General features: G+C 35.3%; 2 protein-coding genes across 2 annotated transcripts; one reads left to right on the plus strand and one right to left on the minus strand.

Annotated features, from left to right (window-relative positions):
• Window positions 1-14,027: 14,027 nt before the first annotated feature.
• LOC107945364 (putative elongation factor TypA-like SVR3, chloroplastic) lies at window positions 14,028-34,624 on the plus strand. The gene is made up of 14 exons (XM_016879338.2): window positions 14,028-14,324; window positions 14,414-14,523; window positions 15,788-15,991; window positions 16,858-17,034; window positions 17,390-17,542; window positions 18,361-18,450; window positions 18,765-18,899; window positions 19,037-19,153; window positions 19,468-19,619; window positions 19,688-19,772; window positions 31,346-31,440; window positions 32,768-32,933; window positions 33,226-33,421; window positions 34,121-34,624. Exons 1-14 carry the CDS (start codon window positions 14,102-14,104, stop codon window positions 34,258-34,260), a joined length of 2,043 nt encoding a protein of 680 aa, XP_016734827.1. The 5' UTR covers window positions 14,028-14,101; the 3' UTR covers window positions 34,261-34,624.
• A 7,174-nt stretch (window positions 34,625-41,798) lies between these two features.
• Window positions 41,799-44,136, minus strand: LOC107941249 (F-box/kelch-repeat protein At5g60570). Its single transcript, XM_041089872.1, has 3 exons — window positions 44,058-44,136; window positions 43,787-43,857; window positions 41,799-43,068 (listed from the first exon to the last, which is right to left on the minus strand). Exons 1-3 carry the CDS (start codon window positions 44,134-44,136, stop codon window positions 42,076-42,078), a joined length of 1,143 nt encoding a protein of 380 aa, XP_040945806.1. The 3' UTR covers window positions 41,799-42,075.
• Between the last annotated feature and the right edge of the window lie 27,953 nt (window positions 44,137-72,089).

Below are 72,089 nucleotides of genomic sequence, written 5' to 3' on the forward strand. Positions count from 1 at the left end.
GGGTGTAGTGTGGAATGTTAAAGAGGGAACACTCTAATACTAGCGTTACAAAAATCAAACTAGCCAAAGGCTGTCGCTGCATAAGTATCTGTCGGTGTAATTACGTACTCCCTGGGGGTTTGTTGTACTACACCGTTACTTCTTAGGAATAAGGGTACAGTAATGCAATGATATCCCTTATTCTGAAAAAAATATGTATACATATATATAATGTATATAAATACTTAGTATTGTACAATAAATGTTGTAATGGTATATAGAACTTAGGGTTTGAAGCATGATGCTAGCATTGATGAAGTTACAACCTTATTCATTCATGCTTATGAATTTTCGATGCAATATTCTTTCATCTGAATGTGATTCATCCACTGGGAATTTAGAGGGTTCAAGTTGCTAGAATGATCATTTGCCTTAGTAAAATTTTTTGTAGCCTTGCTAGTTTCTGTTTTACTTAACAACAAGTAAAAACTGAAGTTTGGAGGTGTGATAGATCTAGAAAGAACATAGGTTTTCCCTCTTACTTATTGGTTAAATTGTTCCCATTTAATTATCCTTAGCATACATTTTAGCATTTTCAGTTTAGTAAATTCCATTTTATAACTCAATGAATTCTAGCCTATTTTATCCTTAATTTTTCTATCTTTTTGCATTAATATCGCTGCATGAGTTAATTCCAGATTGTGTCCAGAATTATTGCCGCACCTGACAACTGTCCAGATAAGAATTAAAATTGTGTGAGCTATCTAGTCTAGTATGACCAACCTGTATGTACAAGGACAGAATAATTCTGAGGAAAGGACACATGTATTGTTGGAGGAGGACATAAAAGGTGGACGTGAGAAGAAAAAGAGATCTTTTTTCTCCGGATCATGATCTTCATCATCCTACCTTGAAGCTTGCAGCCATGGCACCTTAAGCCTCTCATGGGTGAGCCAACGTGAAAACCAGATGCAGACTAGCTTCTGACGAAGAGACCTAAGTGCGAGACAAGAGGGAATATAGAGATTCAATCGAGTTGTCTAGGGATAGTATTCTCCACTTGATTCTTTCTTATTTCTTTTTAAATGTTGGTGATTATTCTCTATTTTCTGTTTGTATGGAAGTACACATGAATTCTTGGTTAAATGTTATCGTATTAAATCTTACTTTTATTATTTAATTTTGGGGTTTGAATTTTTTTAACACGGAAGTGTTATTGCAGTCACTGACACTACAAACTGCAGTAACAGTTTGAGCCAACAAGTATTATAATGGAAGTTGAGTGAGGATTAGAGGAATTTAGTCCACTTGTTCTTAATAGTGTCATATTGCCATCATCAAAAGGTGAGGTTAGTATGCATGTTTAGGTCTCAGATTAATTAGAGAAGTGACGCTGTGTAATATATAAATTGAATTTTATTGCCTCGACAATCACCTATCTTTTTATACCAAGTGAGTACTTAGTATTTTGCTGAAGATTCATGTTGGGGATCCCAGTTTATCATTATCATATTTTATTTTATTATTTTCAAGTTATTACATCGACAACTATTCTCACAATTTATCTCGTTTATATATAGTTGTTGCATCGACATTAATAAACAAAAGACTACCATCCCTATGGGATCAATATCCGACCGACTCACATCTGTCTACTATACTTGCATTGATAGTGTACACTTGCACATTATTTTTTGTGACGTTAAACAACTGTTGAAGCTACACCAATTGTAGTAGCTCCGGAATGGACACTGCCTTTTGAACTCATATGTGATTCCAACGATTATGCTGTGTGAGTCATGTTAGGGAAAAGAAAAGACAAATACTACGGGCAATATACTATGCTAGGAGAACTTTATTGGAAGCTCAACTTAACTACACCACCACAAAAAATGAGTTATTGGTTGTGGTGTTTGCACTTAATAAATTTCGTTCTGATCTCATTGGTATAAAAGCCATAGTCTACACAGATCACTCTACTATTAAGTATCTAATGAGTAAGAAAAATACTAAGATGAGGTTGATTAGTTGGATACTATTGTTGTAGGAGTTTGAATTGGAAATTAGAGATCAGAAAGGGACTGAGAATCAAGTGGCTGATCATTTGTCGAGGTTAGAATCTGGAAGTGAAGGTGATCATGATACACTTATTAAAGAAGAATTTCCAGACGAGCAGTAGTTAGTTGCCATGACATTACCTTTGTATACTAACATAGTGAACTATTTAGTGAGCGATGTGTTGCCACCTGATCTTAATGTTAGAGAAGACATAAATTTTTTCATGATGCTAAACACTATTATTGGGATAAACCTTTCTTGTTTAAACATTGTGCTGATCAAATGATTAGGAAATGTGTTCCTGATGATGAAATACATAGCATTCTACAACATTGTCATTCAGCTCCATACGGAAGACATTTTGGAGGGATGAGGACTGCTGCCTAAGTACTTCAATCTGGATTTTATTGGCCAAATCTGTTCAAGGATGCTCATAAATTCTATCAATCATTCGACTATTGTCAGAGAACAGAAAATCTATCTAGGAGACACGAAATGCCATTGCATAGTATTCTAGAGATTAAGTTGTTTGATGTATAGGGAATAAACTTTATGGGTCCATTTCCACCATCAATGGGAAAGGTATACGTACTATTAGCAGTAGACTATGTCCTTAAATGGGTTGAGGTTGTTGCCCTTCCCACTAATGATGCGAGGTCAGTAATAAAGTTTTAACACAAGAACATTTTCACAAGATTTGGTGCACCTAGAGCCATTATTAGTAATGAAAGGTCTCCTTTTGATTATAAGTTGGTAGCAAATGCTTTGCAACGTTATGGGGTGAAACATAATATTGCCACAGCATATCATCCCCAAACAAACGAACAAGCTGAAATTTCAAACAGAGAAATTAATTTTTTTTAAAAAAGTGGTGAATCCTAGTCGTAAGGATTGGTCCACTAGATTGGATAAAGCTTTGTGGGCATATCGTATCGCATACAAAACTCTATTGGGCATGTCACCTTTTAAGCTTGTCTATGGAAAGCCATGTCACCTTCCTGTTGAGCTTGAGCACAAAACATTTTGGGCTATCAAGAAGCTGAACATGGATTGGGTCACTGTTGGCCATAAAACGTTTTTAGAATTGAATGAAATGGAGGAGTTTTGAGCACAAGCATATGAGAATGCTAAGCTATACAAGGAAAAGACCAAGCATTGGAACGATAAAAGAATCATGTCGTGACAATTTGAACCAGGACAAAAGGTGTTGTTATTTAAGTCTAAGCTCAAATTGTTTCTTGGTAAATTAAAGTCTCACTAGGCAAGTCCTTTTGAAGTAGCCCAAGTGTATCATCATGAAGCTGTTAATATCAAAGATTTAAAAACGGGGGTCATATTTAAAGTTAATAGGCAATGCTTAAAACACTACTGAGTGCCAATGTGGATTAAGAAAAGCACTCTATTGATCTTCGGGATGTTTGAGCTAAAAATTTCTCTTACCTGTCTTTTCTTTAATTACTTTACTTTTATTTTTATTACTTATTTAATACTATTTCCATTTCTGTTTTTATTTTTGAATAGTTTTTTTTCTAGAGACAGAATAAAGAATATGAACTGAGCAATTACGATAGTAAGTGAAGTTTGTCGTAGCATTGCGACAAACAGGGAAATGGGTAATTTGAGGATGACCGGGCAGATAAGTTCAAAGGGAGAGATTCATTCTTTTGTTAGCTGGGTCGATTTTTGTTACTTGGCAAGCCCATAGAAGAGTAGTTAAACTTTTTATTTCTGGATTAGGCCACTTCACAATCCCCTCCAAAATCCACTTAATTTTCTTCTTTCTTCCTTTACGTCACACAAATTCTCTAGCACATTTCACTTTTACTGAACTCTTATCGCTATCTCCCTTATTTTTCTCTCCTCAACTGCTCACGTTTCTTAAGTTCCCTTAAAGTTTTCATTTTTATTACTTTTTTTCTTCGATCTCTCCTATCTTTTCTTCCTCTACATTTTTCAAGATTTCCTTCAGTTTTCTCCAATGGCTCACGTCAAAACTACCTCCAAAACTGCTGAATCATCAAGGGCTGGTGCTACTTAGCCAAATATGTTCTTTAACAGTGTCGCAACCACGAGATACAATAGCAACATCGCGAAGCGCCATTTCTGTTTTGAGTAAGGGTTCTTATTTAAAGATGAACCATATATGGGTTACGATGAATTTGTGTCCTCTATAGTAGAAAAACATGGGTGGAATATTTTTTGTTTGCACCCCGAGGACGTTTTAAGAAAAATTGTTCGAGAATTTTTTGCTCATGTCAACTCTCTAAATTACCTTTTTATCTACGTAAGAGGTACTTTCGTTCCTTTTGATGAAAACCAAATTAATGCACAGTTTAATCTTACAGGAATACAGGACAAACACACGTTGTTTACTGAAAGTATTACCATTGAAGGTTTAGCCCAAGTGTTGGAGGATTTATGTATCGCAGGAACACGATGGACTGTTTCCAGTCATGAGTGTTATATTGTTGAAAAGACTTTGTTGAAGCCTATTGGGAAAATTTGGTATCATTTCCTGAGGAGCCGACTTATACCGTCTATATACAATATAACTATTTCGAAAAATAATGAATGCTTTTGCTGCACTTCATTATAAAAGGGAGAAAGATTAAGTCAGGAGGATCATTTTTCAATAAGTATATTGGCGTGCTGAGAAGAATGCGAGTATTTTAAACTTTCCCTCACTTATTACTACTCTACGGTGAACTGTTCGAGTCTCTCTCAATACAAAGGAAGATATCATCCCTAACAAGGGTGGGTTGACGAGGACCATCTTTACCAAGATCCAAGGCACTAATGCTATAAGGGAAACTCAGCATAGCCATGCCACCACTTTCTCTGTAGCGCATGCTCCCACAACAGTACCCTCAATTTCTTGTAGCTTCCTTGAATAAAAATAGTGCACTCCTTGAAGCAGTTAGAGTAGAGGATGTCCCTTTTTAAAATCCAGCAATTTAACTTGGCTGAGGAGATGGCACAAGCCCAGTAGTAGCAAGTTGAATATTGGGCTTATGTGAGGAGTAGGGATTTGGCTCTAAGGAAATCCTTACAAAATAATTTTACAAAGCTAATGCCAGAATTTCCTATCTTCCTATCCACATTGCTCTCATTTGCTGATGTTGCCAAGGAGCCCATTCAAGCTGCTGCTGAAGCACCCACTCAACCTGCTATCGAGGCGCCTACTCAAACTACCGTAAAAGAGCTCAATAAGACGGCATCCCTAAATGTTGAGAAAGAAGGAGATATAGAAAAAGAGGATACTGCCACCACTACCATCACCAAAGGGAAAAACCATGTTCCACCTTCGCCACCAGCTTCAGTATCTGCACAAGACTATGACATTAATCGTCTAATCGATGAACTCACAAAAACTAACAAGGAAGGGGAAGAAATGACCCCTAAATAGAGGAAGTGGTGATACAAAATCAGTGCCCAAAAATCCTCTCGTCAAGTAGAATGAAGTATCTACATGCTAGTCTAAGTCAGCTAACTTTCTTCTTTCTTGCATACATCTTGTATTTCATTTTCTTTTGCCATGACATTTGTTGTAAAATTTTCTCTTTTAGTTGTTTTCTTACATATCTGATCATGCATTGAGGATAATACATCCCTTAGGTTTGCGGGTGTGTTGCGCATTTAGGTTGCATGTTATATTTAGTATGTATGATCATTTTAGTATAGTCATTCTAGTTTAATTAAACCTGTTTTGCCACAATAATGTAACTCTTACATTCTATTGGCCTATAAAGAGTACAATCTATACGTATGGTGTTCAATGATGAGCTAAGATTCTTCAATATACTTGGAACATGTGGTAGTGGATTGGGTGAATTTAGCTCAGGACTGGTTGCTTGAAAATTAATTTCTAAAACTGAGATGTCCTATACTCAGTTTTTTTTCGTGTTGTAGTGAGTATCTTTTAGTGAACTTAGGGACTTTTGAAGCCAAAATTTAGTCATTTTACCTTGACATTATTAAATAAAAGATAGTAAGCACTCCAATACTTAGAATTGCCGAGTAAGTTAGCACAACTTTGTTTGTTCCATCGTGCTGTTAACTAGAAAGATAAGTTTAAGTAAGAGTGTGTAATAGAAAGTAAATAAATTAGCGGCACCCCGCTGTAGTAACGGGCTGAGTAGCTAAGGAGGTAGTTGTTTGCTCCATCCATCTTCTAAGTCAAAAGTCTTAGCTTCAAGAGTGATTTCTGTTTAAATTGTGACATGATTGAGTACTAGGTAATTCGGTGTATGCTCTGTTGTGATTATCAAGTTAAAGAATTTTGTGACATGCTAAGTCCTTTAATATACTAATATTATATGAAGAAAAAACAAAACAAAAAAAACACAAATGTAAATAGTTTATACAAGTATGCTAGAGAAAAAGTGATTTGAGTTTAGGTAACAAATGAACTAAGTATGCTAGGAGATATTTGCTATGGCCATAATATACATGAAACTTAGGAAATCTTGTTCTTAGGGAGCAAATTTCTGCACTACCTTTGTTAACTCAAAACTTTGAAATTCGAACAGGTTTTTAACTAGAGAAGATGACTGAGAGCTGATGTATATATTGGTCTCCAAATAGATTGACAGTACAAGATGGGTACATGCACTGGAAATATTGTTGTATACATGCATTTATGCATATTTTGCTTGAGGACAAGCAATAGCTCAGGTTTGGCAGTATGATAACTCTTGAAAAAAGTTATATTTCATGCCTTTAGACCTAACTAATTGCTTGTACTTGGGTACATTTAGTGGTATGTAAGGGCATTTTATTAGTATTTTTATCATTTGCATTAGGAGCTTAGACTGTGTTTACATGTTAGATACTTTTAACTGCATGTGGAAGGGTTGTGTTTGGTGGTTTGACAGGTGTAAAATGTAGAGAAATAAATAAATGAGTGAAGGTTTGTCAGGGCAAAAGGTTAAACAGTTTGCCACCTTGTATGCCATGGCAATTTAAGAATATGACTGAGTCAACACTCAAAGCATACCAGTCTCAGCTCAACTCTACTTGTACCGAAAAAATTTGCCTAGAAAAGAGAAGAGGATATCGTGGGCTGTTGGAGCTATCCTAGGAAGAAAAGCTTATAAAAAGCCAAAGGTGGAAACCCTAAAGGGTATGGAGATCTGAAGGCAACAATAGAGGGTAGCGGCTGAGTAGAGATGGAAAAAGGTAGCTGCAGGTAGTCCCTCTCAATCACCACAGGACACTGTGCTGCTGGATTATGGATTGGTTTGGCGACAACCATCTTCCTAAGTTCTTATATTATTTCTTAATCTGTTCTCTATTAAATTGACTTGATTGAAACGATGTTGGATGTTATTTTAAACTTGAATTGTAATCACCAACCCATAGATTAAATCTCATAGGGATGGGGTTACATGATGAAACTTTTGTTTTTTTAATGGTTGAAGCATATATTTGATTTAATATACTATTTAATTTAATTTAATTTATTTCCTAACTATATACGTACATTCTTTAGACATAGATGAGTGTGCAATATACACATAAACTAAATATAATTCTGAAAAGGTGGGATTAGTTGGACTAAAATTGAATGATACAAATGGGTATTCGACCGAATACCTACAGTAGACTCTAGACATAGAGCAACGCTTGTATAGAATAAAGATAAAATAGTGTAAGGTATCATGCTAAGGCCTATAGACACAGGCCAGGTAACTTTAGATTTGAAGCAGGGTACTTTAGTTCTCTTCTAAGCAGTAGGTTAAGTACGATTTTGCTGAGGCATTATTAAAAGTAAGGGTAGAGTCTTAGTAATCCTAGCCTTCCAATCAATAACATAGAAATTCTATCATTTGTCGTAGTATTCACCATAACATTCTTAGTTATTTATTTATTCACTTGCATTTTATTCACGTAATTATTTTTGTAATTGCCATTGCATTTTTACTCTTGTTTTGCCTAAACATTTTCCAATATTAGTCAGTATACATTTTGCATTTATCCTTATTATTTCAATTTACCACTGTGTACTTAACTTGGTTTTGCCGTAACATTAATCATTATCATAACTTGACCATTTCTATACCTAATTCGATCCCTGTGGAGACGATCTCACTTATCACTTTATTATTTGATTCGATGTGTATACTTGCATAATTCGTATATCATATTTACACGCAACAGTTTCAGACAGGTTGAGGAAGGTAAGACTACCGATTTTAACATTAATGCTCCTAGAATTTTGTGTTCCCGTGGAAGGTACTATGTGCCCGATGATTGAGAGTTAAAGCAGTCCATACTTTGAAAAGTGCATAATAGCCCGTATGTTATGCATCTTGAAGGGAATAAGATGTATCGAGACTTGATAGAGTTGTATTGGTATCTAGGACTTAAGCGAGATTTGGTTGAATATATAAGTAAGTGTTTGATGTGCCAGCAGGTTAAAACTGAGCACCAATTTCCTTTGGGACTGTTACAGCCAATTCAGATCCCTCAATGGAAATAGAAGCATGTGACCATGGATTTTGTTAGTGGGTTGCCTTTGACGCCTACTAAGAAAGATTCAGTTTGGGTTATAGTGGATCGACTGACCAAGTCAGCCCATCTTATGCCTGTCCGTACTGATTATTCCTTACATAAGTTGGCGAGGTTATATATTTCAGAGATTGTGAGACTTCATGGTGTACCGTTGTCCATTATGTATGATCATGACCCTTGATTCACATCTTGATTTTGGAAAAAGTTGCATGAGGCTTTGGAGACGCGATTGAATTTTAGTACAGCTTTTCATCCACGGTCTGATGGGCAATCTAAGTGGGTTATACAGGTTCTAGAGGACATGTTGAGAGGTTGTCTAATAGACTTCAATGGCATTTGGAAGGAACACTTGTCGTTGGCCGAGTTTGCGTATAATAACAATTTTTAATCGAGCATTCAGATGACTCCTTATAAAGCACTGTATGGTCGCAAATGTCATACACCTCTATGTTGGGCTGAGTTAGGAGAAGATAAGATATTGGGTCTAGATTTGGTGCAAGAGATTGAGAATGTGGTAAAGCTGATTCGAAATCTCTTGAGAGTAGCATTTGATCGACAGAAGTCCTACGCTGACTTAAGGTGAAGAGACGTTGAGTTCAGTGTTGAGGACCAAGTCTTCCTAAATGTTTCACCATGGAAGAACATATTGAGATTTAGACACAAAGAAAAGTTGAGTTCGAGGTTCATTGGGCCATATAAAGTTCTTAAGAGGATTAGACCAATGGCTTATCAATTAGAGTTACTGTAACACCCCGAACCCGAGACCGTCACCGGAGTCGAACACGAGGTGTTAACAGACTTTAAACCACTTATATAAAAAAATTTTCCAGACACTGCCAATCTGCGTACTAGTCGCTTTAAAAATCATATCTTGAGTTCAGAAACTTGGAATCCAGTTCCGTAAATTTTCCCTGAAACTAGACTCATATGCCCATCTACATATTTTTTTCTAGAATTTTTGGTTGGGCCAATTAGTACAGTTTATTAGTCAAAATCTCCCATGTTACAGGGATCGACTACACTGACCTTTGCGTATTACGACTTGGATATCTCCCTGTACAGGGCTTCAATACTGATTTCGTTTGTTTCTATAGAAACTAGACTCAAAGAGGAATCTATACATATATGGAATGACTCCTAATTATCTCCGGTTAATTTATAATGAATTTCCAAAGTCGAAACAGGGAATCCAGAAACCGTTCTGGCCCTGTCTTACGAGAACCTGAATATCTCTTAACATACTGTCCATATGATCGTTTCGTTACTTTCCTATGAAAATATATTCATCAAGGTTCGTTTACATAATTTATTCACTATTTAATTCCCTTCCTACTATTTTTAGTGATTTTCCAAATCTACATCACTGCTGTTGTCAGCATCTGCCTTTAAGGTAGACTTTACCTATTTCATAGTTTCCATGATTCAACTAGCCCTTTTAGCATAAATAGCACAAATTATGATAGTGATTAACCATTCCCATGGCCAATCCTTGTTAAGCATATCCACACCTCTCAATAACCATATCCATACCAAATGATTATAACATTATACTCAAACATATATAAGCCATTTTCGCATGGCTATCCAAAATTATACAAGTCCAAAGGGTCCATGACCCCCAACAAAAAGGGTAGTCCTATACATGCCATTTCGAAGTTCAACCAAAATTGTACCAAAAGGGGGGGGCTTTGATAGTGTGGGCGACTTCGACTTCAAAATCCCGAGTCCGATAGCTGGAGAACCAAAATCTATAAAACAGAGAATCAAGGAGACGGAGTAAGCAATTTATGCTTAGTAAGTTTTGAGCAAGGGATTCCAGCACAACAAAAGTATAGCATTCATGTAGCTAAACGGATAATTTCATATGCACAATTTTTCAATATCATACTTACTTCACATTACCAACCCTTTTATTCATACACAAAGATCAACTTAGCCAAAGGCCGGTAGCTCATTTATCAACTGAGCGAATACTTATTTGTAAGGGCTCAACTAATTCAAAGCACATACGAAACATACCTCAATGTTGGGATGTTTCAAGCGTATTAACTGAAATTTTTACAGCAAGATCATTCATTCCCAAATCACGTACCTTCGGAATTTAACCGGATATAGCTACTCGTTCAAATGCCTTCGGGACATAGCCCGGTTATAGTAACTCGCACAAATGCCTTCGGGACTTAACCCGGATTTAGTAACTCGCACAAATGCCTTCGGGACTTAACCCGGATTTAGTAACTCGCACAAATGCCTTCGGATCTTAGTCCGGATTTAGTAACTCGTACAAATGCCTTCGGATCTTAGTCCGGATATGGTCACCTAGCACAAAGCCTTCGGGACTTAGCCCGGACATCATTCAAATAACCATGCACATTTAACAACAAATCATGGCACATTCGTATTTCATTTTCGTTAGCAAAACTCAAACACAAGACTCTTATCATTCTTGCAATTTCGGCTCAATAGCCACACACAAAGAGCATGATTTTGATTTGCTTAAAACATGATCTAATCAAATCATAATTTAAGCTCTTTTACTCAAGAACTTACCTCGGATGTTGTCGAACGATTCCGATGGCTACTCGACCACTTTTTCCTTTCCCTTATCCAACTGGGGTCCTCTAAGCTCTTGAGCTAATTCAAACAAATTTAACTCATTAAAGTCTCATTTTGCTAGCTTATGGCCGAATATGACAAGGAGTTTGATAGGTCATATGGCCACCCTTTTAGCTCAAATACACAATGGTCATACGCATTTTTAATCACATCAAGCAATTTAATACAATTCATTCGAACATCAAAAGAGAAGCTCAAGGTACTTAGCCCATATATACATTAGACATTAGAGTCACATGTGTACGAAATCACGAATCGAATTCAACATACTAGCTAATATTTCCCCTTAGCCGAATTTTCTAAGTCAAGCTAAAGCCATCAATAGGCTACCTATGGCCGAACATACACATAGCTTATGTACTTATTCATGTGGCCGAACATACATGTCTATGTTGGGGCCGATTGCAACACTTAATACATTCTACAAGTATGGTTACTTGTATTGACTAAACACCATTTTGTTTCAAGTTCAAAACTTGGCTAATACACACATATATACACTAGTAAAGCATCCTCTCCCTTTCCATCAATTTAACACATGCATTACTCATTAATATACAAAAATTATATTCGGCCTTAGCACACAACTTGCTAGCCGATTCTTCTCCATCTAGCAACCAATGCACATATGTGCTCACTCAAAAATGCTAAAAAGAAGATTCAAGAATCATCAATCCACCATCACATGCATCATTAACAAGCTTCATATTTAGCATGCAATGGCATTAACACAAAATCCACCTAGGCCGAATATCATCCCCATGACATAGCAAAGATTTGAACCATGGGCTAATTAGAACTCAAGCTAGCAACTAAAAACATGCATGAATCTCATGGCACAACCTCAAACATACCTTGATCTAGATACAAGTATGGCCAAACCTCCTCCTAATCCTCTTCCAAACCAAACATGAAGCAAGAACTCCTTCCTCATTCCTTAGAATTTTCGGCCAAAAGAAGATGAAAAAGGATGAACAAAATTTTTCTTTTCTTTTCTTTAACTCACGGCAATGGGGGGGGGGAACAACCACACACTTTTTTTTGTTTCCATTTCTTTATTACCCATACTCCTTATTTTATTTTTCCTAACATACCTCACTAACATAACATGTTTGTGACATGTTTCCACTCATAGCATGGCCGGCCACTATGCCTTAATTTGGGTAAATTGACATGCAAACCCATCATTTTCACAATATGCATTAATAAGCCATTTTGCATTTGCCTAGCACATTTCAAAATTTTCTCACATAAGTCCTATTTGATAAAATTCACTTACAATTAACAAAATTCAAACACGAAATTTTCACACATGCACATGTACATATAATGAGCATCAATTATGACGGTTAATTATTTTTATGACTCGGTTTAGTGGTCCCGAAACCACTTCTCGACTAGGGTCAATTTTGGACTGTCACAGTTACCTCCGAAGTTGGATCACATACATGATGTATTTCATGTGCCTATGTTGAGGAGATATCGTTCTGATCCTTCGCATGTGATTTCGATTGATGAGATTGAGGTGAGACGTGATTTGACTTACGAGGAAGAGCCAGTATAGATTTTAGACCACGAGGTCAGGAAATTGAGGAAGAAGCAGATTACTCTAGTGAAAGTCTTGTGGAGGAATCATGGTTATAGCAAAGCCACTTGGGAACTCGAAGAGAGGATGTGCCACTGTCAACAATCTCATCACTTATTTGGATCAGGTAAATTTCGAGGACAAAATTTTCTTTAAGGGGAGTAGAGTTGTCACGCCTTAGAATTTATTTATTAAATTATGCAAATTTGTAACATAAGGAAGAAAAAGGTTTAGTGGTTTAGTGTGTTAATTAATTTGCTAGAGGTCTCATGTTCAAATTCCCTTATATTTTATTTTATTTATTTTTCTCATCCTAGCTATTATGAATTGTATTTGGATATTGGGTTTTTAATTTCTTTTTATTTAGGACTTGAGATTTGAGCTATAATTAGTTTATTTTGAGTTTGGGATAATGATGAGTATATTATTTGAATTTGAGTTTAGTATAATATATTTGTATTTCGGAATAAATATTTTAGAATACAAATATTAGGTTTATAAATTTAATAAGAAAGATAAAAATTATTCAATTGTCAATATAATATAATAATGAGCAATAAAAGATGTTTTTGTTAATTCGTATAATATAATAAAATAATAAATTTTACAGCCAATAAGCATTTTAATTATTTTATATAAAAGAACTCTATTATATATAGAATTTATGTTTTCTACGAGTCAAATTTGAATTGCGTTGTCATTATATAAAAGTAAAATGAATTATTACATTCGAAATTAAAATATTATAACTTATAAAATTCAAAATTATTTGAATACATCACAACTTGCCTGACTCTATCCGAACCCAAATCTGAAAAAATCAAAGCTTGAGAAAATCCGAATTTGAAAGGGTCTGAACTCAAGAAAATCCAAATCTAAAGTAAATCCAATCCGAACTTGCCCGTTTTTAAACTCTACTATTAACTATTTATTCCATTAAAAAATTTAAATAATGACCTGGTTATTGTTTTTTTTGTTGAAATTTATTTACTTCCAAAAGCTGTAATTTTTCAACAAATTAAATACATAATTACAAAATTTAATCTTCTACAGTATATGTAAACTTGAACTGGTGTCTTCAAATGCTAACCATTACTCTAGAGCTGCTTTTCCCGTATTTAAGGGAAAAAAAACAGAGGCCACATATACATTTTGGGGCTAAGATTAGGATCTAGGCTTAAAAATAGATCCCTCAAAATTTGGACCCACAGATGATGACGTGGATGAAATCGGGCCTAGGAGTACCCAAATAAAAGTTTCGGTTAGTTTCAATACCAGCCTTATCTGCCCAATCCTTTCATTTCTCTTTTTCCTTTCACTCACTCGCTGAACTGAGAAAGGAAAGGAGAAATGGAGATGGCAATTACCTTCCATAACTCTTCCTTCAAATCTCCTTTCATTAACCCTAGCTCTAACCCTAAGCCTAAATTTCTATTTCCCACGCAGCTTTCCGGTCTCATCTCTTCTCCACTTTCTTCCTTCAACTCCAAAACGACATGTCTCAAATTTGGTTCTAGGACTTTCACTAAACCGGTCAAGTGCTCTATTTCTCAGGCGGCTCAACCTGCAATCGGTATTTTATTTCTTTTTTAGTTTTAAGTTGGTTTTTTTTTCTCTGAGATCCTTTTTATTATTATTTAAAAGTTTCTGGTTGATTACTAGAGAAGAGGAGTCAGTTAAAGAGGCGAAGCGATATAAGGAACATAGCAATCGTGGCGCATGTTGACCATGGAAAGACTACTTTGGTCGATGCAATGTTGAAACAGTCAAAGGTGAACGAATGTGGTTTCTATCCGCTTAAGTCGTTCATAATTGTTTCAGTTTCTTTATGTATTGTTTCTTTTCTGTTTGCTTTGTGCCTATTTATTATTATAATTTCTGAATTTGGATCGGGATAAGAGTTTGTTTCGTGCCATTAGAGTTGCAGTGAAGACTACTCTTAGATTAAATTTATTTCAAGAGTCTATCATCTCATCTGGAGCTTCAGTTTAGTCTAAAATACTCATTTTTTTGGGCGCTTTAATTTAAGCTAAAAGTTGGAGTTGAAAACCCTTGTTTGGCCTAGCTTTGATGATACATACATGAATGGGGTGAAATTTATTAGTGACAATTCAATAAAGCTGTCAATTTTCAATCTCAAAAGATTACTCAATTTGTGACAATTCAAACAAGCTGTCAATTTTCAAGCTCAAAAGATTAGTTAATTTGTGACTATTTGGATTGAATCCAGGCACTTTGAATCACTCGATTTTGAGTCCGGAGCTCAAGTTATACTATTTTATTGAACACTGCGCGAACAAAATTTTTGGACGTGATTATTGCGGGAATTTACGAGTTTTGGATTTTAATTTGAGTTTAAATCATATTAGGTTCGTTTTTTAGGCTTAATTTTCATGATATATGAGCCCAATGTTGTATATATTAGGTTTTATTATTTTACTATTTATTTATATCGAATTTTAGGATATTTTACTTCTTGTGAACTCTTCATCTTCCAATTTACTAGGGTTCAAGCTTAGGGGTTGATTAGAGCCATTAATTGAATTTGTTGCAGTTTATGTCTCAAAGGATTGATAAATGACATGAGAGCTGGGCTGAATGGATGTCTTGAGATTAATGAGGGAGAAAGGCTCTAGGATTGGATAGAAGGGGAAATTTTTGTATGATATTTTGGTACTCATCCCTTTTGACCAATATCACTCCTATTGCCCTGGGGAGACAATACGGCATGTGTGTTTTCCAAGAACCACCTAATGAAGTGTTGCAACTTCTCCAAGATGATGAAAGAGATGTAGGGATGATGAGAATGGTTGCTGCTTAGCTTGTGTTTTGTCTTTCATTACCCAAAAAATATACAGATTTATATATATGTTACCATACCCTTTATCTGATAGAGGTGGATTCTATATAATCTGAAATTCTATGAGGACAAAAGATGTCCCGTGGTCTCTATTTGAAATTGCCTATGTTGATAATAAAACTTGTAGCATTATGCCAGTTGTAATGCTAATTCTCATTACTGATTTTCTCTTGTAGGTTTTTCGGGATAATCAATTCGTACAAGAGAGGGTAATGGACTCAAATGATCTTGAACGGGAAAGGGGTATTACAATTCTTAGCAAAAATACATCTATCACATATAAGGACACAAAAATTAATATAATAGATACTCCTGGACATTCTGACTTTGGAGGTGAAGTTGAACGCATCCTCAATATGGTTGAAGGAGTTCTTCTAGTGGTAGTGCTTCTCACTTTCTCTTTTTTGGAATTTCATCTTTTCAAGTGGTGCTCCTGTAAAGTAATTTTTTTTCTAGTGAATAGTATAAAATATAAAAATGAAATTTAGATTCATAAAATTGTTTGTCTAAAGCCATACAGTTTTTTATATCGTTATTTTATACGGGTCCCTCATGCCAACAGTGCATTCAAAAGTTTTCACTAGGGACCTTCACCATTAAAATACATATGTTATGAAGCACTTTTTATGTAGAAGAGATAAAACATATTATTATTTTAGTATTAAACTTGCATATTTTCTCAGTTATTGAGTCTTTAGGGAAATTTTTGTTAATAACCTAAGATATATGTTTTTTTTTTTTTTGAGAAATTTATAGGTAAAATATCAAGTTGATGCTGCCTTTTTCATATCCTTGAATTGATTGTTGCAAGTATTTTCCATTAATGTAGAGCTGTAGAACATTTATTTATTATTTGAAAGAGTCAATTGAGATAAGGCAAATATGTGAGTTTCTCCTTCTCCTTAAGCAACCCAGTTCAAATGATTGAGGTCCTTATAATCTGTAAAAGGTTTGTATGGAGCATACGTTATATGTGTTAGGTGTTGGGCTTAATATTTGTCTGAGAAACATATTGTTCTTCCTTTAATGAAACTGGTCTAGTTTTCCTTTTCCCCTGTTCATGAATCCACTTCCCCCCCCCTTCTAACCACTAATTTTTCGATCACATTCAAATATAATTGGTTGTCAAATAAGGTTCGTTGGAGGTTTGCCCCAACTTATTTCTTTTGGGAGCCTTCTCTTGTAAGTTGTATCCTAGACGGGATTTTCTTAATTATGAACTAAAGCATTTTCTTCTTGCTTTTAGGTGGATTCTGTTGAGGGTCCAATGCCACAAACAAGGTTTGTTTTGAAGAAGGCTCTAGAGTTTGGGCATGCCGTCGTCGTTGTTGTCAATAAGATTGACAGACCATCTGCTCGTCCTGATTTTGTTATCAATTCCACATTTGAACTGTTTATCGAACTAAATGCTTCAGATGAGCAGGTATTGATTATGTTTGTAAAGAGTGACTAGCATGCAGGTCACATGCCATGTTGCATCAATGCAATAGCTCGACCACACAGACCAATATTTTGACAACATTTCTGAACATGATCTCTTAAATAGTAGGAGTTACTGTTTAGTATTACAAAGAAAAAGAAAAAGAAACGATATGATTGGAATTGTTCTTTTCTTTTCCTTGGTTTTTTACCCAAAGATAAATTTGAGTGAAAGATTTCTGCAAGTAATAGCCTCTTGGTATTTTCTGTTTTTATCTTTGAATCTTTGCTGATATCTCAAGGTCCTTGAGATATTCCATCTAAACATAAATCTTGTGTTAAATTTTCTCTGTATGCAGTGTGATTTTCAAGCAATATATGCAAGTGGTATAAAAGGAAAGGCAGGACTATCTGCTGACAATTTGGCAGAAGATCTTGGGCCTCTCTTTGAGTCTATAATCAGATGCATACCTGGTCCACATATTGACAAAGATGGTGCACTGCAAATGCTTGTCAGTAGTTGTTTATTTTACTTTATTTAGTTGACCCTTACATGGCATTCGTTTATATCCTGTTTTCCTGGTTAAGTTTGGTTATAGCACGTAAAACTATGCTATAACCACTTGCTTTCAACAGAGATAAGGTTAAAATGTTGCTATGGGTATGTTTAATTAAATTTTATACTTAGAAGTCTTTGATTATATCTTTTCCCCACAAACACCTTTTTTGGCCAAACTAGACTAATCTAGAACTTTTTGACAAGAAAGGTGATTATCACTGTCCATATGCCTAGAAATAGGTGATATGTTCTGTCAAGAAAGGGGGAAAAGAAAACAGAAACAAGAAATAGATGATATGTGATATGTGAATAGATATAATGGTAAAATATGAATGGATAAAATTGACAGATTACAATGTTTGCCTTTTTCAATATGCTACATTTAGCAATTTACATACATCTGTATCAACTTAGTAATGAGATATATTTCTTTTAGTTCCAATAATGAATCTTTATTGGACGAGACCAGAATTTGTAACTAAAGGACATTCTTGTTGTTAATTTCATGAACATTATCTGTCTAGGAAACTGAGAAAGCCCAAGCTACAGGATTGACTTAAGAAAAACTTGCGTTGAATATTAGAATCCAATTGATTATCATGAACAAATCAAAACATATTGATGTAGGAGGAAACATTTTATTCTCGCCTGGGAAAAATAATGAAATATACATGCATTCTCCATTTAACTCTGTTGTGTCTGAGTTTTTTTCTAAATATATATATTTTCAGCACAAGTTTATAACTGGAAAGTTCTGTGAATGTGTTGCAGGCTACAAATATTGAATATGATGAACATAAAGGACGAATAGCTATTGGGCGCTTGCATGCTGGGGTACTTCTGAAAGGAATGGAAGTAAGGGTAAGTTCGATTCTTTTCTGGACTCTGGTTTTCACATCTTTCTGCTTAACATGTATATATATGGAATTGAGGATAATTTTGACTATCCAAATGAAAGAGAGGTAGGATGTTAAGAATATCCACGAAATAATAAGCAACTTTTAACGACAGAACGAAATTTCATAATCCTTGATGATCACTGCCTATCTCTATTGTTAATTTCATCATAATTTATAATAGACAAACCACTTTCAGTTATTTGTAAGCATTTGCTATGAAGAAGAAACTGAACTTGTTTTTTTTTCTCTTTTAAATTGTGGCATGAAAATTTTCAGGTTTGCACCTCAGAAGATTCCTGTAGATATGCAAGAATTTCTGAACTTTTTGTCTATGAGAAATTTAGTAAGACCCCTGTTGAGAGAGTAGAAGCTGGTGACATTTGTGCCGTTTGTGGAATTGAAGATATTCAGGTAATTTCCTATTTCTCATGGATTAATTGATAAATTGATGTTACCGTTATTTTATAATGTATTAATGTTTATTTCTTCAAACCTTTTTTTCTTTATGCTTTAAAGTTCATGATAACTAATTTAGTTTCTTTGATCAGATTGGAGAGACTATTGCAGATAAAGCATTTGGAAAGCCATTACCTGCCATTAAGGTGGAAGAACCAACTGTGAAAATGGCTTTCTCTATCAACACTTCACCATTTGTTGGCCGTGAGGTATGCCAAGTGTCAACTAACTAAGAACCTATGAGTCTTGAAAGTGGCTTTCTCTATATATCTTTCACTGATTAGTTATTTGTCTCAACATTGCTTCAACTGAATTCTATGCTAAGTAAAGAAAGCTTTCTTAAGCCTTTGCTTTTGAGTGAAAAATATTGGTTCTTTCCACCCAATGTTTGCTTGCATATTGTGATCCATGTTTGACTAATTAACATGACTATCTCTTTCTAGTCATTGAAACTCCGTTATTTAATTTACAATTCAGTGAATAAAGAAGTTAACTGATATCCCTTTCTCCGTTTCTTTTTTAGGGAAAGTATGTTACTAGCAGGAACCTACGAGATCGACTCTATTGCGAGCTTGAGCGAAATTTAGCAATGAGAGTAGAAGACGGTGAAACTGCCGATACATTTATTGTTAGTGGGCGTGGTACTTTACATATAACCATATTGATAGAAAACATGTAAGTTAAGCTTTTTGGTTTCTTTTTGATGTTCATTGTGCATATTATTAAGCGGAGCTGCTTTCCAGGCGAAGAGAAGGGTATGAATTTATGGTGGGACCTCCCAAAGTTATTAACAAAAAGGTTGCTGACAAGTTGCTTGAACCATACGAGGTGATATTTTAATTCTAATTTCCTAAATTTCATTTACCTTGTTTATAATTAGACCCTATTTGACATGGAATGGATGTATTTGAGTTTCCTTTAACTTAAAATTTTAGGTCTTATAGATTCTCAAATCTCTTATTTGTTTTCCCCTTGTTTTAATTTCCTTAGCTTGTAAATCTTTTATTCAAAGAAGTAAACCCATGTAACCTCTATTTAAAAGGTTGATTGGCAGCAATAAATTAAGTCAGTATTTATTCCAATATTTAAGAGGCCTAAGATTCTCTATTAATGAGTTTAAGGTAAGGGACTCTCATTTGTAGTAGCCTTTCTAAAGAAACTGAACTCGTAAGTCAGGACATAACAGTGTATGTATATCTCTTCCACAAAATCCCCATATGGAAAGGTGTTCTTCACATCTATTTGTTCAAGAGGCCAATGTACTTTGCAGCTAAAGATAACGAAACACTAACTACATTCATTTCAGCAACTAGAGCAAACACCTCTTGAAAATTCACTCCATAAGTTTTAGAGCAACACTAAGCAATTAGTCGAGCTTTATACCTACCAAGAGAACCATCTGCCTTGTACTTTATTGGGAAAATCCGTTTGTGTCAAACCGTGCTTTTCCCTTTAGGCAATTCTACCAACTCCCATGTCTTATTTTCCTCTAAAGCCTACATTTTTGTTTTCATGGCATGTTTAAATTCCTTGTTAGATAACACCTTGAATATGTCATTGGAATAGAAATATTGTTAATAGAAACGTAGAAAAGAATGGAAACAAAGAAAAGAATAGACTGATGAAAAGTCACATTTCTTTCATCTCTAGAATTAGTGTATTTATATACAAGCCTACATAATGTAAATAAAGAAATAAAATAAAATCCTTGTGTAAAGCTTAATAATATGTAACACTTCCCCTCAAGTTGGAGCATAGATATTGTTCATGCCCAACTTGTTACATAGATAGTCAACCCAATTCTCATTTAGTATGTTTGTGAACAAATCAAAAAGTTGTTCTCCTATCTTTACATAACTCGTGGAGATTGAATTATCTAAAATTTTCTCTTGAATAAAGTGATAATCAACCTTGATGTTTTTGGTTCTTTCATACTAAACTGGATTTGAGGCAATATGAAGAGCAACTTGATTATCACACAAGAGTTTCGCTGATGACGAATACTCCAACCCAATTTTAGTTAATAGTTGTCATATCCACATAATTTCACGCAAGCATTGTGCCATAGCCCTGTATTCCGATTCTGCATTAGATTGAGATACAACATTTTGCTTCTTGCTTCACCATGAAACTAAGTTTTCACCAACTAAAACAAAGTACCTAGTAGTAGACCTATCTATCTTAGATACGACCCAATCAACATCTTCAAAACACTCAATACAAGTATGCCCATGATTGTTGTATAATATGCCAAGTCCAAGAGCTCCTTTCAAGTAGCATAGGATCTGCTATAGGGTTGCCCGATGTTTGATTGTGGGTGTGGACATAAATTGGCTAACAATACCCACAACAAATGTAATATCAGGACAAGTTTAATTTCAAGTAACAATACTCATCTATTGTAAGATGTACATTTGGAACCATTGGAGTAATACAAGGTTTAGTTGCCACTTTTCCAATTTCTGCTAGTAGATCAAGAACATTTTTTTTGAGCCAGAAAAATTCGTTTCTTCTTGACATTTCTATCCCTAAAAAGTATTTCAACTGACCCAAGTGTTTGATGTGGAACATAGTATGCAAGAAAGAATTTAGAGAAGATTCCTACATCATCATCTCCTATAATAACAATATCATCAACATATACTATATGAAGAATAACTTCAGCCTTTGATTGTTTATAAAAAACATTGAATGATCACAATCGCTTTTGTTTAGTTTGATTGTTTATAAAAAACATTGAATGATCACAATCGCTTTTGTTTAGTCCAAATTGTTGAACTACCTCACTAAAATTCCAAACCAAGCATGAGGGCTTTGTTTCAATCTATAAAGGGAATACTTTAGATGACAACCTTTCCATACTCCCATGGGCAACAAATTAGGTGGTTACTCCATATAAACTTCTTCTTGGAGATCCCTATGAAGATAGACGTCCTGGTTATCTAATTGATGTGAAAGCCAATTATGAGAAACGGCTAGTGAGATGAATAGATGAACAAATGTGAGTTTTGCCACAAGAGAGAAAGTATTTGAATAATTCATCCCATAAGTGTGAGCATATCCTTTTACAACTAATCTAGCTTTAAGTCTAGCCACTAAGCCATTTGGATTAATTTTAACCTTGAATACCCCATTTGCAACCAATAGCTTGTTTACCAACAAGTAAATCCACTAGGTTTCAAGTATCATTTTTGTCTAATGTATGTATTTTCTCTAACATCGCATCATGCCAACTAGGATGACTCAAAGCCTTTCAAACTGTCTTAGGAATAGAAACGAAATCTAAGGATGCAATTAAAGAGCAGGGAAACAAATGGTTATATGAAACGAAACTATAAATAGGATAGGTACATTAATGTTTACGTTTACATAGAGCAATGAGAAAGTCAACGTCAATTGGGGATGGATCAGATGACGAAAACACTGGCATAGGGGATGGATTTGATGATGAAGACATCGGTGTAGGACATGTATCGTGAATCTTTTTTTGTTTGGGATAAACTTGAGAGGTGGTTTTGTTGGAGCAGGAGTCGGAGAATTTAAGGATTTTGGGTCCAACTCAGTGAAACGAGGTCAAACATTTGGAACAAAACAGGCGTACTCGAAAATTCTTGGTTCCACTAAAAATAATGGTTAAGATGAAAATAGAACATATGAGTTATTTCCATCAAGCACGGAGGAAGACATGCGATTGATTAGAAAGAATATCGTCGAAAGAGCATCAACCCAAAATTATTTAAGAACTTTCGTTTGAAATAAAAGAACTCTGGTTGTCTCAAGGAGATAGCTGTTCTTCTGTTCAACTACCCCATTCTAAGATGGTGCGTTAACATAAGAGGATTGATGAAGAATCCCAGTTTTGGTACTAAAGGCCTTGCAAGAGTTGGAAAAATATTCTTTAACATTATTGCTTCGCAAAATTTGGACAAGCCAACCAAATGGAGTTCGAAAAAGTACGAAAATGAGAAAACATCTTTGATCGATTTTTTATAAAATATATATCTAAGTCACTCGAGAATAATCATTCACAAACATAACAAAATATCTAAATCCAAGTTTAGATGCTACTGTACATTGCCTCCAAACATCCAATTGTAGTAACTTAAAAACAAAACTAGCTCATTTGTTAGATCTCGGTTTTAAGGGGCCCTATCAGTGCTTCGCAAAGTGACATGCTTCTCATTCCAATGAAGGTAAGTCTTGAAATTGCGGACATAACTTCAACAAAGAAAGAGAAGGATGTCTCAATCGACAATGTGCTTTATCAGAGATAGAACAGTAGGACAAACCACAGATTGAGGAATGCACGAGTCGAAAATATAAAGACCATTAGATACGTGTCCTTTACTAATAGTGTGCTTCGTCACGAAGCAAAATGAAGCAATTTAAGTCACGGGTAAGTTTACTAACAAAGATTAAATTAAAGGTGAGGTTAGGTAAATTTAATATCGATGATAAGGCAACAAATGAAGTTAGGTTAATACTTTTAGAACCATCTTTATCGGTAAATCCATCAATGATAGTAATAGGAGAAGGTGAATTATGTGATTGAACAGTAGAGAAAAGGTTGGGATGACTTGTCATATGATCTGTAGCTTTTAAATCAATGGCCCATTTGGATGAAGATGAAATAAAACATATATTAGATTTACTTGAATTTGCAAAAGTAAAGTGACCCATGATATGATGAAATGTAGCAAATCTTGCAAAAAGAAGATTACAAACAACCCAAAATGGTGTTGAAATAGTACTCAAACAATATTTAAATAGTGTTGAAAACAGTACCAAATCTAAAAATATGAACAACAAACCCATGAAACCTCCTCCGATCAAACAACCAACCATTAGACTAGGGTTGAACAAGGGAATTGATGTCAAAGACGGTAGCCGATGGCAACACGGCGCTCCACGCGTTGGCGCGTGAAGTAGGGTTGTGGATCTTCAAGCGGCATGTGAGCTTCACGTGTAGGGTCTTCAGTCCTCGAAAAGTGCAGATTGGCCATGGAGATTAGTGGCGAAGCTAGGGGGTGGCAAGGGTTTCGGATCCCCCTAAAATGAAAAATTTTCTAATTAGGCTATTTTATAATTCATAAAAATTTTAATTAGTAATGGTAAAATTCACCACCTTGTGTCAGCAATGTATCCAAAAAACCACATTGAAAAAAATAACGCATAAAATACCCCAATGGTTCGTGTTCAAAACAATGAAACCTAAATTTAGTAAATCAAGAGAAGAGGCTTTGATACCACCGTGTTAACTGAAATGAAGAAAAAATTGAAAGCAAAGAATAGACTAATGAAAAGTCACACATTTTTCATCTCTAGAGCTAGTGTATTTATATACAAGTCTATATAGTGTGAATAAGGAAAGAAAATAAAATCCTAGTGTTAAGCTTAAAAATTTGTAACAAAATCTTTTAAGCGATGGAGAGAATTTTTGAAATGATACAGAATGGGATAGGAGATATAATGGGTGTTTTGTACACTTTTTGGCTCCTTTTCTTTGGTTCTAAAGTTAGTGTTGGACTCTTGGACTTGCATTAGTTCTAAAATTGGAGCTGTCCTTGTACACTTGCAAATGCCTCGTAGAACTAAAACCAATAAGAAAGTCATAGATCTGTTCCTTTTCAATAAAGTTCTTTAAAATCACTACTGCCTCACCACACATCTCAAAGCATCTAATAATTATCTCTTATCGAAGAGTTTTTTAGGAGATTAACATACTCCGATAGTTTTGTTACCTTGTTTGGTTGCATTGACCTTGCTTTTTATGTCATATACACCAAAGTAGCATCTTGGGCCTTTGAATGTCTAAACCAAGGATTCAAATAGCGATATAACAGTCACCGCTATTTGGGAAAAAATGGTTGTGAATGCCACTAATCCCATTTTCACTCTAATTCTCAGTATTTTAAGAATAAAGAAAAAATGAGGAACTACTAGCATTGTGAAGAATATGAGAAAAGTTTTTGAAGGAGATAAGATGGAGTGACAAAGGAGCTACAATTAGAAAGAAAAAGTACACAGGACGAGAGAAGATGGAGGTGAAAAAATGTTGGAAAATTAAATTTAAAAAAAAAGTATTCTTTTTTATGTTTAGTGCACCATTTCAATGAGTATATGAGCAATGGTCATGTGGCAGTCTCAAGTTTGGGTGCAAAATAAGGAAAAAAGAGTAAAATAAGGAGAAGGAATAGGAATTTGGCAAAAAAAAAGGGAATGGGAAAAAAAGTTACAATATTAGTTATTGTATTTTTATATGTTTTTTAGTATATTTATTTTAATATTGTTAGATATGCTTATGTTTAAATATAAAAAAATAAAATTTATTTTTGAAATTTTTTTAAATAATATAATTTCTTTTAAAAAGTATCTCATTTGTATCTATATTTATGTTGAGAAATAAATCATTTTTAACTTAAAAGAAATAAATTAAAATATCTTGAATTATTTTAAATATCATAAAACTGTAATAAAAACATTAAATCAAGTAAAAGATTATAGAATATCATAAAGTAACTAAAAAAATCATGTAATATAATTTTTTTATAATTATAATTTGATGCAATCTCATACTCGGTTGATTCGAGTCGTTTGTGTTTCCGATCGTAAAATTAAGTAGTATTCGGTCTAGTTTGTCAAAAGGCTGAATTTGGACAAAGATAGGTCAAAAGATCATTTGTTTGTTTAGCAAAGGGATGGATAAAGGATAAGCTTAAAAGCTAAAGAATGAACCAATATTAAAAAGGGAATATTGGCCCTATTCTTATGATGCTCCTAATGTCACAGGGCTAGACCTTTCGTCTCGCGATCCGTGCAGCCTTAGGCGATCCGTTTGTCCAAACTCATCTAAGATAGCCTTTACTCAAGTGATGATTCCTTAAGAACTCTTCCAAGGCACCAAATTGAAGAGCAGAAGCGATTTATGTCAAAAGAAGAATAACAAAAAACAACAGAAAGAGCGCACACAAAGTGTTTGAGTAAATACTCTCAATTCTCTTATACACAAAGAATAATGAAACAATGAATGGAGTGAGTACAAATGAGGGGGAGGCTCTCTATTTATAGTTGAGCTCTCTCAAAACTAACGGTGAAGATACATTTAGATCGACGGACTAGAATAACCATATTCCTTTATTTTAGGGATTTACAAGATATGTCATATCAAATCTAATCTAATATTTACAAGATATAATTCCCTCAATCTTTTAAGATTAGTTACTAAATTAGCCTAAGTTGTTATATCTTCATTATCGGGTCAACCAGACTTCAATCTGACAGGCTTCTCCAACAGTTCTTTGAATCGGGCCAGTTCTCGTGAGTTAAATGATCCCCATCTAAACAATAGACATTTATTTGATGCATTTGGTGCGATGGTCACGGGCTTTGAACTGCGGCCCGTGACATGCTCCCTCACCCATTCTCGCAATGCCCTTGTTGCAACTTTCGAATGGCACTGACTTGATTCGCCTCGGTCTCGTCTCGACGCCTTAGCTTTTCCCTTCCTTGGAGACTTTTGCCTTGGCTTACGTCGCTTCCTAACTCAAACCTGTCCTAGTCGTTTGTACATCTCGATAAGAAGTTATGTCACTCTCTTGCCCACATTCTAACTTGACTCAAACAGAATCCTCTTGATTCACAACACTTGGCTTCGCTTTGCCTACAGTCTTTCGGCCTCTTTGCTCAAAAACTTCGAAAGGGCCCTTACGTTCTTGCCAAGTCAACAAGTAAGAATGCAACACACTAACAAAGTGTTTGGAATGTACCTTTGCATTTACTTTGGTCAATTGTCTCACATGCATCACTTCTTTTTCCTTAAAGTCAAATGCACCACCTACCTCTCTCATAGGTGGAAGCCTTGTTGATGACTCGGTCAACTCCGACGCTTTACTCAATTTGAGTCTCATTAGTCCCAGCTTTACTATTTTTATCGCAACTTTTCCCTCTAAGTTCGATGACAAACTCACCTCCTCATTGGGTAAAAGCCTCTTTGATGACTCACCAAGCTCACACGTTGCCTTTCTTTTGACTCCGGCTTGCTTTGGACAGTTTCGCAACTCATGCGGACCATGGCACAAGAAGCTCGCTTCTTTATGTTCCTCTTTACCCTCTTGGCTTCGGCTTTTCCCTTGCTCGAACCGAGCTTCTTGGGCTCATTGTCTGCTTTATCATTCCCTTCGATGACAGACTTCTTCAGACACTTTCGCAACCTATGCGGACCATGACATAAGAAGCATTCCACTAACTTTTCATTTTCGGCCTCTTTGGCTTCGACACCTCTTGTGGTCGAACCAAGTACCAAGGCCTTACCCACGGGTTTCTCCTTAAGCGTGGATTTTTTTGGATATTTCTTTAACATGTGTGGACCGTTGCAGAGAAAGTATTTCAGCTTGTCCTTTTTTCTTTTGGGTTTCTTCTTCCCAACTTGTGGTTTCTCATTACCACTACTGTCGCCGTTGCTATTACCATCAACATCTTCCTTGCAATTTTTTTCACATATGCCCCTTTCTTCAGACTTGGAAGACCCAAGCTTGTCTTTTTCTAGACCAAGCTTGACTACGGACTCTACTACCGTCATGGCATCCGATAGCTTTTGGACACCTCTTTGTTCCACCTCCTGTCTGACCCACGGCTTCAATCCATTTTGAAAAGCAAGCAATGCTTCTTTCTCGGTCATATCTAAAACTTGAAGCATGAGTTCTTTGAACTCTTAAACATACTCCCCCACTGTGCCTCGTTGCGTTATCCCTTGCAACTTTGCCAGAGCTTCTTCCTCGACAAATTCTGGGTAAAACTGTCCCTTCAACTCGCATTTAAACTCTTGCCACGTCCAATCTCACCTTACCTTTTATCTGTGGTCCTGCCTCACCACCATAAAAGCGCAATATCAGTAAGAAACATTGAAGCAGTGTTTACCTTAACCGCATCATCCACGATGCCTTTGGCACGGAAGTAGTTTTCTATCCTCCACAAGAAATTGTCCACATCGCATGTAGACCTTTTCTCCACAAACTCTTTTGGCTTTGGGACATCCTCGTTACTGAGTGCTGCACTTGACACTCCTTTCTCCAAGGCTTCTCGGCACAAGGCCAGCTTTCCCTCGAGCTCTTCTATTCTTGTGCTCAAAGCCCTCGTCGTGACCATTGTTTCCTCCTTCAAAGTCATCATCATGGCCTCGAGAGCATCATTCCTCTCCGTCAGTCTTTTCCTTTGGGAATCTAACAACTCTTGCACGCTATCCCTTTGGGAAGTGAGACAAATGGTCACAAAGTCCTTGGACTACTCCCTCAAGTCTTTAATGCCTTCCCCAAGCGCATTGTCCAACTCTTTTGCATCCTCCATGAACTCCTCAAGTTTACCCACGCGTTCCTCAACAGCCGACATCTCCCTCAAAGACTTTCTCACTCACCTTTGTTCGAACTCTTCTTTCAACATCCCACCGGTGCCTTCGAACCAATAACTTGAATATCACTTAGTTTAAACCAACAGCTCGGATGCCACTTGTCACGGGGCTAAACCTTTCGTCTCGCGATCCGTTTGTCCAAACTCACCTAAGTCAGCTTTTACTCAAGTGAGGATTCCTTAAGAACCCTTCCAAAGCACCAAATTGAAGAGCGGAAGCGATTTATGCCAAAAGAAGAACAACAAAGAACAACAAAGAATAATAGAAAGAGCGCACATAAAGTGTTTGAGTAAATGCTCTCTTATTCACAAATAATAATTAAACATAAATGAAGTGAATACAAATGAGGGGGAGGCTCTCTATTTAGTTGAGCTCCCCCAAAACCGACGGTGAAGATACATTTATATCGACGGGCGAGATTAACCATATCCTTTTATTTTAGGGATTTACAAGATGTCATATCAAATTTAATCTTTACAAGATATGATTCCCTCAATCTTCTAAGATTAGTTACCAAATTAGCCTAAGTTGTCATATCTTCATTATCGGGCCAACCAGGCTTCAATCTGACAGACTTCTCTAACAGTTCTTTAAATCGAGCCAGTTCTCGTGGGCTAAATGATTCTTATCTAAATGATAGACCTTCATTGGATACATTTGGTGCGATGGTCACGAGCTTTGAACTGCGGCCCGTGACACTAAGGTGGAAATGGCTGATAGATTGAACCATGACCCACTATCTATTGGAGATAGGAACCAAATGGTATAATTGGAATGCCACACTCGTTAAAAGTGATAAGTTCACAAAGGGAATCAGATTGACGCCACTAGACTTAGTTAGAGAAGTCAATTTGAGTCTCAAAAGAACAAAGAGAGTTGAATGACTCACAATTAGATATAAATTCATCAAAGGTTTAAAAAGTCCGAAATACAAGATGTAAGCTTAGTATTTATAGCTTGTACAAATGTTTATCCGAATGGACTAATTCAGCTTAATTGAGCTGAATGACCATTGAACTATCCAACAAGGCTCTTGAAGACTCCTAGGCATAGATGACGCCAACAGTCATGTCAATTTCATTCCCCAAACAGCCAAATTTGAGCTGATTGTTCAAGTAGCTAATCGATTTTTGAAGGTGTGAACATGGGCTGATGCCTTCTAGGGAAGCTGAATGTGCATTCTTCCTTTTAATGCTGCTAAGGGCACACAAATAACCTTCAAGTGTGAAAAGCCAAAATTGAACGGTCACTTGGTGTGAACTTAGCAACTAGCTGATTGGACTAATGTGAAAACACTTGTGTCCATTGCATTCCACGAAAGGTTGCTTGGAAGAGAGCAACCAGCAGCTCCCCCATGCATGCACGTCCAAATGCATGTTTCCCTCTTTAATGCCGTCCATTGAACACCCTACAAGACACATTGAACACAGTTTAAACATAATTTAATTGGTTTGAACTAAAGACATGTATTAATGACGTGTAAACTAGGACATTTAAAATATGTTTTAAATGTCCTAAACTATGACATAATTAAAAACTCTTATTAAAGATGTTCAGATTATGACATAATTAAAACTCATATTAATGATGTTCAAATTATGACATAATTAAAGACTTAAACTAATTTAACTAAATAACTGAACCACAAGCTGAAGAAAGCTAAAGTTGAGCTTGAAGCAAGTTGCATGTCACGCATGGAGTGCATGTCCATGATTGATCAATGAACCCCGCAACGACTTCATCCCAAATTCGATCAATAAGGCCCGCAACAGCTTCCTTGAACCTCTTAGCTCGAGCTCGAGTAATCGGCCCCATTGGTAACTCCATGGGTTCTTCGGCAGCTTTGGAAGGGTCTTGGACCATGATTGCATCATAATTATTAAATTTACTATAAATTATGCAAAATGAAATAAATTCACAACTGCGATGGCCGCAATAGCATCTGTTAAGGCCACAATCACAATAAATGTGATGTGATCGAAAACACAACCACTAACGCTATTTATATCCTTGTTCGAACCACATCCATGCATCCTTTGTAGTGGATGAGAACATGAATGTGTCACTAACTTTTTGAGTCATGAAATTCCATAGCCGTGACATAATCATAGAATCCTCTTTGTCCTACGCATCAAACCATTTAGTTCCAAGAAGATAAGTCAAATTTCCTATCACCTTTAAGAATGTTTGAGCTAGGACCACTTTAGGTAAATTTTCCCATTCATTCATAACTCGGTTGAATATTCTGCCAATCTCCTACTCAAAGATTCAGTCACTTGGCTGTCAAACATGTTAGAGGTCACAGACATCATGAACTTCGGTTGAAGGAAGAGGACAAGCAAAAGAAATGCCCTAAAATTAAAAAATGTAGGCTGAAAATTCAGAGGAAGGAAAAAAAAGAAAGAAGCACCAGAAAAATCGAGCAGTGAAGGCTGAAAATGAAAAAAAAAAACAGAAATAAAGGTCAAAAGCAAACTCCGAAAAAACCCAAATTTGGCTTTGATACCATGTGAAAGGAAGGGAGGATGGTTAAAAGAAGAATATATTCTTGAATGACTAGCATATAACAGTGGTACAAGCCTATGTAATTTATATATAACGAGAGACTATAAACTTGGAAACAATCCTCTAAAACAGTCCTATCAAGGTAAAATAATTCCTAAAACTAAGGTCCTAAAATCACTATAATTGATGCATAATGTCATAAAATCACACTAATTGATATTTTCTGGTCATTTTCTTTGTATTCATTAATAGAACGGCTAGCATGCATAATGAATGCTAGTGAGGCTAGAGGGAGAACTTTTGTTTATAGATGGGATACTACAGTTCACTTAAGATCATGTTTGCTGATTCTTATGAATTACAAAGCCATGTCCTGATAGTATCATTAAATATGATGGGATAAAATGTTTCTATTAATATTTGATCATATTGTGCCTTTTTTATTATATAATTAACTTGTCCCCCCCCCCCCAAATATGTGGATTCTTTATAGATTGCCACGGTGGAAGTGCCCGAAGAACACATGGGGGCTGTGGTTGAACTTCTTGGGAGAAGGCGTGGACAGATGATAGATATGCAAGGAGTTGGGTATGTGACTTTTTCTTTTATTTACATTTCCCATTATGTTTCAATAACTCTCCTTAAGTTATTAGATAGAACAACATTTAAATGAAAGAACAAGTGGGTTAAATAATCACCATCGTTGCTGCCACCTCCACCTCCACCTTTCTACAAAAAAAAAAAAAGGTTAAATAATCACCAGTAATGTTCGATGGAATGATGGATCCTGAATTGTTTAGAATCGCTTGGGAACAAATTAGTCATATGTCACCTGCTGAGTTAGCCAGGATCCAACAACAGGTTCAACACTTGAACTTTCTATCTTTTCATTATTCTCTTAAAAAACTGCTGATTTTGTTCTGATCTGAATTACTTAACCCGTGAGGATTTGGTAAATTTAATGCCTTTTGCAGTCTGCGAATTTTAGGTGTTTTTTAGAATTTACGTTGGAATTGATTAAATCTGTGTAGGATTTGGGTTTTTTTTTTAACGTTAGGGACCCTTTTCCCTTGGAAATAGGTTTTATTTTCTGGTTCATAATTAGTCTGCTAATATATCTGAATTTCTTATGACTTTGAAATAATTTTAATTTATCCGATAATTTCTTATGGATTAAGTTGTGAGTAATGGGTTCTAGCGGAATTGGTACACTTGTTGAAAGAACTGAAATTAATTAGTTTGTTCTTGAATTTCCTTTTCCATTTCTAAATCAACATTACTGGTGATTATTTAAACTTTTTTTGGAGAAAGGTGGAGGAGGTGGAAGCAATGATGGTAGTGGCAGTGGGGGAAGCGGAGGAGGAAAATAAATTTTGAGGATCAAATTGAGACAAATTGTAAATTTTGAGGGTTAATTTTTTTAACTTATGACTAAATTGATATAATATGTAAAAGTTGAGGCTAAATTTGTTATTATACTGATTTTTAATTGCCACGTCACCCTTTTGTCAAATATTTAACGGCAGTTAATGAAAATGGGAAAAAAAATCTCGATTAGTTGAGTGACCAAATTAAAAAATTTGATAGTTGGGTGACCAAAAAATAAAAGGCACAATAGTTGGATGAACTGTGGTGTAATTTACCCTTGTTATTAACAAGATGGACTTCCTCCTTTAAATCATGAACTGATTATGCCATCCAAATAGTTGTTGCAGTCTGTTAGATATAAAATTTAAGTGAAATTTATGAAGTGAAAATATAGCGGAAAGTATTCTAATTTTATGGCAATTGTTTTGTCCTTCTGCTGCCTATTTCAGCTATAAATATCTCCTCCAAGAATTTATGGCAGTCCATTCTTGAATTTGCACATTATTTCTTCTGTCATCCATCTAATACTTCTGATTATGTTTTCTAGGGCCGAAGGTACAACACTTCTGAAATATAAGATCCCAACACGTGGCCTTCTTGGATTGCGGAATGCAATCTTGACAGCTTCTCGTGGAACGGCTATCTTGAACACAATATTTGATAGTTATGGACCTTGGGCTGGTGATATTGTTACCCGGGATCAGGGTTCATTGGTAATAATTTTTTATCTAATCATCGAAATATTGGGAGGCTGAGCACAAGTCATCATTCTTGCTATGTTGTAGTTCCTGGACCATATCCGTAGTGGTTATATTAGGCATATTGTGCTAAGACAGTTTTACCTTTATCCTTCATTGATGAGATACAATTTGAGTTTGCAGCTTTATTTTCCTATAACAAACAAACACATCTCAAACAGTTCCTGGTTTCTGCCTTTTTTAGAAGTTTGAATTTTCTTTGTTGAACAGTTATTGAATGATCGACTCTCATGAGATTGGTTTTCAGGTTGCCTTCGAGGATGGAAGCAGTACTTCTTATGCAATTGCTAGTTCTCAGGAGAGGGGGCAGATGTTTATTGGTCCTGGGACTGAAGTTTATAAAGGTCAAATAGTCGGCATCCATCAGCGCCCTGGGGACTTATCCCTTAATGTTTGCAAGAAAAAGGCTGCAACCAATGTACGCTCCAATAAAGAACAAACAGGTTCGAACATTCTAGTTTCTTCTCTGTTCATTTCTACTTTATGCTAACTACTATTCTGCTTGATGTTAACTGAATGGCAATTGAGCTGAATTAATTAGCATAGAGAGAAGGATGGGAAATGGATACTAATGATTAATGAATCACTGTGCTTATTACCAAAAATGATGAATCATCATTTAATTTAATATTTAATCATTTACCTCATCAACCTATATTCTTTGAAATGATTTATGTTGCATATAACAACACAAACATTGATGAATGTTTAATTACTACAGTAAAATTAATAAAAGACGGTAAAAATTGAAAGGCATTCACTAAAGCGTTGCAAATTCTTTAAAAACTAAGAAAGATTCTTGTCCTTAGAAAAAGTTTACCTTTTCCCAACTTACATAACAATGAAGGAAGAAGTGTTCCATTACAGGTCACTTGTTGATTGTGCCAGTAACTTTGAAAATTCACTCCAAGTTATGATCAACTCTAGTATATAATAGGCCTAAGTTTCTTGCTGATAAGATACCCGGAAACATTACTATTGTTTTAACTGACTGCTTAACAATCAGCCATGTTTGCTGTGTTTCTATTTGTCACTTCTCAGATTTGTCCTTACATAGATTGGTGACATGGGTACGAGTATCAAAATAAATAAGATGATGGTTTCTCATTTTCCCTCTTTCTTCTTTTTTCTTCATTATGCAGTGGTTCTTGATACACCATTGGACTATAGTCTGGACGACTGCATCGAGTATATCCAAGAAGATGAGTTGGTGGAGGTTACTCCCTCAAGCATCAGAATGTGCAAAAATCCAAAGTTTGCAGCTGCGAAGAAAAGTCGGTAAATCCAGCCTTTTCCGAGATTGTTGGACCATGAGCAAAGCTTTCTTGCCATCTGAATCTCTACCGGCAAGGTCCACGTTTCTGAATTTAAATATACCTTATTTCAAATTTCAAGCCATGTGAATCTCTCTTGAGCGTATGAAGTCCCCCTTCATGCAATTCATATTGGTTCAGGGAAGCTATTTCAAGTTTTTTGCTTCCGGGTATATAGCAGCTATATAGGATGATATAGGCTGGAGAGGAATACAAACAAAAGAACCACCTGCTTAAGGTTTTAGTGGCCTGAGCCTCATGTGATTAAAAATTTTATCAGCTGTTTCAACATTTTGAAACTAGATTTATTCATTGACAATTTTTTACTTTTTATCTGAATTTAGCAAGGCAGTGAAAAGTTATTCTCCCAATATATGTTACAAGATACATGGGTATCAAGTCTCTAAATATATATAAAACAATTTAGAAGCATTGTTTACTATTGAGGTTAGAAAGTATTTTAGAAAATTTTGATGGTGTTTATCATTGTTATTTGTAAGTGTTTTGGGAAAATAAAATGTCTATTTTAGACATAATGTAAAGTATAATAAGGGGGATAAAAATGTAATTTTATTAAAAAACATTTTTTCAAAAATAAAAAGATTTGGTTTTTTGACTAAGCTTAAAATCAAGATTTTGAAAAGCTTTTTCCTTTTACCAAATCTTTTGATTTGAAATTATGGTTTAAGTTAGAAAAGTGATTTTTTAACTTTAATGTTAAACATACTCTGAATATGCTTGAATTGGACAAAGAAATATTTTCAATTCTCTAACCAAGCCGGACTTTGGATCAGGCTGATGATTGGTGCACTGTTAAAAAATCATCTATTATATATTTTATAATTAAGTATAAATATTAATTTAGATAGAGTTAATTTAAATTCATAATATTTTTTCTATGCTCGACATTAAGTTTAAGTAACTCCACATTAAGTTTAGATAACATAGATCACAGCTGAGGATGTAATTTGCAAACCTAGCTTTCTGCTTTAGTACAAATTTGAGGATTAGCAATATGCCATACTCTATGCTCTTCAAGCTTTGTCACCCATATCAAGATGAATGTGGATGCTGTCGGTTTCTCGGCCAAAAGGGTTTAAATAGATAAAATCAATTTTTAGGGATAAATGAATTATTTGGTCTCTAATTATATATATATAATTATTTTAGTTCTCTATTTATTTTTTTGTCTCTTTTAGTCATTGAGCTTGTATTGTTTGTTAAATCACTCTCAAAACGGATGGAAAAGTTAATCTGTTAATTTTGTTGATGTGACATCCATGTGACAGTCCACGTGGTGTATGTCAAGTTAACAATTAATTAATTTTTTAAAATTTTAAAAATATTTTTTTTATAATTTATATATATATTAATAATATTTAATTCTAAAATAATTTTTATAACTTTTTTGAATTTTCAAAAAATTAAAAAATTAATTAAATGTTGATGTAGCATCCATATGGCAATGCACAAGTATGCCACATTAGCAAAGTTAACATACGTTAACTTTTTCATCCATTTTGAGGGTTATTTGACAAACAATGCAAGTTCAAAGACTAAAAGAGACTAAAAATTAAATAGGCTAAAACAATTGTTTTATAAAATTGAAGGGCCAAATAAGTTATTACGCCTTCTTTTAAACCCAATTATTTATTCAAGCATATCTTCATAGAACTGTCTGTCTTGTTATTGTTCAACATGCAACAATACAAATGAGAGTCTTTCTTTCAAACTTATTCTACGTTTGGTTCATTGTAATGTAATAGAACTATAACGTAATAGAATTACAATGGAATAGAGTTGTAATCAATAATTCAGTTGTTTGGTTGAATGAAATGGAATAGAACTGTAATAATATTATTGTATTTGGTTGAATGGAATAGATATTGTAATAATATAATAAAAAAACTGAAATGACCAAAGTACCTTTAGTAGAAATTCTGTAGGTGGATAATTATTGTTATTGTTATTAAATTTTAATAGGATTATTATTAAGTATAATTTAATAATAAATAATAAATAACTTAACCATATTTTAATATAATTATTATTAAATACAATTTGCATTTTCTAGTGAAAAACTAGTAATTAATATATTATTTATAAAACTATGATTTATTTCTTAATAATTTTATAAAATTATGTCAAAAAAATAAAATTTGAAAACAAATAATTTAACATTTTATATTTAATGATAATAACAATAAATTTAATTTTTTTAAATATAAAAAAATTAAATTATTTTATTATATTTAAATATTCAAAAATATTATTAGAAAGAAACCTACCTATAAAAGTATAAAATTTTATTTTAATATCACTTTTTCTCTTTCTTTTCTTTGGAGTTCTATTTAGGTCTCTCTTCTTCTTTTTCTCTAGTCCTCTCTCTCTCTTAAGGTATCTTCCTCTCCAAAGCTTTATCTCCACCTGCTTTTTAAATGATCATCCAAAGCTTTAAGCCTACCTCCTCTTTCTAATTTTTTTGGTTAGTTTGTCCTAAATCCCACCAAAACCCATAGATCCATACATGCAAATCTCCCCTCTGTTAATCTCCCACCGTCCATCATGATCTTTTTTCTTTTGATTTGGGTTGTTTTGTTTTTGTTTTCTAAATTTCATTACTAGGTTTTAAGTTTAATTTGCATTTTCTAGTGCAAAACTGAGATTTTGGGTTTGGGAGAGTATTTCTGATTAATTCAAATACCAAAACAGAAGTGAATATATAGTTGAAAAGCTTGTCACTTTTTGCTTGTTTGGTGGGTGAGAAAATCAAGGAAAATTTGGGATACCAGAGAATTTCCATGTAATGAACACTTGAGCTAAAATCCTTGTTATTGGGCTTGGAACATGGTAAAGTGGAGGAGACGTTGATATTGTGAAAACAACATTGTTGGATGAAATCGAAGTTGGGAAAGCATTGAATCGAAGTTTGTTGAATGATTGGGTTTCAATTTTTGTTTCTTCTTGATTTTTCTTCCATGACTATAATCCATCGATGTTTTTGGGAAAAAAATTGATGGCTATTCAGTGAGAGGCCGCAATACTATTCGATCGTTTCACTCATCCAGTCAAACCAAATAATGAAATAATAATGTTGTGCTGAATAAAGTCATTCATGCTAATCAAATGTAGTGTTAGGGTTTATATCTTATAAGTTGAGGTTGAACTTTAAATAATTAAATAATTAAATAATTATTATAGCATGTTAAAAAATTAATTATTATAACATGGGTCATTGATTTTTTTCTATTTCTTATTTTAAAAGAAATGCTTACGTAAACACCAGCTATATATAAAGTTAAAAAATGTATTTGGGAATCGTAAATTAGTTCAGAATCCTAAATATTGAAAAGTAAAAAAGATATGTGATGTAAATGGAATTTGATTGTTTAAAACATAATGCAATTTGTCTTTAAACCTTACTTCGTCCCCAAACCCATTAATTTTTTGGGTCATATCAAAATTGAATAAAAAATCATATAAATCTCCTATTTATAATTAATTTAATTATCAAATGAGTAATTGATATTCACGTAATTTATGCGGAGGAATTGGGTCAAACTAGAAGTGGAACTCTATATTAAATACTATTAGGTTACTAAAACAAGCCGAAGACAAAGTATGGAATGTAGAGCAGTCGTTAAATAAGGGCGGACGAGTGGGCAAGGTCAACTTGGCAATTATCTTATTATTCTAGATGGTTGCACTTGTTTACTTTTCTGTCTCCCTTCGCACCTTCAAACATCTCTCTTTAAAAAATTCATGAATTACATGTTAAATTTAATCATTCTTATCATTCATACAAAGTTAAACCACATTCAAGATTAGTAAATTATTAATAAGTTTACATTTTGATCGTTTAATTTTAAAAAGTTACAAAAATAGTCACTAAATTATTTGAAAGTTTTTTTTTATTTAAGTCATTAGATTGTTATTTTTTTAAATTTGCCTAATGATGAGTACCCATTGATGGGTAGAAGAACATACTTTAAATCCTAGTTGATCAGATCCGTGTTGGAGATTGGAGAAGAAAGTTGTATGAATTGTCTCGCAAATTCATGACATTCAAAACTATTTCATGAAAAAATTGAACTGTAGAAGAAAAAGAAAAATGGAACTTTCAATTAATGCATGCAGTGGAAACAAAGAATGTTGTACAATAGCGATTTAACAACCTGGTGACTTAAATATTTTTTTTTGAATAATTCAATGATTATTTTGTAACCTTTTAAAATTGAATGACCGAAAACATAAACTTACTAATAGTTTAATGATCTTGGATGTAGTTTACCATAATATATATTATATAATTTGCATGTACCTCAATCATTTGTGCGTTTATATATATAGGGATGCTTCTAAGGAAGAAAGCTACAATTTGTTTGGTCGATTTTCTTCTAAAATGAATTGATTTCGTCCTGCTTTAACCATTGAGATGTTCCATGGGATGATGCGGCAAAATGCTACCTTCAATTGTAACAATTTGACCAGAAAATGAACGTGTTGCCGGTTTAAATTTTTTATAATACCATTGATTTTATTTTCATATTATAAGTTGATTATCAGTCTTTTCAATTTATTATACAATATAATCTTAAGAAATAAAAGATGAAAAGAAAATACAGAATAAAGGAGAATGAAAAAAAAAACTGAGATGAAAAATAAGTCAATATATATAAGTCTCCGTTGAATTTTGGTTGCCTATAACATAATATATTTAGTTTTAATGTCCATTTTCATATGAATGGCTTATGCAAATTACATATTTTATTGTATTCTCTCCTAAGTCTCATTCTATATAGAGAGAGAACCCGTGAATTTTATTTAGGAGAAAGTTAAAAAAATTTGGTAAATTAAATTCTTGATTGTTTAAGAGTTAGAAAGGTATTCTTTTATTTAATTAAGGAGTTAAAAGTCTCTATTTCTCTGTAGCTACACCAATATGTGTACTTTATTTAGATTGGTGTCATAAATCAACCAAACACTAACACAGTTGTTAAATTAATGAGATGAATGAGACTTTTGGTGATCATACAAGGCACTTGAAGCTTTCTTCTATGCTAAGAATTCATGCATAGCAAAGGGAGGAAGAATGTGACGATTCAAGTTAAAGTTCATGCATGAATACCATTCAATGAGGTGCATGAACGTCCAAATACATACCAATACAAGGGATGAACGTCCGTGAACCAACAAAGGGGAGTGAACAGCCATTTATATGCATTTAAGGGAGTTCATGAATCATTCGGTTCATTGTATGGTTTGTGTACTTGAACTACATTAATGGCTGACTGTTGGTCATTCATCTTCTTTTATAGTTTCCTATAAATAGTTGTTTTGCAAACATTTGGAAGGTTACTTAACTTTTGATCTTTTATGAAATATAGCGTATTTGTGAGTTGTTCAACTCTCATTGTTCTTGGTGATTCGATCTGACTTATCTAGCTTGCTAGTGGCATCATCTTATCTCCATTCTGAACTTATCACTCTTCGAGTGTGGCATTCACCATACATACCGATTGGTTCCTATCTTTCTAGATAGAGGGTCACAGTCCTATCCAACTTTCCATTGTTCCCCTTGATAGCATATAAGATTCGGATCTCTATTTGCTAATAGAGGTTCTTTCTTGCTGTTAAGTTCGTTTTCCCATCATTCTATCAACCTATCTTTTATTTTCGTTCTTTGTTTTAAACTATCTTCTTTTAAAAACAGCCTTTTGTTAAATTGAAAACGTAGTTACTTAATTTAACGATCGGGCAACTTACGACTCGATTTTGACAATGAATATGAGTGTTTTTTCCTTTCTATATTTTTATAAGTCAATAAAACAAAATCATATAATGAGAATTGAACTTGAGCCACAATGAATCTTAAACTTTTAATTTTATCATTTCAACTAAAGTTATATTTGTTTTTTATATGAATTTTTTCCTCTCACTTTATAAGCATATCATAATTTAATATCTTATAAAACTCTTAACACTAATTTAATTATTAAAAAAATTATAATTCCTTGCTGATTAAAATTTTAAAGAATATAGCATCGGGATAACAACACAATTTAAAATTTTTATGTAATAATTTTCAAAAGATAATTTATTTCTCGAAAAAACTAACCTAGTCTTCTAAAACTATCTCTAAAACTACCATTAACATATAGTTTTTCTTCTATACCCACTATTTTTCTAAAAAAGGTAAACTCTCAATGGAAAATTTTCACAGTAGATTTATAATGACACATAAGTATTTCATTTAATTATTTTTTATCATTTTAAATTCACTAAAAAGGTCTCATTCATTTAAATTTTAAAATATAAAATTCACTCAAAACCACTTGAGTTCATTCTAAGAATACTGGTAGAAATTTTGCATCTCTGTTATGGTTAGTTCTACGAACCTCAATTTGACAAATTATGCATCTCTATTTACGCCAAAGTTACATAAGGATCATGTAGAAATTCAGAGTAATTAAATGTTAGTCACCTTAACATGCATGTCTCATCCTAGAACATCACCAGACTTTCACGTCAACAATCTTAAGATACATAACCAAATTTGTTCTTAAAACCATGCAAATGGCTCGCACACTCATGTAAACAACCACCAAGTAAAAGAATGGAGACTTCCTCCCAACCTCAAATTTTCATCTTTTTCTTTTTTATTCAAAAATATTATTATTAAAAACAATAATAGAAGCGAAATCAAGAGGGCGACCTGAGGCAAACAAGTTGTATTTCGTCTTAATTGGTTCACATGCATCATTGGTTTGGATTGGCATGGCGGGTAGGTAAGGGAACTTGAACAAATTAATAATCTCACGTCTAAAAAGCATCAAGTTGGAGAATGGTAGGCAGAGTACCTATATACATATTTCCATTTCCAACTAAACTTAAGATAATAAACATTTAAATTAGCACCAAATTTGGCATATTAACTAATAGAAATAAAATCACAACTTTTTAACCATAACGGGTGGATAAATCTTCAATATCATAAAGCTCAAGTCAGACATTTCATTCTTTGACTCATATTCTAATTGCTATTGCGTTTTATTTCGTTGTATGTGATATATTAAGAATAAAGATGGCCAAAGTCGTCTATATTAGAACTGATTCAAGAGTAATGGACTTTAGGGTCCGTTTGATTGCCAGTAAAATGTTTTCCGTAAAATGATTTCTGGAAAATATTTTACTTTTCTGTAAAATGATTTACTAGAAAATATTTTCTGGTGTTTGATTGAATCTGTGTAAAATATTTTCTGCTGTTTGGCAGATTTCCTGAAAATATTTTCCGGAAAAGTTGTTTTTACATATATTAATATATATATTAATAAATTTTTATATTTTAAATTATTTTTACATATATTGCAATGATTTATTTATTCAAATTAAATATATAATAATACTCAATTATTAAAATATAAAAGCATTGCAAACTACTTCCGAAATTTACTAATTAGTAGTGAATCAATTGTAGTGATCTCCTGATGAAATTACGCTCAGCATAAAAGCAATTACGAGAAATGAATTCAATGCCAAAGTACAAGATAAATGGAACCAGTCATTACTTGGTATGAGGTTAATGCTTGCAATAGAGGGATCAACACAATCAGTTGGTAACTTTAAGAAATTGATTCGAGGTCAATTATTCTTCTGAATCATAAAATGGGAAAAAGAACAATAAAATTAATGATACTGAGACAATAAAAATTATAACAGATAGAGGATCGTTGATCTTGGTCTTCCAGATGTCGATGTTTGCACCAAAGATGCGACAAAACTCATTAACAGTCCATTACCGCACAATTATACACAAAAGCACCTGCCCGTGCCTTGACAACAAGCACATTCCACTCTTGTCCATCCCTGTTTCCCTCATCTGGATTCCAAGAATGTAGAACAATTACTCCATCATCATGCCCTCCATGACCTCCAGCTCCTATTACTAGTAAACTATTTCTGCATGCTTTAAATGCCAACCCCCAACCGTAGGAAGAGTCCGCCCTCACAGGTAGTCTCTTCACAACACTCCATGAGTTATTAACCTTATCATATTTCTTAACTTCATTAGTTGCTTGATCAATAAAGTAAAGCTGATTATTTACAATAGCAACTAAAGGAGGTGAACGCATAGCATGATGAAACGTACCTGCATCGCGACCAGGGTACATATTTTCTATCCTCCTCCATGACCTTGTCTCAATATTGTACTCTTCACCACAAGTCAAACAATCTGTATGACTTGACATGCCCCCAATCACATAAAACTTCCCATCCATAAAAAATCCTGAACATAGTTTACGCGGGAAGTTCATGTCGGGCAATGTTTGCCAAGTACCTACTTCAGAATTGTAGAGTTCAACAGATTGTAGGAAATTGCCATTCTTATCACTTCCCCCAGCAACAATGGCTATCTCCCCAAGGCTGTTAGAACCAAACAGATAACGAGGCAAATTCATTAAGGGGCATTTAGACCAATTGTGGGTAACCAAACTATACATCCAAATAGCAAATCCTGACAATTCACGACCAAATACAAGTAATTCACTCCCCACTGCAAGAGACTCCTTGTCAGCACAAGTAAAACAATCATCACATGGAATTCTAGGTAATCTCATCCATTTCTGTCTCATAAGATCAAAAGCTTCCCAAGGCATCATATTACAGGCCAAGTAAACCCAGTGTTCAAACCCTTGTATTGCCAAGGGATAAAGGTACACTCCAGGTGCTAAAAACCCTTGTATTGCCTTAGGCAGAAGAGGTAAAAAAGCGTTCACCTAATTGAAGTAAGTAAGGTGCAATATGCATGCATATGCATATATGTATATGTGGTGCGTATATGTAAGGTTAAGCAATATAATTATGATAAAACACTTTTATCCAATTTATCTACAAAACAATGAACTTTTTTATTGTTGGCCAATATGCAAAAGTTCCTATTGGTTCCATGTCTCCTGTTCAATACAAAAATATTACAAAATAGAGTTTTGATAATATCCCATTTCTTACAAGTAAAGGTACATCTAATGAAAAAGTTGAAAACAAAAGCAATTAAAGAAAAATTCAATTAGGCGGATTTTATATGCCCATCGCCTTACAAAAAAGCACGCCTACGCACACTAGGCGAGCGCCTAATCAAATGTGCCTCGCCTAAAATGGTCTGAGGTCCTTTGGTTGTCTGAAGCTAAGGTGCAAAAGCATAGGCACACCTTGACAACACAGTATGGTTCAATAAATTAACAATGCATCATTTCAGTACCATCTTCTTATGGGCAAATTAAAAGATCATATAGACTTATAAAAAGATCAAGCCTGAGATTGCACTGCCATTGATACGAATATACCCAGGAAAACCAAAAATGAGTAGATGTTGCAACAAAATCTGCATGAAATTAGTATAAAAAACGCAAGCAATATTGCCTAAGACTAACTCAAATCAAAGCTTCAGCCCATTAATGTCCCTTTTTTTATTCAAAAGACAACAAAAATCTATACCTCATCCACTTCCATTGAGAGATCATTCACACTTTGCCTAAGTAATCCTTTCAATCTTCCTTTCTTGAAATCTGAAAGAAAAATAACAGGAAAGATTGGAATTTTTTGCCCAGTGCATGGCCAGATTAAGAAAAACAAAAATACCCAATTAAATCAACAAAGTGAAGACAGATAAATTACAACCCGGAAAGTGGGAAAAAAGAAAAAGAAAAGACCTGGTAGAGTTGAGGCTTGAGATTTACGCTCAAGAGGTGGTGAAGCGAATTATAACCACAAATTGATCCATCTTTAAAACTTTGCTTTTCTTCTATGCTTCCATTTTCTTTCCCAATTCCATCAGTTTTCTTCATTTTTTGTTTCCCTCAATTATTGCTCCGAAATCAAAACATATAAAAAAGGTTGATGAACGCCGGTGTCTGGTGTTAAGAATCGGTGTTGGCTTATGGCAAGCAGAAGATCAGGTGTTAAGGATAGGGGAAGGGGAAGGGAAAGGGACGATCAGTGTCTAAAATTTTCTTGAAAATGTCTTACCGAATTAGAAACGATAAGACATTTTCCAAAATTAAAGGCTTCTTTTTCTCGTGTTTGTAATTGATTTTACGTGAGGAAAATATTTCAGCCAAACAAACACTGGAAAAGGCTGAAAACCTTTTCTGGAAAATGTTTTACTACAATCAAATAGACCCTTAGTATCAAAATGTTTTCCGTATATATTGTTTTAGGATTTCTTTTAAAACTCTCCTTACCCTTTACTTGCGACTCTTCTATCTACTCTAATTCCACCCAAAAGTTCCCCTTTTTTTTTCTCTTTCATCTCATTTCCCAACCCCTTCATTTTACTTCTCTAGAACATGGTTTTTAAATTCATTCTGTATTGAATGACCATAAAAAGAAATCACTATTTATAGTGAACCATTTTAGTGGGTTCAACCAAAAAAATCCATTGTTACAATATTGTTAAATTTATTTTTATGGAATCAACAATAGTTGGAAGAAGAGGAAGTGAAATTTTTCTTCAGATATTTGAATCAAGTTAAAGTCTTAAAGTCGACATTATTGAGAGGGCTTTACCTGTGACTCAAATAGGACTATAATAAACCATAAAATGAAGAGTACACCTGTGGTTTATACAAAAAAATATTTTTGTGAAAATTTACTATTTTTCTTTTCATTCATTGATGGAAAGATTATTATTTTTTTTATTTTTAATTGAAAATTTTGATATATAGGGTTGATTCAAATTCATGTATGCTTTTAATTTTTTAGGACAAGTTTGAAGCGAATAAATTATCATTTTTTTCTAAATCCAGTCAGAATAAACTAAGAGTATATTAAGTCAAACTCGGGGAAAATTGTCCCACTCCGTTACTACCCTTATTTAAGAATAACCATCAATACCTCAACATACATGTCTAGGATAAACCATTTCCCCATAATCTCGACACTATTTACAACTATTATAAATACTCCAAGCTCATGCAACTGTCATAGGGCTAGAATTTTAGTTTGGCAAACCGCATGGCCTTTGGCGATTTTTTAGGTTAAAATTCACCTAAGTTAACCTAACACTCAAAAAATGAGAATTATTGTAGAAATTTTCTAAGACATCGAAGCAAAGCATAAGCAAACTCAAAAGAGAAAGAAGCCATGAATGAACAAAAAAACCATAAGAAAAATAGTGCACACTAAGTGCTTGAGTAAATGCTCTCAAAGTATTTTATTACTTTGAAGGTTTACAACTAAGTGATTACAAATAAGGCGGAAAACCTCTATTTATAGTTGAGCTTCCTCATATCCAACAATTGAGGTTTGTGTCTATCTACAAGATAAGATTCCTAAGGGATTTAAACTCTATACATCTTTATCCCTTAGAATTTACATTAATTACCTTGGTAACTCTAGTTTTACTAAAGTGTTTTATTGGGCCACCAAGGCTTCAAGTAGATGAGCTTCTCCATATGTTCCACAAATTAGGCCATTTCCAGTGGATTAAACGAGCCCCATTTGATTAGTTGACCTTTACGGGATGTTCTACAAATGTAACACCCCTAACCCGTATCCGATGCCAGAACAGGGTTACGGAGCATTACCAGACTTATAGCTCAATCAATCAAACATTTCATGTAGATTTCTCATTCAAATCAAAAACCCTTCATAATCAATCAAATTGTCCCTAATATGAGCCCTCAAGGCCCCAAATAGACATTAAAAATGGTTCGGGACTAATCTGAGTACTCAAGAAATTTTTAGGAAAACATTAAAATTTTTTCAAAGTGCAGGGGACATAAGCCCGTGTGGCCAGACCGTGTGTCTCAAACGGCCAAGAGACACGCCCGTGTGGGCATTTGAAATGGACCACACGCCCGTGTCCTTGCTCGTATTCTAGCCCGTGTAACTCACTGACTTGGGTCACACGACCAGACCACAAGCCCATGTGCCCAGCCGTGTATCTTTCTAAAAGGCTGCACACACCTGTGTGTTAGGCCGTATGAAAACTAGAGGGTATACTGACTTGTGCCATACGGCCAATCCATACGCCCATGTGCTAGGCCATGTAAAGCTACTGACTTATTTTCTATAAAAGTATCAAGGGAAACACGGCCGTGCCACCTGGCCATGTGTCATACACAGCTGAGACACACGCTCGTGTGGACAAAAATAGGTCATTTTCCAAGCCATATTTCTCACCCAAAATGGTACCAACCTAAGCTCAACAATGTACATACAACCATGACACAAATAGGCATTCAAAACCAACCAATATGAAGTTTGTAACATGTTAAAATATCACACACCATCATGATATCCATAAGCACTTCAATTGACCACATATATTCATGCAATCTATGTATCTCAAACATACCTAAATGGTCAAAATACCTACATTCATCATTGTGCCTGAAACATAACATATATGTCACTTATCCATTTCAACCATTTCGTACCCAAAATACCAATTCACAAACAAGGCATTCACATAGAAAATATACACCATATACAAAGGCTATTTACATATTTGGATAACCGAAATATGTTCACAAAACAAGCCAACACAAATGGCCAAAACAAAACAAGACATATAGGCTACCATTAGCCAAATGACCTATACATGTCGTTTAACCTAAAATATAAAGTCAAAAGTACCAAAATAAAGTTTGATAGTGTGATGCAGTCTCCGACAACTTCCAATTCGAACGAGCTTTCGAATCACTATAAAATACGGGAAATAAACAGAGTAAGCAATTAAGCTTAGTAAGTTCATATAATATAGAATTAAACTTACCATTTAACCACAAAGTTAGGTAAGTAACTCAAAGTATAACATAATTCAATTTGGCCAAAGCTTATCACATAACTATTAACCAAGTTAGTCATGTATTCATATAAAACCGAGAATCATGTATGAATTCAACAATTATTAAATTCCATGTACATGTACCATCTATACTGTGTATCTGTATATCATATATAAACCATTTCCATGTAAATACCTGTACTGGTTGGTATTGAACATGTGTAATCTCGTAATAACACTACGCCCGTTGAACCGCTTAGAATATCGTTAGATACGCAGGTAGTACATATGAGGTGTATTGAACTGTAAGTCCATCGGTAGATACGCAGGTAGTACATATGAGGTGTATTGAACTGTAAGTCCTTCAATTTTTGTACATGTATGCTCTTACGAACCATAATTGGTAAGCTTCATTGAGCTGAAATACGGTAAGCTCATAAAAGCTGAGAATTGGTAAGCTCTAACGAGCTGAAATCGGTAAGATCATACGAAATGTGGTGTGTTCACAACACATGCAGGACTACAATCAAATCGGTAACCCTAATGACATGTCATTTGTATCCTAGGAATTCCTAAGGTTTAAACGGGGCTCGGTATTATTCGTATGTCATCAGTTATGTGCTCGATAATTATAGATAATAATAAACCATTCACATACATATATTTCAATTAAAGCATGTAAATATGCAATTTAATTACACGAACTTACCTCAAACTCGTACGAAGATAAAACGATCGATTAGTTTACTACTTTGTCTTTTCCCCGATTTAATTTCGAATTTTGCTTTTCTTGATCTATATAATCAAATTTAACAAATTCAAACCTCGCTCTATTTAATTCAATCCAAAATTCATGTTTTGGCAAAATTACTATTTTTCCCATATACTTTTGACGTTTCGACAATTTAGTCCCTAGGCTCGGAAAATAAAATTCATGCAATTTCATCCATACCCAAGCCTAGCCGATTTCTATACATGCATAGCACCCGAAATATTTCACAATTTCACACATTTACCACATAATTTACACATTTCTCAATTTAACCCCTAAATGACAATTTCATTAAAAATCTCTTAACAAAAGTTGTTTAACTAACAACAAAGATTTATTTTCTTCCATTAAACTTCACAACCCTAGAATTTTCATCAATGAAAAATCTCAAATTATTTACTAGTTTTTCAAATTAGTCTCCTAGGTAGCTAGGTTAAGTAACAACGATTCCAAAAGCATAAAAATCAACAAAAACAAACCCCAAATTCACTTACATGCAATGACTTCTCTTGGCTGAATTTTCAAGCTTCAAAAACCTCAATATTTGCTAAAAATTTTTGGTAGGTTGAAGAAAGAAAAATGATGCCTTTTTTTATTTAATTTATTCATTAATTGACTATTTACCATTTTAACCTTACCTAACTTTAAAAATAACAAAATTGTCAAGCCATGCACATCCACTATCACCTTTAATGGTCTAATTACCATATAAGGACCTCCAATTTAAAGTTCTATAGCTATTTAACAACTTTAGCTAATAGAACACAACTTTCACACTTTACACAATTTAGTCCTTTTCACAAATTGAGCATACAAACGGTAAAATTTCTTAAAGAAATTTTTATATTATCATATTATCATGCTATATATATTAAAATAATATTAAAATAAATTTTTTGACTTCGAATTTTTAGTCCCAAAACCATTGTTCTGATTTCACTTAAAACGGGTCGTTACAACTCTTTCCCCTTAAGAATTTTCGTCCCTGAAAATCTTACCAGAAAATAGGTTAGGGTATTATTTTCTCATAGCTTCCTCGGGTTCCCAAGTAGCCTCCTCAATCCCGTGACGATGCCAAAGAACCTTTACTAAGGCTATTCTTTTATTTCTCAACTCTTTGATCTCTCATGCTAAAATTTTGATAGATTCTTCATTATACGACATGTCGGGCTGAACCTTCATTTTTGTTAAAGAGATTATATGGAAGGATCTGATCTATACCGTCGTAACATAGACACATAGACCACATTATGAATCTTATCCAGTTCTAACAGTAAATCAAGTCGATACGCCACTGGCCCTATTCTCTCGATAATCTCATACAGTCCGATAAATCACAGACTCAATTTTCCTTTGGCAGATAAGATGGGCTACTGGTAGGGCATGTTAGTTGCTAACCAGATTGGCGGATATAATAAACCACTGGTAGGGCATGTGAGTTGTAATAGTCCGTTTTTTAGTGGTGTCAAAAATAATAGTTTTGGGGCCACCAAATCCGACGAGTAAGTTCATAAATATTATTATTTAATATTTACAAGTCAAACATGGTTTTAAAAAGGTTTTTGATGTAGTTATTTTTGTTATATAAGTGATTTATTAAATTCAAGTAGTAAGACCCTAAGGTCAAGTGGTTTTAGAAAATGAGGTATCGGGACCTCGTTTCGATAAACCAAGCCTTAAATTTTTTATAAATATTTACGGAGTGTCATTAAGGTGGTATTTCATTGAAAAATTTCAATATTTCAATAGTTAATTAATTAAAAAGGACTAGATCGTAAAAGATGTAAAGTTTGATCGCTATTTGATTTGAGTGATTAAATGACTTAATCAATGAAAGAATATGAATTAATGTGGTAAATATACCATATTATATATTAGTGGGGTGGTTGGATGCTTAATTTCTTTTAATTATAATTTTTATATATTATTTATTTAATAAAATAAAAATAAAAGGTTAATAAAATAAAGAAAACAAAATGTTTTCTTCCCCATTTTACTTTAATCACTGAATTTGCCATGGAAATAGAAAAGGAGATGCTTGAAGCTTCAAATTTCATCTTGAAGATACATGTAAGTCCATTTTAGTCTCGTTTTTAGTAATTTTTATGTTTTTGATATCGTTGCAACTAGGTCCAGCTAGCCCGTACCTTTTATTTTGAAACGTTTTATTAAATTGAATGTTAATATGTGATTATATTGTTATTAAATCAATATATATGTATTTTTATGCAATTTATCTTATAATAAAATGATTGAAAATCCAATGATGTTTCGACGACTATCAAGCCCCGTTTGAACCTTAGGAATTCGTAAGATAAAAATGACATGTCATTAGGGTTTACATGATTCAGGTGTTGGTCTTGAATGTCCTACCGATGGCTGAGGTTTGACATGTGTTGCGGATACTCCATAGCTCGTGTGAGTAGCACCGTGTAGCTACGTAGTGACCCACAACTCTTGTGAGAAATCTGATTCACAGCTCGTGTGAGCATACATGTACAGGAATTGACGAATTACAGTTATATAAGCTAGCACACTATGTGTAAGCTATCCCAGGTATCCAACGATATTCTAAACAGTTCAACAGGCATGATTTGTAAGGAAATGGTAAGAGTTCGATACGAACTAAGACAAGTTCACATATGAATTGCATTGAATTGGTAATACATGGATAAATGTAAGTTGGGATGGATGATATATTCATATGTTACATGTTTAAATGTTGTGATTGTTGACACCATTTTTGATAAAACGGGGTCAACTTGGATTTTAAAAATTAAAACGAACACGGGAGTCGCCTCCAACCTTTTTTAATGAGGTGTGATCGGATCACCTCGCAATTTGGTCGTTATAATAAATAGTTTGATTTATTAAAAAAATATTTTTTGGTCTGTGAAATTCAGAAAAAATAGGTTCGGGAGTCGGTTACGCACAAGGAAAGATTATCACCCTCGATGCATCCAAAATTGGTACCTAGTTGATTAATTAATGTCTTAGCGTCGAAGATTGAAAACTTTGAAGAGTTTTAAAAATACGATTCTTAAAAAAACTTGAATAACATGGATTGAAATTTAAGATTCTCTTATTCCGAAGGAATATCACATCCAGCACGTTAGGACACGATACTTTAAACCATCAAAACCAAGATCACCTTATGGTTTCAGAAACCCATACTTTGAAGTTTTAAGAGGATATTTGGCATTTTGGTCAAACGAGAAATCGAAACCTTGCACGTTAGGGTACGTTTTCTCGAAGTTTCAAACGCGAAATACTGCCTTATCGAGATTTTTATTTGAAATTTTAAAAGGATATTTTGCTATTTAGGTCTAACAAGAAAATCGAAACCCCGTAAGTTAGGGTACGATTTCTCAAATTTCCCAAAATGCATAATATGGCCTTATTTTGAAGAATTTTCCTTTTTTGAATTTTGGTAAAATTAATGTGATATTTGGAAAAATATACACTTAGTCAGGTATAACATATAGCTAAATTTAAAACTCATGTTTTCTAAACGATGATGCGACACAAATTGCTAGCAGTAAAGATATAATATGCGTATCAGAATAATAATAATGATGAAAATAATATAAAATACTAATACTAATAACGAAACCAACATTAATAACAATGATAACAACGATAATGAAAGCATGAAATGCACCATAAATTAAAAACACCAAATAAGAAAAATATGATATAAATAAGTAAATAAGTAAAATAAAGTAGAAATAAAATAAAAAAGGGTATAAAGAGTCCAAATTAAAATGAAAACGCAAGTATAAAAAGGATTAAATTGATAACCAAATAAAATTTCGGGATGAGCAATCGAAATAACAAAAATAGAGTAACGGGCTAATTCGCAACACGCTGAAATTACTAGGGAGCGAAAGGGAAAATGCCCGAGGCCCCTTATGCGAAGCATTTCAGTGCGAATGACCGCATATGGTCAAAGGACCAAATTGAAACAGACAAAGACTTCGCGGCCCAAATCAAAAAAACAAAAAAGGGTTAGATTGCACTACGGCGTAAAATGAAGAGACCCCGCACGTAATTTGCCCATTCACCAAAGAAATACGCGGATCCTGTGGGCTGCGAGTCGGGTCACGGGTCGGTCTCCCCAAAATAATGTCGTTTTGGCACCTGGGGAGGCCGGTTAAAACGGCGTCGTTTCCTGCCTCTTTAAAAGCCAATTTTTTTTTTTAAAAACTCATTTTCAAACCCTTTTCCTTAAAAAACAGAGAGAACTCTGTCAAATACGCCCCCATATCTGGCAACAGTCACCGCGGATGAACAGCTACGTCGCCACCGTGGCCAACTGCCGGCGACGAAAAAGATGGGCTTTTTAGCCCCCGCTCAATGACCCGAAGGCATAGCCTTCTTAGCCCAAGAGAGAGAGAAAGCCGAAAGAGGGGACTCTTTGCACCGTCCTTTAAGTCTGACTCCGACGACGGAGAGACCCCTATGATATGGCCGAGGGGCGTTTCAGGTAAGTATTCCTTCCTTTTTCTTTTTATTATTTATTAAAATAGATTTGTAAACGAAATGAAATAAAAAAATAAGAGGAGAAAGGAAAAAATGAAAACAACAACAACAAGATCTTAGCCTTTTAAAACTGTTGTTATATTTTGATTTCTAATGTGCGTAAAAAAATGACAACGAGATTATTTCTGCTTTTATAGCCAAGTCACAACCTTCTATTTTTATTTTTTTGTCGCCCTGCTATTTGGCTGTCTTACTGTTGCGTGTGGGTTTTCATTTTGCAGGTGTCAAACCGATGACGGTGGCAGGGCATGTGTGTGAGAGGAGGTGAAGCGGTGGCAGCAGCAAAGCATGAGGCTAGGGTTTTCTCTTTGGCTGAAAGTTGGTATAGTTTTTTGCCATTGGGCTTAGACTTAATTTGGGCTGGAGTTTTGGGTTTGTTTTTTTTGTAATTGGACTGTTTTGAGTGTGTTGGGCCCGGGCAGATTTTTGGCTTTACAGCTGCCCTTCTTTGCTCATTATTGTACAACGGGAATGAAGCAAAGACTTTTAAGAAATGCCAAAATTGCCCAGTCTCGTCGAGTCTTGATTTCTTGGTACTGCTCTAATCCACTGCGCCTTGTTGCTTCTATCCACTCTGCTGCAACTTCAGATACAACTTGTAACTTCAATCTACTCTGCTGTAACTCCATGGGGATGAGATTGGTATCTTCAACCTGCTCCACTGCAACTTTAGGGAGATAAGGCTTGATGCGATCTACTCTACTGTAACTCCATGGGGATAAGATATGTGGTTTTAATCTGCTCCACTGCAACTTCAGGGAGATAGGATTGGTTTCTTCTGTCTGCTCCGCTGCATCTTCAGGGAGATAAGACTGGATGCGATCTACTCTACTGCAACTTTAGAGAGATAAGATTTGTGGTTTTAATCCGCTCCACTGCAACTTTAGGGAGATAAGATTGGTTTTTTTTGTCTGCTCCATTGCAATTTCAAAGAGATAAGACTGGATGTGATCTGCTCTACTGCAACTTCAGAGAGATAAGATCTATGGTTTTAATCCACTCCACTTCAACTTCAGGGAGATAGAATTGGTTTCTGATTTGTTCTCTGGGGAACATGACCTGTAGAATCCATTTTATGGCTTATTTATGCCTAATGATTAGGATGTTATGATCAGAGTGAATCAAATGCTCCTAACTAGATTTGTATGAATGATGAATGCAGAATGTCATCTTTCGAGAATGATCCTTCTTTAATGCTTAGGTTGTCATTACTCATTGTTCATCAAGGTTCTGTTATTGATGTGTTATCACGCCAGCTGGTATCTCTAACAGAAAATCCAGAATAGTCACCGTTTAGACTATTCTTTCTCAAATGTTTCCAACCATTTAGTTTGGATAGTTTTAAACAATAATCCTATTTTAGGTCCTCGTACAATTTAGAAGCTTTCAGAGTAATATGCAAAACTTCTTTAATGAAAGTATTATCAGTCCATTAATCATTATTTCAATGAAAAACGCTTCAAAAAGATTATCATAATGGACAAGATGAAATTTTGTCGAGAACAAAGCTCGAAATGAATAAATTAATCAAGATAGTAAATTTTGCTAGAATATAGAATGAGAATAAATTAATCAAGATGGCGTATTTTGTCAAAAATACAAAAGATGAATAAAATGGAAATAGGTGCCCCAGATATCGTAGCATGTGCTTCTCTGCCCCAAACTTCTTGAGGAACCTTTTGAACTTGATATGTGTTTAGAAGTCTTAGAAGGCTTTGTTGATTCCCCAAGATGTAGCATCTCTCCTTCTTATTAATTCGAAGAGGACAAGACTACCGCATGCCCCACCTTCGATCAAAATGTGAACTGTCAATTCATGGGTTTTCAATTCAAAACCCCTTTGGTATCATGGCACCCTTTGCGGGTTTTCACCTTGGCTTCTCCTTTTTCTTTTTCATTTTTTTAGGCGAAGTACTTCTTCACTGAATCCGAATTCACAGGATTAGGCAGGCTTTTTCCATCCATCTCGGTCAAAATTAACGCTCCTCCAAAAAAGGCCTTCTTTACTATATAAGGTCCTTCCCAATTTGACATCCACTTTCCCCTGAAGTCTTTTTGTATGGAAAGGATATTCTTTAGTACCAAATCCCCTTCATGGAATTCCCTAAGGCAAAATTTTCTATTGTAAGCTCGTATCATTCGCTTCTGGTACATTTGACCATGACGGATAGCTTTCAACCTTTTTTCTTCGATCAAGTTCAGCTGATCATATCGGGATTGAATCCATTCAACTTCGTCTAACTTTAGTTCTAAAAAAACTCGGAGAGAGGGAATTTCAACCTCAATTGGCAGCATCGCCTCCATTCTATAAACCAAAGGGAACGGTGTTGCCCTGGTAAAAGTCCTGACAGACGTACGATAAGCATAGAGGGCAAATGGTAACTTCTCATGCCAATCTCTATTGGTCTCAGTCATTTTCCCCACAATTTTCTTGATGTTTTTATTGGCTGCCTCCATCACGCCATTCATTTTTTGGCGGTATGGTGATGAGTTGTGGTGCTTGATCTTGAATTGACTACAGACCTCTGCTATCGTGCTATTGTTCAAATTCAACGCGTTGTCAGATGTAATCCTTTCGGGCATCCCATACCGAGATATGATCTCCTTTTCTAGAAATTTTCTGACTGCCAATTTCGTGACGTTGGCGTAAGAAGTAGCTTCTACCAACTTAGTAAAGTAGTCAATCACTACAAAAATGAAGTGATATCCGTTTGAAGTTTTTAGTGATATCAGTCCAATAACGTCCATGCCCTATATGGAAAAATGCCATAGAGAAGTCATGACATGAAGAGGTGAGGGAGGCACATGAATTTTGTCCCCATAAATCTGGCACTTATGGCATTTCTTGGCACACTTGATGCAGTCCCCTTCCATGGTGGACTAATAATATCCGAATCTCATTATTTTCCTGGCCATTATAAAACCATTAGCGTGTGTTCCACAGGCACCATCGTGGACTTCTTCTAAGATTTGCTTAGCCTCAATAGTGTCCACGCATCTTAACAGCACATGATCCTTTCCTCTTTTATATAGGATCTCTCCATCCAAGACGTAGTCATTAGCCTACCTCCTCAACGTTCTCTTGTCGTTCTCAGTTGCTTGCTCTGGGTATTTGCAACTCTTCATGTATTGCAATATATAGCGATACCAAGGGTGATCATCTTTTTCCTCTTCTTCATCGACATTACAACAGTGGGCTGGCGTTTCATAAATGCTCATTCGGATGGGCCTCACTTCCTCCGGTTTATTTATTTTGATCATAGAAGCCAAGGTAGCCAAAGCGTCGGCCATCTGGTTTTCTTCTCGTGGAAGGTAAGAAAAGGTGATGCCATCAAATTCATCAATTAGCTCCATAAACAGCTTTCGGTAATTGACCAATTTGGGATCTCTTGTCTCCCACTCCCCTTTGAGCTGATAGATCACCAGTGCAGAGTCCCCATATACCTTCAATACTTTAATCTTATGTTTCATGGCTGGACGAATCCCCATAATACATGCTTCATATTCGACCATATTGTTTGTGCAATCAAAATCTAATTTACAGGTAAATGGATAATGATCTCCGTTTGGGGATACCAGAACTGCCCCAATTCTGTTGCCAACAGCATTTGAAGCTCCGTCGAAGTTTAATTTCCAAGTGTTGCCTTTTTGTGTGTTCGTTGCAATGGTTGCCACATGCATCAAATCCTCATTTGGGAAGTCAAAGTTCAAAGGTTCATAATCTTCTAGAGCTCTACTAGCCAGAAAATCTGCTATAGCACTCCCTTTTATGACCTTTTTATTCACATAGGCTATGTCGAATTCAGACAGTAGAATTTGCCATCGGGCCATCCTTCCGTTTAGAGTAGTTGACTCCATCATGTATTTCAGAGGGTCCAACTTTGAGATTAACCAAGTCGTATGATATAACATGTATTGTCTCAATCTTCGAGTTGTCCAAACCAAGGCACAACATAATTTTTCAATTGGCGAATATCTCGATTCGCATTCAGTGAACTTTTTGCTGAGATAGTAGATCGCTCTTTCTTTCTGGTTTAACTCATCATGTTGGCTGAGTATGCACCCCATGGAATTCTTGAATACGGCCGGGTATAGTATCAGTGGCTTGTTTGGACAATGTGCCATCAGCACTGTGGCGTTGGACAGGTAATGTTTGATTTTTTCAAAAGTCTTCTGGCACTCCTCATCCCATACACCTGGATTGTGTTTTTTAAGGAGACAGAAGATGGGGTCACATTTCTCAGTTAACTGTGAAATAAATCGAGTCATGTAATTTAGTCTCTCTAGAAAACCCCGAACTTCTTTCTGAGTACGTGTCGGAGGCAATTCTTGTATGGCCTTAACTTTGTCTGGGTCTCAACTCCCTTTTCGCTGACTATTAATCCTAGCAACTTTCCTGATCTAGCCCCGAAAGTGCATTTGGCTGGGTTAAGCTTTAGCTGGAACTTTCTTAACCTTAGGAATAGTTTTCTTAGGACTTGCACACGTTTCTCTTCTATTTTGGACTTTGCGATCATGTCGTCAACATAGACTTCTATCTCTTTATGCATCATATCATGGAACAAGGTTACCATGGCTCTTTGGTATGTTGCCCCTGCATTCTTCAATCCAAATGGAATCACCTTATAGCAAAATGTTCCCCACATAGTTACGAACGTGATCTTTTCTATGTCTTCGGGATGCATTTTTATTTGATTGTACCCCGAGAAGCCATCCATGAAGGAGAAGAGTGAGTAACTTGCTGTATTATCCACCAAAATGTCGATATAGGGTAATGGGAAGTTATCTTTCGGACTAACTTTATTCAAATCTCTGTAATCCATGCACATCTGCACCTTTCCATCTTTCTTAGGGACAAGGACTATGTTGGCTACCCAATCAGAGTACTTGACCACTTGTAAGAACCCCGTATCGAACTGCTTCTTGACCTCATCTTTTATTTTCAACAAAACATCGGGCCTCATCCTTCGTAGCTTCTGTTGCACCGGTTTACATTCTTTCTTTATAGGCAGTCGGTGTGCCACAATATCAGTATTCAAGCTAGGCATGTCTTGATAAGACCATGCGAAGACATCTTTGAACTCTTAAAGCAACCCAACGAGGTCTCGCTTTGTTTCCTCTGTAACGCAAGTGCCAATTTTTATTTCTTTCCCTTCTCCTAAACTCACCACTTCCACGGACTTCTTATACGGAAGGATTCGTTTTTCTTATTTCTCCACCATTCTTAACAAATCAGGAGATAAGACGTTGTCTTGGTCATCTTTAAAATCCTGAAGATCATCTGTACACATGTCCTGTTCAAATAGGGACTCTGAGCTAGGAGCAACGTCGCTCACATCATTGATATCTAAAGACCTGTTATTGGGACGAAGAGAGTTCTAAGGAAAAATAATCTAAGAATAATTGTATACACAGTATGATTATAAATGGAATGAAAAGAATATTTGCTCAAAGTGAGACTGAATGATACGTTTTCATTGAAATAAGATTTTGGACATGTGCCTTTTACAAAGATTCTTATTACCCTTAGGCCTAGGGCAACAAGTGTTCTGAATATTTTTCTGAATTAGTTCTAAATGTTACAAGGATCTCTGCTATAGTCCAATTGTCTAGAACACTTCCAGGTTTGTAAGGGCGGATGCCTGATATATTTTCGTCTTCGAGTTCTTCTTTGAATATGGTATTAATGTTCAAGTTTCTTAACATTTCTTTCGTAGTATCCCTTCTTGGTGTCCGTCGTTCAGGATAAATGGTTCCCCCTGATACGAAAGTCTTGGATATGTGGGGGAAGGTCATAGGTTTCCAATCAATTTCTCCTCCGCTCAAACGCGCCTTCCTCATTTCTTGCTTCTTTTCTAGCTCTTTCTTCCGTTGCCTCGCGTCTAGCTTAAATCTTAAGCCAAAGCGGTCTCGTTTATCCTTCAGCACTAGTACCTCCATCCTTCCTTGAAGACATGTTCCGAGTCCTCTCCTGGGTAAGGCTCCCTTTCCAATTGTCAACTGCAGTCCCATCCTCGTGGTTTTAGATATGCTGGGCCTTGGGATCTTATTCCCTTCAACAACAAAGGTTGTGCTTACGAATTCCAAAGACCGAAAGGAACATTCGATCGCCTCATCATTTGTCCCTAAATATGGAACGTCACTGGTTACTGATGCAATAATGTCTTCTTCCGCGCTTTTCGTAACCAGCCGACCCTCTGTAACCAATTTCAATTTTTGGTGCAATGACGAAGGCATTTCCCCTGTTGAGTGAATTCAGGGCCTTTCCTACAAGCAATTATATGAAGGTTTGATGTCAATTACCAGGAAATCTACCTCGTAGGTATTTGGGCCAATCAAAAGGGGTATTTCAATTCTTCCTATTACCCTCCTTTCAATGCCATCAAATGCTCTTACTACATTCTGGCATGATTTCATGTGAGAGTCATCCACCGACAATCTGTTTAAAGTGGATAAGGGTAAGACATTCAAGGTCGATCCATTATCGATTAACACTCCTGGCAACGTGTATCCCTTGCAGCGAGTGGTGATATGTAGGGCTTTGGTGGCTCCTCTTCCTCCCGGCGGTATTTCATCATCATTAAAGAAGATGAAGTTGTCAGCACTTATATTGTTAACCAGGCGGTCCAACTTGTTCACTGAGATATTGTTAGCAACATAAGTCTCATTTAGCACTTTTGTCAACGCATTACAATGTGTCTCTGAACATAGAAGTAACTCGAGCACTGAGATGCGAGCTGGTTGCTTATGCAATTGTTCCACCAAGCTATACTCGCTATGCTTTAAAACTTTTATGAATTCTCTAGCCTCGTTTTCAGTCACCGGTTTGTTAACATTTGATTCAATTCTGGCGGTCTTTGCTCCTCGCTCAACCGCTAAGGTTTTTCCTTTTATAGGCTTCACTTTTGCATTTGCTGGATCGTAGCGTTTTCCACTACGAGTATAGAATCCTACATCATTGCCCTCTTCTGAAGCGTTTACTGGGTTCTCCTCTCTCGAGATTGTCACGTTGCAATCATAATTCTAAGGAACCCTTTTACTATCCTTGTAAGGAAAGGATACCGGTTTTTGGATTGTGACCCTCGGTGCCATTTGTACTCCAGCTTCTGTGCTCCTTGGCCGCGAAATAATCACCACTGAGTGATTAAGTCTTTGGGCCTTTCTCGTAGATCCTTCCTCCGAGGCATAAACTTCTCCCTCTTCTAGTCCTTTGATCTCTTCATAAAACTCTAACTCTTTGTTGTCCATTAAATTTTGCACCATGGTCCTGAACTCAGTGCAGTTTTGAATGTCATGGTCCTCTTTAGCATGGAACTCGTAATATTTCCCTACTCCTTCGGGTGTTTGTTTTGATTCTTGCTTGATTAAACCCCCATTTATCATTCGTCTCCAAACCCATTTCAGTGGGGTCTTTATCTTCGCAATGTCATCTTTGATTCTCCCTCCCCCACTCTCAATTATCGCGTTTACCGCTTTGTCAGAATGATTAACGGATTCCTTGCCACGTTTGGTCCTGATGGGTCGTCAAACTTTACAATCCCCATCTTAATGAATATTTCCACCACCTTTTTAAACGCAGTGCAGTTCTCAATCGAGTGCCCTGTTATCCCTGCATGGTATTCATATTGGGCATTCACGTCGTACCATTTAGGGTATGGAGGTTGCATGGGTTTCAGATAAAATGGAGACACCACGTGTGCATTGAATAGATTCTGATACAACTTCCTATATGTTATTGGAATGGGCGTGGATTGAAGTCTTTCCGTGTTAGGCCTTGTGTTGGGCTCTTGCCTTGAGGGGCCCTGGTGACTAGTGGCTATCGTTCTTGGAGGGTCAATAGTGATCGGTTTCAAATAACTTTTGCTATATGTGTTTATGTTGTTCACCTCGCTTTCCTTTTTTCTTGGGGCTGGTCTTTTAGAGCTTTCCCCCGCGTCTATTTTACCGCTTCTTATTGCATTTTCAATCATTTCACAGGACATTACCATATCCGAGGAGCTCTTGGTAGCACTCCCTAACATGTGGTTGATGAATGGGGCTTTCAAAGTATTGATAAAAAGCATGGTGACCTTTTTTTCCAAAAAGGGTGGTTGGAGTTGCGTTGCCACCTCCCTCCATCGTTGTACATACTGCCTGAAACTCTTGTTTTGTTTCTTCTCCATGTTCTGTAACGTAATTCTATCGAGTGTCATATTCGTCACATGACTGTATTGCTTCATGAAAGCTTGCACTAAGTCTTTCCATGAACTAACTTTAGCACGACTCAGTTGGTTGTACCACTTGGCTATAGACCCGGTCAAATTGTCCTGGAAGCAGTGGATTAATAGTTGATCATTATTGACGTATCCTGTCATCCTTCTACAGAACATGCTGATATGAGCTTTAGGACAGCTAGTCCCATTATACTTTTCGAACTCTTGCATCTTGAACTTAGGCGGGAGTACTAAATCAGGGACCAAACTCAGATCCTTGGCGTCAACTCCTCAATGGTAGTCAATGTTCTCCATGGCTCTAAATTTTTCCTCTAGCCATCTACACCGGTCCTCAAGTTGTTTTGGCAGGTCTGTTATTGCTTTTTCCATTTTTTCCACGTCGTTGAGATCAGGGACCATAAGATTGGTAGGGTTGTCCCCGGGATTAGAACCCGAGCCCGTTTGAAAGTGCATTGGTACCGAGGCACCAACCTGATATTGAGGTCTAATATTGATAGGTACTCTTTGCGGGCACATATCTGGTTGTGCTTGGGTGCTTTTCGGGGTGAAACCTGAAGGATAAACAGGGTTCTCATGATCAACCTCAGAATCAAATACAGGGCTTTTTCCTTTATCATTCCTTCCAGCCAATAACTGCGTCAATTGGTTCATCATAGTTCTTTGGGCTTCTAGCATGTCTTGTTGGATTTTATCCAGTCGTTCTTGCATCTAATCTTGCATCTCCTTTTGTAATTGTTCAAATCTTTCTAACCTCTGATCCATTGCTTTTGTTTGACAACGAGTACCGTAGTGATATTTCGTTGGTGGATTTTTGTTGGTTCCCAGGGTAACTGTCATAATTTTAATTTATTAGGGTCATTTTATGAAACTTAATGCATATGATGTAATGCAAATGTATGATATGAATGCAAAAAGAGACATTGATTCTGATTCAACTTCATTAGAAAACTTTACTAGAAAAGAAATTTCTTTACATAAAACAGATTATATATACATTTTTGCCCTTAAACTCAAAGCCTTAACTTTTCTAAGAAGCCAAGCTAATTCTCTGCCTCAGTCTGATTCTGACTCATACTTCAAACTTAATACATCGGCCTAAACTGCTAAGGTTTGTAGGTGATCGGCTACTTCGCATACTTGAGCTACTGCCTCGCCCAAAATATAGTCTCTTTCTCTAATCTGGTCTTGAGACTGATGGAGCTGCTCTTGCCACTGTTCATTACCCCTCTCAAGAAGCTCTATTCAGAGTTTGCTATTTTGCAACGCGTCCTCGAGCTCTCCTATCTTTCCTCTCAATTCCTTGATTTTGCTTAAGCTTGCTTTTAACTCAATCGTAGAAGTACGACTACGGTGCTGGTAAAGCAACTTTTCTTGCTCAGTTACTCGGACTTTCAACCCCGCCTTCTCATTTTGGCATACTAGTAGACTCTTTTCCAAAGCAAATTCTCGAGCTCGAGTATTCTGAAATTTCTTTTCCCATTGATCAACTTTAGTCCTTTCCTCCCGAATTTCCTGTTGCCGTTGCTCTGATGTTTTACCCCAGCTGGCAGTTCTCATTGACCTACGCAACTTCTTGTAATCTGTCTTCAAGCTGTCTAAATCTTCTTCGGTCCTATTCTTTCCTTTTCTCAGTTTGTCAGCCTCTGATTTTTGAACATCAACATCTAATCCTAATTTCATTTTTTCTTCTTCTAATTGCTCTATTTTCCTCCCTAACTCCAAGCTCCTCTTTTCGAAATCTTGTTTGATGATTTCCATCTCAGAGGGCATTACTTGTAGGTGCTCCTCTAAAGATCGAGCAGTTTCTGGATTGGACACGGGGATGTTGTCATTGACCTTTTGATCACGCCACTGACTATATTCGGGGGTCATTGACGGACCCACAACCAAGATCTTCATTCGACGGGTTTGGTTCCAGGCATTAGACATTTCTCAGACCTTTTTCTTATAATTGTCACCCTTATAGGAAATTCTAATTGGGCCAGCCCCTGCGTTGCTGGTATGAATTGTCGTGATCTGTACTGTCTTGATACGAGTAGAGGACCATATCCGACAGCCCTTATTTCCCGATCAGAGGAACCCAGTTGAGATCTCCACACCGGTATAAAATCTCATCGGGGATCGTCCAAGGGGCTCTCCATTCGATGTCTTCATCTCGGAGATTCTGAAGTATCGCCATCCATTTTTCTTCTGAAACGTCATCTCGCCTTGGCGTAGCCACCAATTCCTCTAGAGGGGAGTAGCTATCAGAGAAAACTCAATAAGAGACTTTTTCTACTTTCCAGAAGTGGCTATGAAACCATGCTAATATGAGCTGCGCACATCCAATGAACCTTTCCTCACTTGCTCTTCAGCATGCATTCAAAGATCTGAACGTTTAGCCACTATTGCCAGAACGGGCGTAACCCCTTTGCTAAGCCGATCAAACAAATCAGAGACAACCTCATTGATGTGCCCTAAAGCTTTGGGGAAGATTACTAATCCATAGATACCTAGAGCGAAGACATCGACTCTTATCTTCACATCAGGGTGCACTAGTACTAAATCTCGCAAGCTTTTCCAAGGAAAACATTTATTGTCACCTTTCTGTTGGATTCGGGAATCAACCCACTACTCGCTCATCCCTGTGATGTTCATCAATTTTTTAATAATGTCGAGACACTAGCAGCTCTAGAATAGGCCTTGTCAGCTTGAATCTTTGGGCATCGAAGCAAGGTCGTATACTCTTCTACAGTAGGCACCAAGTCCACTATTCCGAAAGTGAAACAGCTATAAGCAGGATTCCGAAAATTGGCCAAGGGCTCGAAATAAATGCTTGTCCACTTTGACACTGAGTAGGTAAGGCAGGTCACCGTAGTTAGAGTAGAATAGCTACTTGGTCTCTTCGTCCCATTAATCTCATATTTCTTTCATTTCTCGAAGATCATTTTGGATTACACTGATACGGATGAAGTCCCACAATTCTGACGCGTACCCTTCTGTAAGACTATCGCCTTTCTCTTGCCGTATAGTCTCAGCCCATGTTTGGACAGTTGCATTATCTTCTACTTTATCAAGAAACCCCTTTTTCATGATAAGCTTTCTATCCAGATACTGAACGTGAATCGACATCTCTTTTAGAATGAAAATGTCATGCAATCATAAACAAAGCAAATCAGTATTAGACACAGAGCTAGGATTTAAAGTAAACAATAATAAATAGAGCGTCTATTCGGGTAAGCACTAAGGTTTGACATAGCTCTATTTAGGTGGGTTCTTATGGCTCGCTACATGTGGTTCAGTTCTAAAGTAAAGGTACCCGAACCAGCAGATTCCTCGATCCTCACCCATTATAGGCTCATACGGATTGAGTTTAGTTCAGGGGAACGCATTTACCTATGGCCATGCGGAGATGAAAATCTCACGAAGACATAGGTATGGATGCATCCCGAAAGCGATCCACTATCCCATGCGGAGGTGAAAACCTCACGAAGGCGTACTTTCTCACTCCCACTTAAAAGGGTAAATCGAAGGATTATGCAAATGCAATATGCCAAAATATATCGAGATTTGAACAAATAAAGCATACATAACAAAATAATGCGAACTAAAACAATGAAATGCAATAAAAGGATTGTAAACTTAAACCAAATTTTTAATTTTCGAAAAAAAGACAAAAAATAATCAACACGTGGCTTGAGTCTCTTTTTAACATCCCCAGTGAAGTCGCCAAGCTGTTGACACCATTTTTGATAAAACTGGGTCAACTTGGATTTTAAAAATTAAAACGAACACGGGAGTCGCCACCAACCTTTTTTAATGAGGTGTGATCGGATCACCTCGCAATTTGGTCATTTTAATAAATAGTTTGATTTATTAAAATATTATTTTTCAGTCTACAAAATTTAGAAAAAATAGGTTCGGGAGTCGGTTACGTACAAGGAAGGATTAGCACCCTCGATGCACCCAAAATTGGTACCTAGTTGATTAATTAATGTCTTAGTGTCGAAGATTGAAAACTTTGAAGATTTTTAAAAATACGATCCTTAAAAAAACTCGAATAACATGGATTGAAATTTAAGATTCTCTTATTCCGAAGGAATATCACATCCAGCACGTTAGGACACGATACTTTAAACCATCGAATCCAAGATCACCTTATGGTTTTAAAAACCCATACTTTGAAGTTTTAAGAGGATATTTGACTATTTGGTCAAATGAGAAATTGAAACCCAGCACGTTAGGGTACGTTTTCTCAAAGTTCCAAACGCGAAATATTACCTTATCGAGATTTTTATTTGAAATTTTAAAAGGATATTTTGCTATTTAGGTCTAACGAGAAAACCGAAACCCCGTAAGTTAGGGTACGATTTCTCGAATTTCCCAAAATGCATAATATGGCCTTATTTTGAAGAATTTTCCTTTTTTGAATTTTGGTAAAATTAATGTGATATTTGAAAAAATATACACTTAGTTAGGTATAACATATAGCTAAATATAAAACTCATGTTTTCTAAACGATGATGCGACACAAATTGCTAGTAGTAAAGATATAATATGCGTATCAGAATAATAATAATGATGACAATAATATAAAATACTAATAATAATAACGAAACCAACATTAATAACAATGATAACAACGATAATGAAAGCATGAAATGCACCATAAATTAAAAACACCAAATAAGAAAAATATGATATAAATAAGTAAATAAGTAAAATAAAGTAGAAATAAAATTAAAAAAAAAGGTATAAAGAGTCCAAATTAAAATGAAAACACAAGTATAAAAAGGATTAAATTGATAACCAAATAAAATTTTTGGATGAGCAATCGAAATAACAAAAATGGAGTAACGGGCTAATTCGCAACACGCTGAAATTACCAGGGAGTGAAAGGGAAGATGCCCCAGGCCCCTTATGCGCAGCGTTTCAATGCGAATGACCGCATATGGTCAAAGGACCAGATTGACATAAACACAGAATTCGCGGCCCAAATCAAAAAAACAAAAAGAGTCAGATTGCACTACGGCGCAAAATGGAGGGACCCCACGCGCAATTTGCCCATTCACGCAGAAACACACAGATCCTATGGGCTGCGGGTCGAGTCACGAGTCGGCCTCCCCAAAACGACGCCGTTTTGGCACCTAGGGAGGCCGGTTAAAATGGCATCGTTTCCTGTCTCTTTAAAAGCCATTTTTTTAAAAAAAACTCAATTTCAAACCGTTTTCCTTAAAAACAGAGAGAACTCTCTCAAATGCTCCCCCATATCTGGCAATGGCCACCGCCTATGAACGGCTACGTCGTCGCCGTGGTCAACAGTCAGCGACGAAAACGATGGGCTTTTTAGCCTTCGCTCAATGACCCGAAGGCATAGCCTGTTTAGCCCAGGAGGGAGAGAGCCGAAAAAGGGGACTCCTCACACCGTCTTTTAAGTACGACTCTGACGACAGAGAAACCCCGACGACACAGTCGAGGGGCGTTTCAGGTAAGTATTCCTTCCTTTTTCTTTTTATTATTTATTAAAATAGATTTGTAAAACAAATGAAATAAAAAAATAAAAGTAGAAAGGAAAAAAATGAAAAAAAAAACAACAAGATCTCAACCTTTTAAAACTGTTGTTATATTTTGATTTTCTTATGTGCGTAAAAAAATTAAAACGAGATTATTTCGACTTTTATAGCCAAGTCCCAACCCTCTATTTTTTATTTTTTTGTCGCCTTGCTATTTGGCTATCTTACTGTTGCGTGTGGGTCTTCATTTTGCAGGTGTCAAACCGACGACAGTGGCAGGGGCGTGCGTGAGAGGAGGTGAAGCGGCGACAGTAGCAAAGCATGAGGCTAGGGTTTTCTCTTTGGCTGAAAGTTGGTATAGTTTTGGGCCATTGGGCTTAGACTTAATTTGGGCTGGAGTTTTGGTTTGTTTTTTTGTAATTGGACTGTTTTGAGTGTGTTGGGCCTGGGTAGATTTTGGGCTTTACAGTGATCATCCATGAGTAAATTGCCTATGTCTTATGCTTATATTGCTAACATGTTTGGTGTGAATGCTTAGGCTTTGGCCAAGCTGTTGGATGGATTGTATTATGCTTACTTATAACTTATGCATTGAAATGGTAAGTGTCTAAATGGAAATATGCTTGTGTTCATGAAAGAATGGTAAGGTTTAAATTATGCAATTTCTTATGAAATGGTTTATCATGTGGTTAATTCCAAAAGAGATATGTTTAAATGCACTAGTTTGTGGCTATGGTTGATGATATGCTTATGTCTTGTGTGTTATGCATATGAAACGGGTGTGGAAAGGTAATGAAAAAGTAAGTTCATACTTAAAGTGTAAAATGATGAAAAGGGGAATGATGAGTTGAATTGATGTTGTTGTTTAAGCTAAAGAAAGTAAATGCAATGGAAAGTAATGAAATGCAAATGAAAATAAGAAAATTTGAAAGGGTTTAAAGTTTTATAAAATCCTACTATGCTAGAGATGATATGTATATGTGATGCTGTGGATTTATTCACTTTGTGAGTTGTTGAATATGGTTTCATGAATTTTGCGGTATTGGTATAGGATTATTCTTTATATGTATAAATTTTATATTTGAAATGGATTAATATGACTGAATTTTATACGAGCTTACTAAGCATTCATTGCTTACCTAGTTGCTTTTCCTTTACTTTTTAGATTATCAGAAGCTCGATTGGGTTGGAAGCTCGTCGGAGATCTATCACACTATCTAGCGATTATATCAGTATAATGACATGTATAGGTGGACTTATGGTTGATGATTGGTTGAATTTTAGTTGATGAGTTTAGCATGTACATGTCATTTGGGGTGATGTAGCCTTGGTACATTTGGTGCCTTGTTAATATGTGTTAAAGCATGTTTGAATGGCCAAAGTGATATATGATGAATTGACCTCAACATGGTCAAGATATGGTATGCTTTGGAAAGGTTTTCGATAGATGTGCAAGATTGAAATATGGTTTGTATACATGTTGATTGTTGGAACCATTTGGATATGGTTAGATTTGTATCTTTAAATGGCCAAAATGGTATGGTTATTATGTATCAATTATGTTATGTTTTGGCATGAAAACAAGTTAAGCGATAATTGTTTAAATATGCACATGTATAGGTGTTTTGGTTGATATTATAACCATTATGTTTTGGCTTGTAATTATGGTATTTTGAGTGATTGAAATGGTCGTTAAGTTGATATATGTATGTGGCCTTATGATGGTTGATTTTGTAGTCTTTATAATGTTTAAATGATGGAAGTTGAAATGGTATAACTTGGTATGGAATTAAACTATATATATGTATATATGGATAAGTTATGATAAATATGTATAAGTTAGATAAATGCATGTTTGGGATGCATGAAAACTATAGTTCAAATGATAAGTTCTAATGACAAGATATAAGTTAAGAATGACATGTTTTAAAATGGTAGCAAGGTGATCAAATATGCATGTGTTGTTAAGTTGAGTGCTTGCTTTGAGGTGCCTTTTTTGGCATATTGGTTGTATGGATAAACACCATATTGATCTAGCTTTATTATGTATGTTTTAGGTATATTTTTGAATGCTTGAAATAGGTACAAAAGGTTGTACGTATGAGCATATTTTGGGTGAAAGAAATGGCTTGAAAATGGCCAATTTCTTGTCCACACAGTCTAAGACACGAGCGTGTGTCTCAGTCGTGTGTGACACACGGTCATGCGACACGGTTGTGTGTCCCCTGTAAGTTTTTATAGGTTGCATTTTGAGAGTTACACGACCTAGCACACGAGCTTGTGGCTTGGCTGTGTAAACCAAGTTAGAGAGTTACACGGGCAAGAATACTGGCCAGAACATGGCCGTGTGTCCCTACTTCGAATACCCACACAGCCTAAGACACGGGCGTGTGTCTCAACCGTATGAGTCACATAGCCTGGCCATACAACTGTGTGATCCCTGTATTATGAATTATTCTATCTTTTTCCATGAAGTTCTAAATGTTTTTTTATTTGTCCCAAATCGTTTCTAAAGTATTTCTAAGGCCTCGAGGGCTCGAAAAAGGGACATTACGCAAATGTTTGCATGGACTATGATAAGATTTATGAAATGTCTGAGAATGGATTTTTAATGTTAAAATTTTTCGGTAATACTCTGTAACCCTATTCTGGCGACGGATACGGGTCAGGGGTGTTACATGAGTTGCTAACCAGAATGGTGAATATGTTGGGTCTTTGGGAGTGCATGTTATTTGTTAACCAGCCTGGCAATTTAAGTTTTGCCATTAGTAGGGCATGTTATTTGTTAACCAGCCTGGTGATTTGAGTTTTGCCATTAGTAGGGCATGTTATTTGTTAACCATAGAATAATGCCCTGACCATGCAAGGGAACATACATGTGTTCAAAATAACAAGGATTGAGGTACTAGTTCTGATGTGTGTATATGGGATCCGAGGTTAGCACAAGGAAGGGTGTGGTAAAGGATAAGAAAATATGAATCTGGATTTGTTGCAAGTATTGCATGATAAGTATTAAGTCTTAAATCTTATTTAATGTGTTTTGGGTGAAACGTATATGTTAGTTGTAGTGTTTGGTGTATTCTATCTGCCAAATGAGAGTCATACTTAGTAGGTGTATAGATGCTAGTCAAAAAGTATGTTTGGAATGATAGAGTAAGTGAATGTAGCTTTTGTGAAGCATCTGTCTTGTTGATGTTAACAAAACTATTCTCTAAGAAATTAGTTGCGTACTATATTCGACAGATGATAGAGTTCGCCAAGGGATACTATCTGCTAGGGTCGTATGTTAGAGGGTAAAAGCCCAATTGTTTCTGTGGGAAGTCTATTAACTTATTGTTATTTATATATATGCGTCCAATTATTCTTGCTCATGGAATTTTTTTGGAAAGGGTTGAGCATTTTTATTGATAGAGCTTACTAAGTTCTTTTAAACTTACTCCCTTTCTTTCCCTTTTCCAGGTGATACCTCGACATAAAAGGGCTTGTGGAAGGGATTCAGCCAGATAAAGAGACCTCTGTTGTGAGCCTTGCCTATGTTTTTTTTAACAAGTATATGTTTATTTTGGGGTGGTGTGATATTTTAGTCTTGTATTTTGAAACGAAGTATATGTTTCTTATTATGAATATATTTTACAAATTGTATGCCGTGCTCTGGAAGGCCTGTTCGGCGTTTAGTTTAAAGTACCCTACTTTGTCAATTATGGTTTATAATTTCAATTATTTTATTATGGTGAATTTCCAAATGTTTTCCTACGTTTTGCTAAAAATATAAAAAAGAATAAATCAAGTTTAAGCATGTTTCCTGTTGTAACTTCTTAGTCCGCTAGTTGGGGGTTGGGGTGTAACATGTCACATCACGACCTCAGGCCACTTGATGTTGCGATGAAGGTTGGTCCTTGGGATGTATCCCTGTTTGTGGCAAAAATGAACCATTTGGTCCCAAATCAAGGCATGCACAACAACCTCTTTGATTCAAACCATATTATACAATCATCACCAATAAATATTCATGCCAATTAGTCACTATACAAATTCCAAACTTAAAACGTATCTATCATTATATCAACCTATTCAAAACCAAACCATGGCATTTCATACATTCAAATGTAAACTTCATCTATGCCAAATCTACCAAACTATGTCTTTCACTTCATTACATCCAATTTTTTACATAGTACCTATGTGATCCTAAAATAGACCAAAACAAACCATATACCAAATGCACAACTCAAGCAAAATCATCATACATACCATTTTAGTGCATACTTCAACTTAACCATGTCATTCCACATTGAATTATGTCATTTTGTTTTAGTTATAAGAACCTATGCACAAAAACACATCAAAAGCTTATAGATCATCACGTTTTTATACATAAAATACATATAAGTCCAACACCGTATATGAATCAAAAACATCAAACATGATATGATATGATTAATCAAATTTTCCAAGTTGTAAACACCTTTATATACTAAGGTACATACCAAATCACTTATATACATGCCACAACCTTAGACTTAAAATGATCAGATAAATACTGATTCAATGTAGTGTGAGCTTCAAGACGATCCGGCTTGACAAGTTCCGCAAGGTGATAATCTAAAAGGAAAAGGGAAAACAAACAAGGTAAGCATATAAGATGCATAGTAAGTTCATATGAATTAAACAAAACTTACCTTATCTTTTAATTAAATAAAATAAGCTACCATAACTTGGCATAGTTTGGCTAGACATGGCAAATCAAAACATTAACAAGATGAGCATCATCTTATAATCAAACCATATAATATCACAAGTATTTAACATGTCAATTCATGTCGCATTAGGTAACAATCTCAAATTCATACACAATCAAAGGATGTTACATTTACACATATACATCAAAAGCATTACCTCAATCAATGTTTCTTACATTTACATGCCATTTGAATTATCAAGTTCAATTCATACCTTTTGAATTTCTTATTTCCATATAAACTAATTTGATCGATGAACCTTAGTAAACAGAATTGGATTCACCGGTATCTACACTAGACTAATTACTCATCTGAGCTATATATACATGTCAGGTTACCCATCCGGGCTAAACCTTTATAACGACACATTAGGTTACTCGTCCAAGCTAAACCTGTGTCACATATATTTGAGAATCTACAAAAAATACTAGACATTGGTAACATCTGTAATCAATCCCGTACAAGCGCGTACAAGGCCTTATTGGCATGTCAATCATATATTAACCCTTACTAAGTTCACTCAGGCATCTTTTATGCATATAATCGTCACTTTTCAATTTAGTCCAATTCTAGCCTTTTATACCGATTCACAACCAATTATTTCATGATAAATTCTATATATACAACAAAAATACGTAATAAAATAAATAAATGAATACCATATGAACTTACCTAGTCAAAACACCAAACAAGTTGATTTTTTAGGGACTGCTCAACAATTTTAGCTTTTCCTCGATTACCTCTAGTTTTATCCAATTCTTGATCTACACAACCATTTCATTCAATCCATCAATACCAAGCATTTATAAATTATTCCAGGACATGAATGAACCTATATAATCTAATTTTTTGATACCCCTAAAATTTACATTTTATTCAGTTCAGTCCTTGAATTCGAAATAACCATATCTTTTAATTATGCACCTTGGTTTAAAAACCAACTTCAATTACATTCATTAGAGACCCTCTCTTTCTATTTATACCAAAATTTTACAACAATTTTACCTTTCATTCACTTTAGTCATTATGTACAAAGCTAACAATTAAACATTACAATTTAGTCCTTATTATAATCTAAGCTTAAAGTCTATCAATTTAACACTAAATTTTTCAAGAAATCAACAATGACACCATTCAAAAACTTTAACAGTTTTAAAAATTGGTACATGGGCTAGCTAAATCAAGTTCCCACGACCTCGGAAACATAAAAATTACAAGAAAAGGACTTGAACTTAACTTAAAATTGATAA

This window comes from Gossypium hirsutum, chromosome D03, assembly GCF_007990345.1.
Source record: "Gossypium hirsutum isolate 1008001.06 chromosome D03, Gossypium_hirsutum_v2.1, whole genome shotgun sequence".
NCBI classification, from domain to species: domain Eukaryota; kingdom Viridiplantae; phylum Streptophyta; class Magnoliopsida; order Malvales; family Malvaceae; genus Gossypium; species Gossypium hirsutum.

Bases quoted from the DNA above. Each gene is read 5' to 3' on its own strand.
- LOC107941249 (XM_041089872.1), bottom strand. From the start codon at position 44,136: ATGAAGAAAACTGATGGAATTGGGAAAGAAAATGGAAGCATAGAAGAA. The intron at 43,858-44,057 runs GTTATAATTCGC...TTTTTCTTTCAG, and splicing joins TAAAGATGGATCAATTTGTG to ATTTCAAGAAAGGAAGATTG. The intron at 43,069-43,786 runs GTATAGATTTTT...TACTTCAATTAG, and splicing joins TCTCAATGGAAGTGGATGAG to GTGAACGCTTTTTTACCTCT.
- LOC107945364 (XM_016879338.2), top strand. From the start codon at position 14,102: ATGGAGATGGCAATTACCTTCCATAACTCTTCCTTCAAATCTCCTTTC. The intron at 14,325-14,413 runs GTATTTTATTTC...GTTGATTACTAG, and splicing joins GGCGGCTCAACCTGCAATCG to AGAAGAGGAGTCAGTTAAAG. The intron at 19,620-19,687 runs GTAAGTTAAGCT...GCTGCTTTCCAG, and splicing joins ACCATATTGATAGAAAACAT to GCGAAGAGAAGGGTATGAAT.